The 71,423-nt window shown below is 44.9% G+C and overlaps 1 protein-coding gene across 2 annotated transcripts; it reads right to left on the bottom strand.

Moving 5' to 3' along the window:
* Positions 1-40,057: 40,057 nt before the first annotated feature.
* Positions 40,058-64,893, bottom strand: Nlrp12 (NLR family pyrin domain containing 12). Of its 2 annotated transcripts, XM_021649523.2 has the most exons (10): positions 64,537-64,893; positions 61,592-61,672; positions 56,979-58,659; positions 52,498-52,668; positions 50,648-50,818; positions 49,682-49,852; positions 48,069-48,239; positions 44,862-45,032; positions 41,906-42,076; positions 40,058-40,632 (listed from the first exon to the last, which is right to left on the bottom strand). In XM_021649523.2, exons 1-10 carry the CDS (start codon positions 64,823-64,825, stop codon positions 40,545-40,547), a joined length of 3,165 nt encoding a protein of 1,054 aa, XP_021505198.1. In that variant the 5' UTR covers positions 64,826-64,893; the 3' UTR covers positions 40,058-40,544. The 2 variants fall into 2 exon arrangements, with proteins under 2 accessions (XP_021505198.1, XP_021505199.1); XM_021649524.2 differs by lacking the exon at positions 41,906-42,076.
* Between the last annotated feature and the right edge of the window lie 6,530 nt (positions 64,894-71,423).

Genomic DNA, 71,423 nt, shown 5'->3' with positions numbered 1-71,423 from the left:
CAAGATATCCAAGGCAACACTGAGAAACACTGTCTAGAAAAAACAAAAACAAAACAAAAGATTCTGGGCTCTTTAGAAAAGGTGACTTTTAAAAATGCTTGCATTTACAGGTTCTGGAGTCATGGGGGACAAGAGCTCAGCCAGGGACACTCAGCCTTGGAGGCACTTTCTGTTGTCAGGACCCAGAAGTGCTGTCCTAGCTGAGTGCCCCTGACTGGAGGAAGCCTTCCGGGAACATGGAGACGTGCGCCCTCTGCTGTCAATTTAAGGACACGGCAGGTAACACAGCCTCTGAGGCAGGAGGCAGTTGTCGGAAACTGGCCCGTCAGGAGACAGAACCCCGAGGAAGGACAAGTACAAGGACCAAGGGCTCTCCTAATCTTCAAATAGCCATGGCGTAGAACCCGGTTTCCAAGGCCAGTTCGCAGCTTTCTCTTGGCAAAGCCTGGGGGCTGCAGGGCCCTAACGGCAGTGAGAGAGGCATGGACCCTCATGATAAGCCGTGTAAAAAATAATTCTCTTTGGGTCACGTGAAAAGCGGGTTTCTGTATTTGTGTGGCTTGATGTCTCCCTGAACTGCCCTCCCAGGAGGTCCTTTCCCCTTCTAATCAGTTATGTGCAGGCGGAACTGGGGTTCGGGGTCCTAGGCAACCCGTACGGGTCAGTGGTACCTGTATGTGGACTGGGGCCTGGGGGCTCCAGGTTGAGCCACTGCTGAAGGCACTTACTTGGCTGCCTGGGGCTGTGCAGCGCAGGGTGCCTGGCTCAGGCTGTGATTTCAAGCTGATGTTTTTGGCTCTAAAAACCATTCCTGAAGCTTGGACAAAACCTCACCCTTCAAGACCTTGAACGTTCCTCACTACTGTACTACCAAGTACTTCAATCAAGAGCTGGGGCTAGTAAGAGCACCCTATCCGGGTGTGCCCTCAAGTGGGAAATGCCCTCTGTGCCTGCAAAGGGAGAAAGTGCTTCCCTCTTGAGTGTTACCCCTTGAAAGCAGCAGCGTGGAACCGAGTATGAGCAATCACTGTGGCTGCTCCAGACTTGTGTGTTCCTGCAATTACAAGTCTTCTGCAATTTCCACCTGTTAGAGCTGGGGACTGCAGGGGGAAGGGAGAAGAGATTGTGTGGTAGCTTTCCTGTGGCTTCTGCTTTATTGTTGTGAATTTTCTGATTATTTACCTAGACTCCTAATGAGAAATGAGGGGCATACTCCTGGGATGACAATTTTGAGTGACAATTTTGGAGTCTTTTACAGGAACTTCTCGGGATTAATCAGGTGTCACGGTGGGTATCAACACCCACCTAGCCATGATGCTGACATTGTCAAACAAAAAAACCTCCTTAGGTTTTCTATCCTGGCCTCAGATACAGTCCTTTTTCCAAGGAGAAGCTAGAATTGCAGGGCTGTACTAACAATCTGAGTGTTTCTGTGGCCTTTTATAAATTATTTTTGTTAATGGGTATGAAATTTTTATGGCTGTATGTACATGTGCAGCAAATGAAAGCCTGATAGTCAAGTGAGTCATAACGGCATTGGAACCCCTGAAAATGGAGTTCTTGGTTGTGGTGATCCTCCATTTGTGTATGTTGGATACTTTATCAAGGCCTCAGACTAGCCTCAGGTTTGCTAGGAAGCCAAGTTTGTCCTTGAAATCCTGTTGTTTCTTCCTGCAACTTTCCCCATCTTCTGACTCCTGCTCTATAATCCTTATAGAAACCCATGTCTGTTCAAAATCACCTGTCCAGAGCCATTCTGTTAAAGGAGTTCAATACACAAGTGGAAGATAAGCTGGTTTTTTTACAAGGCCCATACTGTAATGCACCATAGAATTGCTTACAGCCTCTGACATGATGTCAAGAGCCATTGATTTGAAGAAGTTCAGTAGGCATCTGGGCTTTCTGGAAGAGATCCAAATTTTGCAAGATCTGTCCTGATGCCCTCCATTTCTGCACTGCTGCATCTTTTAAAAAAAAAAAAATATGTCATTGTGTGAACCATCACTTTCTGATTGAACAAACTACCTATGGGATGTTTATGAAGATGCACTGCTGTGCAGATGAATTCATTCCCAACTATGGAATTCTTCATCTGAGTCAAACAATCTTAGAAGCTAAACAGTTGATAGAAAGTTTAAGGTTGCAATAAATTTGTGGACCTCCAGATGCATCATTAGGAGACAAGCTTGAGAAAGATTTGTGGCTTCAGATAGCTTTCACTCCAGATGGCACCATAAATCCTGTTATTCACCATAAATATAGGCAAGTTGGTTTAAACTTCCAATGAACCCAAAATATGATGGGGCTACCAAGAAATGTCTAAATTATGTACAAACATCAGTGCCAATGTTTTGTTGTAGTTCCTTATACCTTGTTAGCTTATAGCATATAGTATATTGTCATTCTGAATTTACTTTGTACCTTGGAATGAAAGACAGATAAAATTAGTCCTGAACTAAGATATAGCTGGAAAATGTGTAAATGAGGTCAATCCTAATTGAATAGGCACATATCTTGTTGTAACCTATTGGACCCTATTACCTTTGTCAGCCTTTGTCATTCTGAACTCACTGTGACCTTATGTGAAATGTTTAATTTTAATGAAAAAACATGTAACCTGTTGTAGTTTAGAACTCATCTGTTTTTGTGATTGTCTTTTTGACTCTGAGGTAATTCTTTTTCTTAGAGCTTTATCTCAAAAGTATAAAAGTTGTGAACTGGTTGAAGTTTTAATTTCTTCAATGTGTGTGCATGAGTGGTCACTGCTTTCATTTTGTTTTCATTTTTCTTAATTGATTCACAAATAAGTTAGTAGACTCAATCTTCTACAATCCCCTAAAGTTTGGGCTAGGAGCTGCCTTTATACAGCCATGGCTGCAAGAAAAAAGTGGTCAGTTTAAAGTTTTCCCCAGTCCTAGAGAAGGAATCCTGGGTTCCTTCCCCTCTTCTTTCATCCATCATCAGTTGTCTGAGCCATCAGCTCTTTGACCCAAAAGCTTCCTATCCCATCCCAGATTCTCCCCTGGATCCTGCCAAAGCTGAATGTGCTGAATGTTGGCACTCACCATTAGGAGTGTGGAGAGGGACACCATGAGGTAGGGGGAAGGAGGCACAGCCAGAGCTTCCTGAAGCTCTTGTTCACTTTACCATTGTTGAGTCTGAGGAAAGTGAGGAGGGGAGGCTGTAGGGGAATTTAATTCAGAATATGGCTTCTCTGGCAAGATATCACATCCAAAGATCTAGGCCTTTATTCGAGGAGACAGGTAAACAGATTTGAGTTCCAAGGCCAGACTGGTATAGAGCTAGTTTTAGCTAAAGAAAACCTGAGGTCCAGACATGTCCATGCCTTTAATCCCAAACAATGAAGGTAAAGAAAGGTGCTCCCTTCTAACACTAAGTGACCTCTAGTTAGTTTACTGGCAGAGTGACAAAGCAAAAAGATTTGACAGAATAGGGTATGCCCAACTCTCAGAGGGAAGATGCTGGAGCCAACTGGCAGAGTCAAACAATTCCTGAGTGGGAATGAGGATTGAAAGAAAATTTTAAAAACACTACACGAGATCAGGGGGGAAATCCAAGATGGTGGCTGAGAGGACACTGTCTGAGCAGGACAGCGGTGACTGCATAGTGAACAACAGACTTAACTCTGGGCCCTAAAACACCAAATTGTGTTTCCCGAGTGAGAGGAAACCCCATGATGAAGGAGGCAATTGGGACTGACCTCAGGTCACCCAGCTCCAGAAAAGTTTCTGAGTGACCCGTCCTGCAGGTCAGTTGAATGAGACCTCAAGAGAGAGGGATAGAATAATGTGGGAAAAGAGACAGGAAGAATGGAGACAAGACAGATTTCTGATCCAGTCTCATTTAATGAAGACAAAGCATACACTTATATAGCAAAGAATCACAAAAGAATCTCCTCACAATATGAGTATTTGCGTCATATGGCAAGGTGTCCCAGGAGTTACTCAAGGCTACACAAAAATTGCTATCAGGCTCCCAGGCTTGCTATCTAGTTCTCAGGAACAGAACACCCCTCTCCCAAGGACCACCAAGGACAGTCCCAGAACTTTAGATTAGACTCTGCCAAGGCCAGGAAGCAGAATCCCATGTACCAGATTCCTAAAGTTTCCCACAGCTACAGTCTGTCATCTGAATTATGGAAAAGTCCTAGCTGGCAGAGAAAGTCTAAACTTGGTTAGTAAAGAAAATGGCAATGACCTCTAAAATGGTTGAGCTAGAGTCAAGCCAGAATAGTCATGTCAGAAGCAGCTTCCCACATCTGAACTCCCACAGATTCTTCCTGCTGCATGTATTAGCACTGTGCTCACCTCCCACTGATTACTGCTTGGGTACTGGGACACAGAGCTCCAGCCTCAGACCTACAGAAGCCTGGAATCCACAGGTTCAGCCCCAGACAACTGCATCAAACCTGTCTCCCTAGCTAAAGTGACCAAACTGGGGAGGGAAGAAAGGGAGGTCTCTGGTTCTTCCAGAGGGCTGTGCCCAGCAAACAGTGTAAGAGCAGCAGCAGCCCACTAAATTCAGAGTAAGAAACCCTGCAGCAGGACAGCTGTCTCCAGGACTTCTGATGAGAGAAGAGCCTCCCTGACTACCAATGACCACAGTTACCACACAGATCCATTTGCCTGAGGTGAGCTGTGGCAATTCCTGAGAAGCACCGGCCATTTGGTGACCATACCCAAAAAGCTGAGGAGGCCTCCTTCAGGAATAACCATCCTGCCAAGGGGGTTCTCCCCACCCCAGGATTCCAGGAAGCACCAGAAACTAACAGCCAACACCTGAGACACCCAGATAGGTAGAGGCCAGCATAAAAACAACCAACAAAAGGCAAAGTAATATGGCATCCCCAAAACCCAGTAATCCAGGGGCAAGCAGCCCTAGACACAGTATCATAAGTGAAATTCAAGAAGATGACCTTACAACTATGCTTATGAAGAGGTTAGTGGAGGAAACAAATAAAATGTGTGAAGAATTAGAGGAAAATAAAGTCAAACAGATTATGGCCATCCATGAAGAAATACAGGAAGATGCAGTCAAACAGTTTGTAGCCTTTAGAGAGGAAATAATTAAGTCACTGAAAGAAATAAAAGAAACAGAGGAATGTCCAAACAAACAGGAAAAAGAATTGAAGGAAAATACAGTCAGACAGGTAAAGGAAATCAAAACAGTTCATGATCTGAAGATAGAACTGGAAAAATTAAAGAAAACACAAATGGAGGAAATCATGGGGAGAGAAAGAACTTAGGGAAGAAACAGGAACTACAGAGGTAAGCATAACCAATAGATTATAAGAGATGGAAGAAAGAATCTCAGGTGTGGAAGATACAATGGAAGAAATCAATGTATCTGTCAAAGAAAATGTTAAATCTAAAAAATTCCTAACATAAACTGTCTAAGAAATCCAAGACAACATGAAAAGCAAAACATAAGAATAATTGGAATATAGGAAAAAGAAGATTCACATCTCCAAGGCCCAGAAAATATTTTCAACAAAATCATAGAAGAAAATTTCCCCAACTTAAAGGAAAGGCCTTTAAGCATACAAAGGCCTACAGAACACCTAATAAATTAGACCAGAAGAGAAAATCCTCCCACAACATAATCAAAGCAGAAAGTATACAGAACAAAGAATACTAAAAGCTGCAAGGGAAAAAGGCCAAGTTGAGGTAGCCATTCCATTGGACCTGAAATGGTCACGTGCATGCAAGTCATGCTGGCTCTCTATTCTTGTTTTCAGCAGACATCTCCTGTTTTGCCTAGTTAAGCCTCCTGTTTTGCTTGGTTAACTTTCCTGTTTTGCTTGGATATGTTTACTTGGAAAGTACCTATATAAGTGGTTTACTCTGTAATAAAGATGGCGCCTTGATCAGAGCACTGTCTTGGTGTCACTTCTTCCTGTTCTCTGTCTCTTTTAATTCCCAGACCCTTGTGCAGGTGGTTACTATTGGTGGTCTCAGGTGACTACAGGTGGTGCCAAAACTCCGGGATTGAACCTGACAACAAGGGACCTGCTGAGGAACGCTGTGACTTCGGACATCCATTGGACCAAAAGGAAAGCACATCGGTGATCACCCATCAGCGAGAGTGCAAGGTAAGGGCCAGACAGCGCAATATGAGACAGAGCAATAGCAGGGGAGTGTTTATTGAAACGCTCAAACAATTACTCAAAACACGAGGAGTTGGGTTTGAAAGTCGAACTCTTTAGGACTTTTTAAATCAAGTAGATATTAACTGTCCGTGATTTCCTGGCCTAAAGGGCCTACCATTACCCACCTTCAGGGAATTGGGCATTAGTTCTCAAATGCTTACTTAGAAAGATGAGGAGGAAAATTCAGGAACTGTTAAACCTTTCATCATTAAAGAATTGCCTGTTAATTTATGGGGGAGAGAAACTTGTGTATAAGGGACACACAAGGATTTTGAAAATGCTGCACATCCTGAACTAGTCACTGCATAGATGACACTGATAAACATTTTGTATTCAGATGCCAAAGTTAACTAATTACAAAGTTGATTTACTTTTTATTAAGTTCTATAGAGCTGCTGTTTTAATGTATTTGGATTTTTTGGTCCATCCAAAGAGTAAATGTAGAACAATCTACTGAACTGCAGTTTCTGAAATACATTGTTTCTTCTGAAATAAAACTGAGCAATAGCTTGTTAGCAATGACCATCTTGCAGCTATGCAACTTTGAAAAGTCCAGATTTGCAGGTCTCAGTGCTGGGGTCGAAGTGACTCTGTTCTACTTCATTGTGCTATACATTTTCAGGCTTTCTCATGGTTGGGTAAAATGTTTAGCAAGTTGTAAACTTAGTACCTTATGAAAAGGGTGAAATAAACACTTCTGCAGTGGGATTTGAAGTAATTTGAGGGATATTTTATATACTTTTAAAAATCGGAATTTAATTGGGATGCCAGATTTCTAGCAACTTGTATATAATTTATTAATGTGTTGTTACTGTAATTGAAAATGTTGTGGATACTTTTAAATTCAGCCTTTGTAGAAAGAACTGTAATAAGCAAAATTATGTGAAGAGATTGTTGTCCCACAGACTAGACATACAAGCAAATGGTTAAGAAAATCTCAGTTGCACTTTGCCTTCAGCACATAATATGGAGCATTGTACCTGTTCAAGAGCAGAACCACTCTCAGGCTTTATGGAAGTCACCTTAGCTTTTGCAGCCTGAGACATGTGTTCCAGAGACCAGGGACCAAAGTTTATGTGCCTTCTTCAGTCTTCCTATTTGAGATTAAGGTACGGCAGCTGGACCAGGACAGAAGAGAGCACATATGGAGGGGCAAGCTCGCTGTTGGAGCAAGCAGGAGCAATGGCGCCCTGAGCCCAAGGGGCAAGCCAGCTTGCCTTCACAATGTCCTCAGCCATCGAGAGAAAGAGCTTGGACCCATCTGAGGACTGTGCTTCCTGTGACAAGCGTATCCATGTCTAAGAGATAATGATGCAGATAAAAGACAAAGTGTATTGCCTGGAGTGCTTCAAGTGTGCTGCCTGCCAGAAGCGTTTCTGTGTGGGTGACAGATACCTTCTCATCAACTCTGATGAGTGGACTAAGATCAATGGAATGATCTAGGGCAGAGTCCCAAGCACCTTCAGGGAGGTGTTCAGTGAAGACACTGTCTCAATGGGGCCTTCATTTTTAGGCACTTTGGGAACTTGAGGGTGGATGAAGCATTTCTTAGGAAATTCTTGACTCTCCCTGGGTACTAAGACATCCACTTGACATAATGCAAAGGCCGAGACTTCAGTGGCAACAGGAAATAGTCCTCAGAGAGATAAATGGTCACAGACTATCTATAGTAGCTGATAAGATTACTGGAGGAAATATTTGGGAACCAGCATGCACTGTGATAGGCAGTGTTGGGTCAATTGCTGTTTCTCATCAAAGCCTGCTCCCAAAAGAACTTTGAAGAAAGCTACTAATCTTAGTTGGTCCAGCATTTTAGACTGTTCCAAAGAGGACTTTTATTAAGTCTGAAATTTCTCAACATTCAAAGACTGGACCACAAATGTTATTGCTTGCTTAATTAAGCATTTTTCCAATTTTATTTGGGCCCCATTACAGGATATCTATGTGTCCAAAATGTCAGCTAGAAGAAATCCATGAGAACAGCATCCAATTTTCCTTAAAGGGGGTTGGGTAGGTTTTTGGTTGTTCTCTGTGGCTATGAATGTTCATAATTGTTAATGATCTTATTCAGAGTAAAACAAGGAATATACAAATAGAAATAAGACAAAAGGTAGATTATTGAATCTACTCAACTTAAGGTTTTATTTGTTGTTATCAAATAAGGTTAGTTTTAACTATGGTATAGGATTCTACATATTGATGCAAAAATAAGTATTGTTGATACATTGGTATAAGCTTTAGGATATTGATACAAATTCAAGGTTACTTCCAAAACAGGTTAGGTTATTAGGTAATGCAAGTTAATTGCTAGTTATTCAACTCATAGTTATGTCAGAAACTAGTCCACTTTATCACAGAAGTATACATCCTAGGTTTAACAGATAGATATAATTTTGTAGACAGATCGATTACATAAATATAGGTAGTCTTCAAAAACTTCAGAGACCTACAGAATATGGCATTTAAAAGTGTCTTTATTATTTTAAAGATTCTTTGACAATGAGACAAGTCATCTCCTGTCAGCACCCCACCTACCTCAAAGAAGATGATGAGTATCGAAGAATCTCCATATGGAGATAGCTTCAAATGTGGCAAAGGAGCCACTCGGGTAAAGAAAATACCCTCACTTCAAGACAGACAAATTCTGCCTAAAATGGGCAAGCTTAAATGCAGGACAAGTCAACTGCCAAACTCTGCCAAGACAGGGTAAGCAAGTCCTAAATAGTTCCTGCTTCACATATATGTCTGTCAAATATTCTGAGCCAGAAGGCTGAAGATGATGCTCCAACGTTATAAAGGGTTATGGGTGACTATTCAAGAAGCAAACTGTCTCTGTAAATTTTTATTTTTTGGAAGCTGCTAACATACACTTCCTATTTACTATAATAACTAATTTTATTCCTTCTCAAGTCTCTGATGGGGTTGAAGACCAAATAGTCATAGTGCCACAATTAAACTTAAGTTGTTTAGAAGTTAAGAAATCCTTTCATATAGGTAATACCAATAAGGATAAAAGTTAATTTAGGTATAGAACTCTAAACTTGTCAAGATAGATAGAATAATCAGATACTTTCTCCTAAGTTGCTAAATACACATAGACTGGACATTGCACATGTAGATTTTACCTAACAGTTTTTATAATTTCATAATTATTATTAAAAGAAAAGAAGCCTTATGAGTCTTTGGTCATAAATGAAAAAGGAGGAACTGAGGTAGCCATTCCATTGGACCTGAGATGGTCACATGCGTGCAAGTCATGCTCGTTCGCTATTCTTGTTTTCAGCAGACACCTCCTGTTTTGCTTGGTTAACTTTCCTGTTTTGCTTGGGTATGTTTACTTGGAAAGTACCTATATAAGTGGTTTACTCTGTAATAAAAATGGCACCTTGATCAGAGCACTGTCTTGGTGTTGTAAGACCTGGGGTCTCACAGCTCAGGAGTTCAATCGCGCCCTTCCCAGAAACTCGCCCAGACCAAGACTCGTTGCAAAAGCAAGAGGTTTATTAACCATTGTACAATGGGGTCACCCCTGCCGGTCAGCAAAGAGTGGCGCCGGGAGACAAAGGCCTTTAGGTTTTTAAAAGAAAAATTGCGGGAAATTTGAAGTTGCAGTTTTGGCAATTTGGGATTGGATGAGGAAGCTATAAAGTAAGATAATTGGTTAGTCTTAGGTGCTCAAGCTTGGCCAGTCCTGCCAAGTGTGGATGCAGCTGCAATTTAAGGTGGGGGTGGTTAGCTCATCCTTGAAGATTAGGGGCTACAGACTTTTGGCTGGAGGTCAAAAGCTACTCAGAAGAAGTCTAGGTTCTTCATTGCTAAGAAACGCTATCTCAAGGACAAGGCTCTGGTCCTTCTTTTGTTGAGTGAAGGTCATTGCTTGCTTGCCCTTTTTTTATATCTGTCCTCACAGATAGGGTCACATTCCTTCACTCTCTGGAAAGGTACTAAGAGGCTTTAGCTTAACCTGGACCTAAAACTCAAAACTATAGGCTTTAGAAGACATATAGATTACAAAGTTAGTCTAACCCTTTCAGTGTCACTTCTTCCTGTTCTCTGTCTCTTTTAATTCCCAGACCCTTATGCAGGTGGTTACTATTGGTGGTCATGGGCAACTGCAACAAAAGACACTAGAAGGAAAAATACAACCCAGGAAAGCTAACTACAGTCAAGAAAACACAGGAAATAAATAACCTCACTATAGCAAAACTGAAAGTAGACAAGCACACAAACACACTACCACAGCCAACATTAAAATCAAAGGATCTAACAGCCACTGGTTATTAATCTCTCTCAATATCAATGGACTCAACTCTCCAATAAATAAAAAAACAAACAGACTAAGCGAATGGATGTGTAAACAAGACCCAACAATCTTTTGCATACAAGAAACATACCTAAGTCACAAAGATAGATATTACCTGAGAGAAAAGAGCTGGAAGACAGTTTTCCAAGCAAATGGATCCAAGAAGCAAGCAGGAGTAGCCATTCTAATATCTAATAAAACAGATTGTCAACCAAAATTAATCAAAAGAGATGGGGAAGGACACTTCATACTCATTAAGGGAAAATTCCACCAGGAGAATATCACAATCCTTAACATCTATGCCCCAAATACGAGGGCACCCACATTTGTAAAAGAAACATTACTAAAACTTAAACAACACATAGATACCCACACATTAATAGTAGGAGACTTCAACATCCCACTCTCAACAAAGGACAGGTCAACAAAATAGAAATTAAACAATGACTCTACACAGAGGTCATGGATCAAATGGACCTAACATCTACAGAAACTTCCACCCAAACACAAAAGAATTTACCTTCTCGGCATCTCATGGAACCTTCTCCAAAACAGACCATAGTTAGTCACAAAGCAAGCCTCAACAGATATAAGAAGATTGAAATAATCCCTTGTATCCTTTCTGACCACCATAGACTAAAGCTTGACCCCAACAACAACAGAAATAACAAAAAGCCTACACACACATGGAAACTGAACAACTCACTACTCAATGACAACTTTGTCAGGGGAGGAATAAAGAAATTAAAGATTTTCTAGAATTCAGTGAAAATGAAGGCACAACATACCCAAACTTATGGGACACAATGAAAGCAGTGCTAAGAGGAAAGTTCATAACGCTAAGTGCCTTCAAGAAGAAATTCGAAACATCTCATGCAAGCAACTTAATGGCTCACTTAAAAGCCCTAGAAAAAAATAGAAGCAGACACACCCAAGAGGAGTAGACAGCTGGAAATAATCAAACTCAGGGCTAAAATCAATAAATTAGAAACAATAAATTTATTAAATTAAAAAACCAATAAAACAATAAATTCAAAGAATCAATGAAACCAAGAGCTGGTTCTTTGAGGAAATCAACAAGATAGACAAACCCTTAGCCAAACTAACTAAAAAGGCAGAGAGACACTAATCAAATAAACAAAATCAGAAATGAAAAGTGGGACATAACAACAGACACTGAAGACATCCAAACAATCATTAGGTCTTACTTCAAAAGCCACAAAACTTGAAAATCTAAACTAAATGAACAATTTTCTAGATCAATTCTTTTTTTTTTAAGATTTATTTATTATATTATGTATATAATGTTCTGCCTGCCTGTACACCTGAAAGCCAGAAGAGCGCACTAGATCTCATTATAGATGGTTGTAAGCCACCATCTGGTTGCTTGGAATTGAACTCAGGACCTCTGGAAGAGCAAACAGTGCTCTTAGTCTCTGAGCCACCTCTCCAGCCCCTTCTGGATCAATTCTATTTACCAAAGCTGAATCAAGACCAGGTAAATAAATCAAATAGTCCTATATCCCCTATGGAAATAGAAGCTGTCATCAAAAGTCTCCCATCCAAAAAAGCTCAGGGTCAGATGATTTCAGTGCAGAATCCTACCAGACCTTCAAAGAAGAGCTAACACCAATCCTGTTCAAACTATTCCACAAAATAGAAACAGAAGGAACATTACCACACTCATTCTATGAAGCCACAGTCACCTTGGTACCTAAACCTCATAAAGACCCAACAAAGAAAGAGAATTTCAGGCCAATCTGCCTTATGATCATTGATGCAAAAATACTCAACAAAATACTTGCAAACCGAATCCAAAAGTACATAAAAGATATCATCCACCATGACCAAGTAGGCTTTATCCCAGGCATGCAGGGCTGTTTCAATACACGGAAATCCATCAATGTGATCCACCATATAAACAAACTGAGAGGAAAAAAAAACATGATAATCTCTCTAGATGCTGAAAAAGCATTTGACAAAATCCAACACCCGTTCATGTTTACTATCCTGGAGAGATCAGGACATAGTTAAGGTAATATACAGCAAGCCTATAGCCAACATCAAACTAAACAGAGAGAAACTTAAATCGATCCCACTGAAATCAGGGACAATGCAAAGCTGCCCACTCTCTCTATATCTCTTCAAAATAGTTCTTGAAGTCCTTGTTAGAACAATAAGACAGTTGAAGGAGATCAAGGGGATTTAGTTTGGAAAAGAAGTAGTCAAAGTATCACTATTTGCAAATGATATGATAATATACATGGGTGACCCCAAAAATTCTACCAGGGAACTCATTCAGCTGATAAACACCTTCAGCAAAGTGGCAGGTTACAAAATTAACAAAACAAAACAAAACAAAAAACAGTAGCCCTCCTATATACAAAAGACAAATGGGCTGATAAAGAAAGTAGGGAAACAACACCCTTCACAATAGCCACAAAGGACATAAAGCACCGTGGTGTAACTCTAACCAAGCAAGTCAAAGACTTCTATGAAAAAAACTTCCAGTCTCTGAAGAAACAAATAAAAGAAGATATCAAAAGATGGAAAGATCGCCCATGCTCATGGCTTGGCAGGATTAGTAAAAATGGCCATCTTACCAAAAGCAATCTACAGATTCAGTTCAATTCCCATCAAATTACCAGGCCACAGAGGAAGACTATGAAAGACAGTCCTGATGAGATCTGATAGGCTAGGGTCACATGGAAGGGGAGGAGGACCTCCACTATCAGTGGACTGGGGAAGGGGCATGGAAGGAGATAAGGATGGTAGGGAGGCTGGGATTGGGAGGGGACGAGAGTGGGACTACAGCTGGGATACAAAGTGAATAAATTGTAATAAATAAAAAAATATTTTAAAAAAAACACTCCACAGGAGATCAGTTCTAGAGGGCCTCCAGTAAACTGTCACGCACTGTTTATTCCACAATTCATTTTTATAGTCAGAGCAAAGCACCTCAATACAATGAAGGTGTTCATCGAGAAGTCAAACCACTTATCTGTGTGGTCCTCACAGAAACAAAAGGAAATTGACTTGGCAAAACATCCTGCCTATCCCTGTCTCCAGGTGAAGGCCAGGGTGAAAACATGTTTTTTGCTGAGAGCTCTCCACAGGAAGGTACTTAAGGAAGCAACACAGAATGAGGGAGGAGTCAGTTTTCCCATGAGAAGTTACAGACAGGTTGAATGAGAGAGCAAGCTAGACACAGGTGAAGACAGAACAAGCCAGAGAAGGAGCCAGAAGATCAAAAAAGATTGCAGGATTTAGGTTGAGGTTGGCAGACCAAGTCAAACGCTGAGAGAGAAGCCAGATTGAAGCTGGCAGAGGAGTTTCGGCCAAACAGCTGAGTTGAACCAGCCAGCTATGAGCTCAGAAAGAAAAAGAAAGGGTGAGCTCATTCAGCTCACCTTAGAAACTTCCAGGACTAGGCCTAGGTTAGCAGGAGGCAGTAAGCCTCCAAGACAACAATGGAAACAGAAGATTAAAAGTTCCTTTTACAGAAGACTTTATTCCTGACATTTCTCTGCACTCACAAGAGGGTCCTACATTGTTGGTCAGAAGTGGGGAGCAGGAGTACCCAGTGTAGATCTTTTGAGGTTATTGGGGGTTATCAGGATATTACATTTTTAGCTGTTTTTAACTGATGTTTTCCTGAGGGGATGTTTGCCGTGTGCAGGCCTGAATCCCATGGAACTGCAGTTACAGTAAGCACCCAATGAGGGCTCCTGGAACAGAAATCTTCAGCCCTGAGCAACAGCAGCAGTGTCCAAGTTTCCCCAATAATTAGCATCTTGGGTGATAGAATATTCACATCATTTTGATAGTATGTGCTTGGCTGTAGTAGGAAATGCTGCTGACATGAAATTCATGGAGGACTGAGGAACAGAGCTCAACTGAGTGCTTGCCTGGCAGGGGTGAAACTGTGTGTGTGTGTGTGTGTGTGTGTGTGTGTGTGTGTGTGTCAAGCCTACATAATAAGATCAGATATAAAATAAAATCTGTTGATGTTACTGGTGGGCATTAACCTGTTTGCCTTACTGTATAGGCCACAATTGTGTACACTTAGGGCATAGTGGTGACTGAGGCAAAGGAGCAGCCAGGCAGAGATGGACACCATCTCCCTGGGAAGGCAAAGTTGTTGGCCTGGTTGAATCCTAGGTATCTGGACCTTAGCATTGGCAGAGATCCTCATTTGGGATCTACATAATTAGCCCTACCTCTAGGTCAGAGGATCTCCATTTTTTTTTTCTTTTTTTTTATTATTATTATTTTTTTTTATCAGTTACATTTTATTAACTCTGTATCCCAGCCATGTCCCGATCCCTCATTCCCTCCCAGTCCCTCCCTCCCTCCCTCATCTCCACCGTGCCCCTTTCCAAGTCCACTGATAGGGGGGACCTCCTCCCCATTCATCTGATCCTGTTTTATCAGGTATCTTCAGGACTGGCTGCAAAGCCCTCCTCTGTGGCCTAACAGGACTGCTCCTCCCTTTGGGAGTGGGGAGACCAAAGAGCCAGTCATTGAGTTCCTGTTAGAAATAGTCCTTGTTCCCCTCACTTTGGGAAACCAATTGGTTACTGAGCTACCACAGCCTACATCTGAGTGGAGGTTCTAGGTTCTATCCATACATGGTCCTTGGTTGAATGTCAGTTTCAGAAAAGACCCTGTGCCCAGATATATTTGGTCCTTGTGGAGCTCCTATCCTTTCCCCATCAGACTAACTCCCCTTCTTTCTTATGATTCCCTGTACTCTGCCAAAGGTTTGGTCATGAGTCTTTGCTTTGAAAACACTGCTAGTTAGAGTCTTTCAGATGCGCTCAGTAGACTCCTGTCATACGTTCAGTGCACATCCCATCTGTCTTTCTAAACGAGGATTGAGGATCTCCAATTTCAAGACCAATGCAGGTTATACAACTAGTTGGAGGCCAGCTTAAACATAAACAATGCATTTAAACAAAACAAATGTATATATAATACATAATATATACGGACTGTACCCAAATGGCTGAGGCCTTTCAAAAGAGCCCTCAGCAGGGCTGGAGAGATGGCTTAGAGATTAAGAGTGCTGGCTGTGCTTCTGGAGTGTCCAGAGGTCCTGAGTTCAATTCCCAGGAACCACATGGTGGCTCACAACCATCGTTCCCTCTTTTGGCATGCAGATGTACATGCAGGCAGAACACTGTGTAGATGATAAATAAATTAAAAACATATAAAAGGAGCCCTCAAACAGGGGAGGATGAAGCAGGCAGATGTCTGAGGTCAAGGCCTGTGTCCTCTCTAAAGCCATTTTTAGGCTACCCAGCCTAAAAAGCTCCATGCAGAGACTGACTCCAAAAGTTAAAATGGGTTTAATATGAGAAGAGATACAGCTTGATGGTAGAAATTGGGCAGGTAAGGGTGTGAGGGATTTAGGGGGTAGCTCAGCAAGATGGTCTATGTTTAGCTCATCCTGTTTGGGTTCTGAGATCACACCCAGCACCCAGGCTAACAGAGAGGCATTAGGTCTCAGGGTGGAGGAAGGGATAGTGTGAAGCCTCAAATGGGACCTTTGCTCACCAAGACTCACCACACGAGTGGATCTCTGCCTTCCAGTGACAAGGTTTCTGATGCCGGATTTTGAGAAGGAAAATTGTGCCAGCCTATGGCATCCATGCCAGTAGAAAAAGCAGTTGATTGTGAGGTATACCACTTGAGGCTGGAGGGTTGTGAGATGAAGGTCTTTGGCTTAACTCACACAGTGAGACTCCATGTCCAAATAAACCTGAACACAAAAGCTAGTGCCAGACTTTCGCCTGGCGTTCAAGGAGCTCTGAGTTGGAGATTCTGTCTCAGAAGTGGTTGTAAAGATCTGTGCTCTTTAGAGAAGATCGTCAAAAGAAAACAAAAAACAAAAAACTGCTTGGCCCTCCAGGTTCTGGAGTCATGGGGGACAAGAGCTCAGCCAGGGACACTCAGCCTTGGAGGCATTTTCTGTTGTCAGGACCCAGTAGTGCTGTCCTAGCTGAGTGCCCCTGACTGGAGGAAGCCTTCCGGGAACATGGAGACGTGCGCCCCCTGCTGTTGATTCAGGACACGGCAAGTAACCGCCTCTTACGCAGAAGGCAGCTCTGGGGAATTAAATTGGGATGGGGTCTAAACCCTACGGATAAAGCCGTGAGTCCTAAGTATTGAGCTCGGTGTTGGGAGCTTCACTCAAAAAGCCCTGGGATGTGTTATAGCCAGCTTGAACTTTTTTCTAACTACAGCCCCTGTGTGGAGACCTATTTTAGTTCTTAGCATAACTTTAGCTCCTCTGTTAACAGCTGCTTTGGTCTTTGGCATAAGTCTCCTTTTGATCATAAGGTTAAATTAAGTTCAAGTTCTCAGGCTCTGCCTGCCTGAAACCTTGGGTAGCCTCTTACTTACAATTCAGTACTTGTTGAATGTTCTGCTTGATATATGTTGTACTCAAAACCACATTACCATACTGAACTGAAAGTCCCCAAGCCAATATCCTAGCCAATCAGCTTGAAATGCTTTGTCTAGCTACCTAGATACAATGTACTTAGAAATGCTTTGTTTAGCTGGTCAAAATGATGTAAACCACCCCCCCACACACACACACCCATCCACCACCACCCACACACACCCATCCACCACCACCACACACACACACACACACACACACACACACACACCTCGCTCCCTCCACCTGGTACCTGATTGTTACCTGGTTATGAGTTTTCTTACAAAAGCCTGCCTTAGAAACAGACCCACATAATAGTCTGGCTTCCAACCCCAGGTTGTGTGTTCAGCATTCAGTAAACTTCCATCAGTCTGAGTCTGGTGTTCAGGGTCAGTGTGCAAGTATTCCTGAACCCACAGCAGGATGGAACCAGGCTTCCTAAGCCAGGCTGCAGTGTTGTCTTATGAAAACCTGCACAGATCCTACAAGCCCTGTATTTTGACCTGCAAGAGGTTTGGGTTTTTGTTGTTGTTGTTTTGGTTTGGTTTTGGGTTTTTTGTTGTTTTCATACTTTTTTGGTTTTTTTGAGACAGGGTTTCTCTGTGTATAGTCCTGGCTGTTCTAAATCTCAGTCTTTAGACCAGGCTAACAGACCAACAGAGATCTGCCTGCCTCTGTCTCACCACCATCTGGCTGAGAGGTTTTTTGTTTTGTTTTGTTTTAAAGATTTATTTACTTTATGTATAGGAGTGCTCTGTTTTCATGCACACCAGAAGAGGGCACCAGATCTCATTACAAATGGTTGTGAGCCACCGTGTGGTTGCTGGGAATTGAACTCAGGACCTCTGGAAGAGCAGCCAATGCTGCACTGAGAGAGGTTTTTTGTTTGTTTGTTTAATGTTCTTTCGTTCTTTTTTATGTATAAGTGCTCTGTGCATGTACACCAACCTGTCAGAAGAGGCCATCAGATCCCCTTCTAGATGGTCATGAACTGCCATGTGCTTTCTGGGAATGGAATCAGGAGGAGCAGCTCTTAGCTGAAGAGCCATCTCACCAGCCTTGAGTGTTTTACTCTTGGCATGCTATTTCAACAATTGGTCTCTCAGTCAGGAGGAAAGCTTGGCTCTGTATCATGTTCCTGTTATTTACTGTCTCCCTGGGAATGTTCTCCCACACAAGGTCTTTTCTCCTTAGGTCCAGTTCTGCCCAGTGTGGAATTGGGCTTTGGGGCTCTTAAACCTATGTTGTGTTGCTTCCTGGGAGGAGTGTGCCTGGATGGAAGTATTGGGGCTGTGGAGCAGCTCCTTTCCACACCACTGATGAAGGCCCTTGGCTGCCTGGGGCTTGGCTGAGGAAGGAGCCTGGCTCAGGCTGTGATTTCAAGCTGGGAGGAGGTGTTTGTTGGTATGGAAAGTATCTCTGGGGCCTGGACTTCACATTCTAAGACAAAACTTCACTCTTCAAGATCTCTGAACTTTCTTCACTACTGTACAAGGCTCTTCAATCAGGCAACTGGGCCTAGCCAGAGGACCCTGTCAGGGTGTGCTTGCAAAGGGAGAAAGTGCTTCCCTCTTGAGTGTCATCCCTTGAAAGCAGCAATGTGGAACCCAGTACAAGCAATCACTATGTTGCAGTTCTGGACTTGGTGTGTCCCTACAATTACAAGTCTTCTGCGATTTCCACCTGTCAGAGCTGAGGGGGCTGGAATGTTCTGGACAGTTTTCCTCTGTGGCTTGTGTATGGTTTTCCTATTATTTTATTAGGTGATAGATTTACAGATTTATACACAATAATAATGGGACATGAGGGGCATGCATTCAGGTGTCAGGAGACAGCTTTGGAGTGACGTCTAGGGATTAATCTCAGCTCATCAGTTCAGTGTCAAGACTGAGCCCAGCCATGTTGCTGGTATTGTGAAACAAAAAAGAAGGATCTTCCTGAATTCCCCAGCCCTGTCTCAGACACTGCCCTCCTCCCTCTAATGAAGGGCTAGAATTGCAGTGGAGGAGGGGGGTATCACCAATCCCAAAAGGACAGTGTTTCTGTACCCCATTTAAATTTTATTTGTTTTTAATATGTATGAGACTCTACGCCTGCATGAGCAGGCGCAGCAAATGCGCGTCTGGTTCTCACAATCATGTCAGGGCATCAGAAACTCTGGAAAGGAAGTTCTGGCTTGTGATGTGCACTAGGACTGCTAGGACTCCCAGCTCCTCTGTAAAAAGTCTCCAGGGCTGGAGAAATGGCTCAGCGGTTCAGAGTTCAATTCCCAGCAACCACATGGTGGCTCACAACCATCCATATCCTCTATTGCCCTCCTCACAAGCAAATGGAGCACTCATGTACATAAAGTAAATAAGTAAAATCTTAAAATAATAATAATTGTTAAAAAAAAAAAAGAAAAGTCTCCAGCCCCTGTGTTTCCAATCACTTGGGTTTTCTTTCTGATGGATATGTTGTTGTTACTGTTGATATAAAAAAAAGAGAGAAGCCTTTTTTTTTAATCAACAGTTTTCAGCATGTTCCACTTATAAGAGGGTCCTGTGTTGCTGGAGAACAGTAATTCTCATATGAACAAAAGGAATGAAGTTATTTGGGGTTTTATGAGTTTTATTGTTTTTTAAGACAGGATTTCTCTGTATAGTCCTGGTTTTGTAGACCAGGCTAGTCTTGAACTCACAGGAATCCACCTGCCTCTGCCTCCCTGAGTGCTGGGATTACAGGAGTGTTCCACTGTGCCCAGATGGCTTTGTAAATTTTTAGTTGTTATTTTTATCTGTGTTTACTTTTTTTTTTTTCCAGATGTGTGCCATGTGCATGGTTGGTTCTTTGGATCCTGTGGAAAAGTAGTTACACAGAAGCTGTGTGTTCTAGCCTTAGCAATGCACGTGTGTGTGTGTGTGTGTGCATGTGGAGTAGCAAGTTCCAGGCCTGTCAGACTACATAATGAGACCTGGTATTTGCATAGAAGTTGTTAGTCATTCTTCTTTATTTCACTTTGTGGAACATGTGGTAGACAGTGGTCCCTGCAACAAAGCAGCAGCTGGAGGGGGGTGTGGGAATGGCTTGCTCTACCTGGTGGCACTTTTTTTTTTTTTTAATCTCAGCACCTAGGTGACAGGCACATGTCTGGGGTAGTGGTCAGCCAGGGCTACACAGTAAGACTGTGTCTTGGAGAGATGGCTCTGTCATTAGAGCACCTACTTTACACTCCAAAAGGTCACATTTGGGAACCCCAAAATACAGTTAAATACCATATGAGGCAAAATTAAAGCAATTGAGAAAAGACCCATCCAAACTAATAAGAGGGATTGAGATCAAGCCCAATGCTGAGCATGGTAGCAGGAGGCACAGGGATTTCTGAATTTCAGGCCACCCTGGTCTAGAGAATGAGTCCCGGACAGCCAAGGCTACACAGAGAAACTCCGTCTCTACAAAACAAACAAACAAATACATTTTTGAAAAATATAGAAAGAAAAAAGAAATCTAGCCCCATAACTTTGTAAAAAGTGTGATGGTATATGATTTTATTCCATGGGTGGTATTTGAGTTCCAGGCCAGCCAGGCCTACATAGTGAGATCCAGTCACAAACACATACAAAGCATTCCTGACTGGAAACAGTGAAGGGACCTCCTGGGGTAGAGACAGGTGTGAAATTCTGAGAGGGTGGGGGACCTGGGGTGGAGAAGCGGGAGGCCTCTCTGTCTGAGTAAGTTTAGACTGGACTGAGCTGGGGCAATGGAGCCAAGCGCCTCACACTTCCCCTCCCCTCTTATTTCCGAGAACCTGGGCAATCTGACTGCAGAGGCAGCTGCCTGGGGCCCAGCCCAGCCCTCCTTCCATATCAGCTCTGAAATCTGCCGTGCTGAGATCTGGCAGGAAGCAGGAGACTCAGTGGAAGGCCTGTCAATTTAATCCCTTTGTGTGAGGGTCCAAATCCCTAGATCCTTCCCCGAAGAACAAAGTTAACCAGACTCCTGACCAGCAAGGCTGATGGGGGCAGGGCTGAGTGCTGGCTGAGAGAATGAAATAGAGCATCCTGCTGCGGTTTGAGTCTGGTCTTCATGGTGATTCCTGGTGGAACCCCAGCCCTTGGGAGGCAGAGGAGGATCCAGGGAGAAAAGTTAGCAAATAAACCTGAGGTCAGTCTGGACACATAATGAGACAGACTCTGTATCTAAAAAACTAATAATTGGGACTGGGTATGCTGGCACACCTCTTTAAGGCAGTATTTGGGAGGTAGGGGTAGGAAGATCTCTGAGTTCAAGGCCTCCTGCTCTATATAGCAATTTCAGAACAGCTAGGACTACACAGAGAAGCTCTGTCTCAAAACCATGAAAACTAGTTGGTGACTCCTGTCTGTTATCCTAGGACACAACAGGCTGAGGCAGGAGGCAGGAGGGTTACTCTAAGTGCCAGGCCAGCCTGTGCTACAGAGTGAGGCCTTTTCTGAAATGAAGAAAATATATACAGTGGGCATACTGACATATGCCTGGAATCCCAGTATTCAGGCAGTAAAACAAGAGGATCGGGAATTTGAGGTCAGACTTCACTAGACAGCTAGTTTGAAGCCAGGCAGAGTCATGTGAGATCCTGTCTCACAAAAGCAAAACAAAACAACAAAAAATTTCCAGGGTTGGTGCCCAGGAGCCAGAGGCAGGTAAGTCAATACAGTAAAATCCTGCCTTAGAAGAAAAATAAAAGAAGTTTTTGTTAAAAAGCTGTGCGTCAGCGGGTGGTTCTCTCGAGTTTGAGGCCAACCTGGCCTACGGAGCAAGTTCCAGGACAGCCAGGGCTAGCTACACAGAGACGCCCTATCTTGGAAAAGAAAAAAATAAAGTTGAAAGAAAAAAAAATTCTCTGGAGAAGGATACCCTCTCAAGCATTCAGATCACAGAATCTGGCAGTCAATATCAAACAGTCCTCTGAAGAACAAACCTTCCCGATTAACTTGTTCTTGCTTAGTCTATGGTTACAAAGGATATATGTATGTATGTATGTACGTATATATGTATTTATTTCCAAGGCAGGGTTCTCCATGTAGTCCTTGGCTGTCCTAGAACTCACTCTGTAGACCAAGCTAGCCTCAAACTCAGAAGTCCCCTTTTCTGCCAATCAAGTGCTGTGGAACTAAAGGCATGTGCCACCACACCCTGCTAAGATGTAAGTTTTGAAGTCTTGGTGGCGCACATCTGTAATCCCAGCACTTGGGAGGCAGAGGCAGGCAGGTATCTGAGTTCCAGGCCAGCCTGGTCTACAGAGTTAGTTCCAGGACAGCCAGAACTACACACAGAGAAACCCTGTCTCAAAAAAGATTTGTTCACAAAGACATTTACTCTGTTTCTGTATCAAAAGGATAAATAAAGATTTGCATACCTCTTGCCTCTGGAGGGCTGGGATTAAGGGCATGCACCACCATGCCTGGCCTCATCATTCTGTTAAAAAAAAAATTAACTGGGTGGTGATGGCACACACCTTTAATCACAGCACTCCCAGAAACAGCACAGCAAGATTTGTGAATTCAAAGCCACCCTGGTCTACAGAGGGAGTCCAGGACAGCCAAGGCTACACAGAAAAACCCTGACTTCAATTAAAAAGACAGAGAGAAAGAAAGAGAGAGAGAGAGAGAGAAAGGAAGGAAGGAAGGAAGGAAGGAAGGAAGGAAGGAAGGAAGAAAGAAAGAAAGAAAGAAAGAAAGAAAGAAAGAAAGAAAGAAAGAAAGAAAGAAAGAAAGAAAATGCCTGTGCATACCTAAAATTTGACTCAAATCTAAACTCTCTACCAAATCTTACAAGCTGGTTCACTAACATGATTAACAAGGACGTGCAATTTTCACGCAGACACTAGGGGGCGAACAGAACAAGGCCAAGAAATGGACCCCAAACCTGTTCCTGACCTCCCGGTCAGAAGACAGTGCTTAGTGGACTGAGCAGGTTCTGGTATAACGTGGCTAGGGAAAGATTTTTAGGTTCAAACCCAGGTTGCCCTGACATGCCTCTTTGTGTCTATCTACATACAGGATTCTCACATAAAGTAATAGTATAAGAGGCTAGAAACATGCCTCAGCAATGAACCGTCTTGCAGAGGACCTGGTTTCAAGTCAGCACCACATAGCTACTCACACCAGCCTGTAACGCCAGTTCCAGAGACTCCCTGTACCTTCTGGCCTCTGAGGGGCACCCACATTTACCTGTGCATACACACCTGCATGTACAGGTAATTAAAACATAAAAATAAAAAAACCAAAGATGGAGATGGGGCCTGGTCCACCAATCCAGTCCCAGTCCAGGACAGCCTGTTACACAGAGAAATCTTGTCTTGAAAAACAAAACAACCAACAAAAAACATGGAGACATGGCCCAGCGTTAAGAACACTTGCTGGCCAGGCAGTAGTGGCACTTGGGAGGCAGTAGCAGGAGGCTAAAGTTCCAGGACAGCTAAGGCTACATGGAAAAATCCTGTCTTAAAAACAAAACAGAACAAAAACAAAAAACACTTGCTATTCTTTCCAAGGATCAGGGTTCAGTTCCCAGAACCCTCATGGCAGGCCCCAAACATCTGTAATTCCAGTTTCAAGGGATCCAATATGCTTTCTGGACTCTGGGTTACCAGACAAGTGCACATGCAGCCACTCAAAAAACACAAAGGAAATCTTTGAAAATTAATAGGTAATAAATAGCCAATCTTAGTGGAGCACAGGCAGAAGAAACTGAATTTGAGGCCAGCCTGGTGGTCTACATAGTGAGTTCCAGAACAGCCAGAGCTATGAGCTACATTAGGAAGGCTTTGTCTCAACAAAGAAAAGGATATTAATGTGTTTAAAAAAAAAAAAAAAGAAAAGAAAAGAAATAAGCTGTGTTCACTAAATCTGGTATGGGACTTAGCAGAATGGGTGTTCCATCTGGAATATGGAAGTCAAATTAATTCAATTTCCTGGTAGTCCCCATGGCTGCTCGCCATCCACTCAACCAGCACCCAAGCTAGTGCTACATGACTCAGGAGGTTGTTACTGGAGCTGTTAAGGCCAGACGCTGGGCCCTGCAGCCCCAAACAAGTCTGAAATAAGGGAACTAAATAGGCAGGGTAGCCATATTAGATGAGGTGTGATAGCCACCCTTTCTACCCCATCATTGACTTGGCTCCTGCAAGGTGACCTGGCAAGTAAACAGAACTGTGTGGAATCTCTTCCAAGGAGACAAATTACCTCCTCTGGCTGACGCCAGGCTTCAGCCTTTCCCCTTCGCCCAGCATGAGATTCCTGGTAAATTCCATTTCCTTGGGGGCCATTGTCTCAATAATCTGATAGCCGAAGGGAGGGGCACAGGTGTTTCTTTAGAATATCTTCCTTGGGATCAAGACTGTTACAAAGCTCTGCCCTTGGTGGGGCAACCTCCCAGAGTGACCTAGAAGGCAGCCACTGCCCTGGTGCTCGGAGCAATGGTGCTTATCTAATGAGCTGGTAATTTCAAGGAGGAATGCACTTCTCCAAAAGGAGTTGGGACATTGTGGCTCCCACCTGTATTCCCAGCACTCTGGAAACAGAAGCAATAGGCTTTGCAGTTCAAGGCCAGAATGGGCTACATAACAACTTCCAGACCAGACAGGACTACATCCAAAGACCATGTCTTTAAAAAAAAAAAAGAAAAGAATAAAAGCTTATCCACAAAGAAGGTCTGCTAGTGTGGGGACAGAATAAGAGACTCCTTTCTTAACATGCTGCAGGCCATGGCTTCTTTAAGGTTTCTTTAAATTGGTGAAACACAGCTTGGCTTCAGGCTTAAATCTGCAAACTGGGAGGTGCTTGTGGCAGCCATAAATAAATTATCTTATCTTTTCCCTTCCCAGATCTGTCTATTGTAAGTGAAGTTTTCAGGCCTGGCAATTTATTTGGGAGTGGAAAAGAATTCTCTGAAAGCCATCTGTCCCGGAAGATTTTTAATGACAAAGAGCAGTTAAGAATAGCTCATTCCTTTAAACTGCTAGAATCTCTAGGGCGTGGAGGTGGGACAGAACCTCATATCCTGCGTAACTAAGATTTTTTTTTCTTTCTCTTTTCTCTCTGCCCCCTAAGACACAGTTTCTCTGTGGTGCATTGGCTGCCCTGGACTAATTTTATACACCAGGCTGGCCTGGAACTCACAGAGATCCTCCTGCCTCTGCCTCCTAGAGTTCTGGACTTACATGCCTAGCTTTTTCTTTAAAAAAAAAAAAAGTGTGTGCATGTTGGTTACCCATATGTGTTCATGAAATGTAGAGCTTACAGGTCAACCAACTTGCTAATGTTGTTCCTCTTCCTACTGGGTTGGCCACGGCAGGCTCTGAACGATTCTCCTGCCTCCTCTCCTAAATGGTGAGATTACAAGTGTGAGCAACCTTCCTACCTTCCTGGCCGAGGACAATGTCAATGGTGAACTTGATTTCTGGTTTCCATTTTGGGCTATTCAGCAATCACTAGGTTGGAACTAGCCAGGACTGGAGACCAGGCCCTGTCCCACCTTTAACAAGACAAGCCATGGGAGTCCATAGGAGAGGGTCTTTGAAAACCTACAAGGCCCCTGGAGGTGAAACTGAGTCTCAGAAATGCATAAATACTCCATAAAGGCACAGACCTGCAATACCAATATTCTGGAGGTGGAGGCCAGCAGACCAAGGTCAAGGTCACCTTCAGCTGCTGTAGCTAACTTTGGGCTCTAGGAAATCCTCTCAAAAAAAAAAAAAAAAAAAAAAAAACAATCTGGAAGTGGCAGAGCATGCCCTTGGTCCCAGAGCTAGGCTGATGATCCCTGTGAGTCTAGCCTGGTCTACATAGTTCCAGGCCCACATAGTAAGACTGTCTCAAAAACACAGGGGCCTGGGTGTGGTGGCACATGCCATTAATCCCAGCACTCTAGAGGCAGAGGCAGGCAAAATTCTGTGAGTTCAAGTCAAGTACGGTCTACAAATCTAGTCCAGAACAACTAGGGCTACAGAGAGAAATCCTGTCTCAAAAAACAAAAACAGCAACAACAACAAAAAGTAAGTAAGTAAGAAAACACACAAAATAAACCCAGAAAGACTGGGAACCTAACTGAGTGGTATTAACATGTCAAGGCCCTGGGCTTTGTCCCCAGTACTCAAAAGGAAGGAAGACAGAGACATAGAGACCTGGAGTAGGGAAGGGTTCCCACCTGTAATCACATAATCACAGTACTTGGGAAGCTGAGGCAGGAGCATGGCTGTAAGTGTGAAACCAGCGTAGGACTGAGAGGCACAAGCTATCCTGAGATAGAATGAGACCTTCTGAAAAGAAATAAGAATTCTTAGAAAGCAAGTCTACTTCCACTGGCCAAATTTAAGGCATTTTCCCTGTTCTAGTTGTTGTGGGTATTTAAAGTTTGTTTTTTGTTTTGTTTTTAAGTGTCTGTGTGAGTGTGGAGGCCATTAATTTTCCTGGAACTGGAGTTCACAGGCAGCTGTGAGCTACACAGAGCTGAGTTTTTTAAAATAAACTCCGATTCTCTGTAATAGTAGCACGAGCTCTCAGTCTGTGTCATCTCTCCACCAACCTCTTTGTTGTCTGTCTTTCTTTGCAATGAGATAAACTCTTAATGGGGTAGCCTTGGCTGGTCTGGAAGGTATTCTGTAGACCAGGCTGGCCTTAGACACAGAGATCTACTTGCTCTCACCTGCTGAGTGCTGAGATTAAATGTGTGTGCCACCATGCCTGGGCCAGTTCTGTTCTGAAACAGTCTTATTATGGATCGTCCTAGCCGGCTTGAAACTCACTGTATAGACTAAGGTGGCCTCCTTGAACTGTGGTAATCCTGTCTCAGCTTCCTAAATGCTGGGAACAGGCATGAGTCACCTGTAACTGTCCAAGCAGGAGAGAAGATTTTTTTTTTTTTTATAGACCTGTGCCCTTAAGACCCAAGGAATCATCAGAAATTTCATGCTGGGAAAAAGAAAAGGCTGAAGCCTGGTGCCAGCCAGAGAAAGGAACTTGTCTCCCAGGAAAAGATTACACACAGCTCTGTCAGCCTATTAGACCACGTTGCTGGAGATACTAGAACCCAGTCAGTGTATCATGATCACCCTTTGATCGCTTAGCTATTTACATCTCTGGTCTTCCTTTTCAACCCAAGCCTTATGTCAGGACTCGAGAAGTTGGACTGGACCTTGTTCTTTGTTCCTCTTCCTAAGGTGCAATCTTGAATGTACCTCCTTTCTCCAGTTTCACTAATACAGGCCTGTTTAATTGGCCTATTGATGGACAAGCTTAGCTTGTTGAGCTATCAGGGCCCAGGCCTAACCACTGTGGTAACTCAGCCTCTCTCTCTCTCTCTCTCTATATATATACCCCCTAAGTCCATTTTACAATTAAGGAAATTACTATTAAAGAAAATTGCTGCTGCCAGTCATGATGGCACAAGCCTGTAATCCTAGCACTCAAGGAGGCAGAGGCAGGTGGATTGCTCTAAGTTTGAGCCCAGCCTGGTCTACAAAGTGAGTGCAGGACAGCCAAGACTACAGGAGAAACCCTGTCCTGAAAAAATTTTAAAAAGGCTAGTAGGTGGTGGTGAATGCCTTTAATCACAGCACTCAGGAGGCAGAGGCCAGCCTTGTCTGCAAAATGAGTCCAGGACAACCAAAGCTATACACAGAGAAACTGTCTCGAAAAGCCAAAAAGAAAGAAAGAAAGAGAGAGAGAGAGAGAGAGACGGAGAGACGGAGAGAGGAAGGGAGGAAGGAAGGAAGGAAGGAAGGAAGGAAGGAAGGAAGGAAGGAAGGAAGGAAGGAAGGAAACTACTACCATGTTTACACTTACCTTTCTCCAACCTAAACTGGGGGTGAGGGTTTGCAGACATTTGCAGTGCTGTCACTTTGGATTTTGTTTTTATTTTGTGAAACAAGCTCTTACAATGTAGCTTTGGCCTTCCCTGAGCTCACTCAGTAGACCAGGCTGCTGCCTTCTGCCTCCCAAACACTGGAATTAAAAGTGGACACCAACACTACTAGTTTGTTTATTTATTGTTTGTTTGTTTGGTTGGTTTTTTGTTTTCGAGACAGAGTTTCTCCATGTTTCTGTGGGTATCCTGGTACTCACTTTGTAGTTCAGGCTGGCCTTGAACTCAGAGATCAACCTGCCTCTGCCTCCCAAGTGTGGCACCAATGCCCAGATTTCTTTGTTTTTTGTTTGTTTGTTTTTAATTATTTTTAGACAGGCTAACCTCCAACAACTCTCATCAGAGGATGACCTTTAATTCCTGATCTTCCGCCCTGGTAGTTCCACGTGCTGGGATTACAGGTGTGGGTAACACCACCACACCTGCCTTTTTTGAGGATCTTTCTAAATAATGTATTCGGAGCAAATAAGCCCCAGGCCTCTGCTCTAAGACTCTGGCAGCCTTCCAATCTTTGACCCAACCCAATTTAGTCTTAACAAAGAATCTGCTGAGTTACCTCCCATCCTAGGTATCTTGATCTCCTGGAGTCACTCTGTCTCCGGCCTTTCAAGTGTTGTAGAAAAGTCTGCCTGGCCATTTTGAGAATCCTGCTGGGTCAGTTTAAGCAAGAATCAGACCTCCTTGGTGTCTGTTCCTAGTAATTTTCCACACACTATCCCCCCACCCTCCCCAGTTCTTGCTTGGTTCTTTTGCCTAAAGTCTTTACCTTGCAGCTTCCGTCAGTTAAATTCAATCCCCTACTAGGATAAGTTTCCTGGGTTTTTTTGTTTTGTTTTGTTTCCCCTCATTTCTTTGGGTAGCCCTGACTGTCCTGGAACTAGCTCTGTGGACCAGGCTGGCAAAGATCCACCTGCCTCTGCCTCCCAAGTGCTGGAATTAATAGCCCCTATGTGTGTACTGAAGCCTATTTTGGCCTTCATTATAAGTTCTTTTCCAATTTCCACCTTTTCCCTTTTCTTAGTTTCTTGTAAATTGGGTTTTGTTGTTGTGTATGATTTGTCTTTTGTTGTCTTTGTTTTTTAAAGCAGAATCTCACTTCATATCATGAGCTAGCCTTGAAATGATTATGTAGGCCAGGCTGGCCTCTCATCTGTGGCCATCCTGCAGGCCTCTACCTCCCAAAGAAACTGTTCATAAGCAGGTACCACCTCAAATACCTCTTGTTTTGTTTTGACATAGGGTCTTAACATAGTCTGGCTCACAACAGAGTTACAGCAAAGGATGTCCTTGAATTCCAGATTCTTCAGTTTCCACCTTCTAACCAAATACTTCCAATATTCTTCCTGCCCTCCCTCCCGCCTTTCATTCCTCCAGCTTAGAAGGAATTCTGGGCCAAACATGTGCTCCATCAACTGTGCTACACCTCCAGCCTTTCCTTATGAAGCTTTAAGGACTGTCAGGATCGTTTCTCAATAACGAGCCACAGTGTCATAACAGAATATTATATTTAGCACAAGGCTTGAAAACATGAGCCCTGTAAGAAGATTGCAGTGTGGGCTGGGACTTTATCTGGCATGTGAGAGCCTCCCTAGGTTCAATCCCAAAGAAACACACACACACAAACACACGCACTCACACACTGCCCAGGCTGGCTTTCACAGGACATGTTTTCAATAAAAGATTGGCTAGTGGATAGTTATGTGGGTCACAAGGTATCCATCACAGGGGCTCAGTTCTGGGATTCGAATAGAAAAGCCGCCTTAGACAACAGAGGAATGAGTGTTTTCACCGCTCCCAGCAACTGCACAGAAATTAGAATTTCAAGCTTCAAAAAGTACTTAAAATAAAATAAAACTTACAAGGAAAAAAAAGTTGTTATTTTTGCTTTTTCAGGATGGGAATTAAAGCCAGGGCTTCAATCATGCTGGGTAAGCACACTACCGTCAAGCTATACCACCTTAGCTTATGTTGTTGTTGTTTTGTTTTTGTTTGTTTGTTTGTTTTCAAGGTCCAGGGTTTTCTGGACTCACTTTGAAGACCAGGATGGTCTCCAACTCACAGAGACGTGCCTGCCTGTTTTCCTGAGTGCTGGGATTATAGGCCTGTGCCACAGGCCCAGCTCCAGTTTAGTTTTATTATTTTCTTTATTAATTTAATTTTCGCTTTTGAGACAGGGTCTCACTCTAGCGTAGGCTGGACTAGAACTTACTCTGAAGTTCAGGCTGGCTTCCAGCTTAAAGCAAGCCTCCTACCTCAGTTTCCCTGAGCGCTGGGACTATGGATGTAGGATGCTACGTGAGGCTACATTTTTGTTTTGTTTTATTTTAACCGCTCATCAGCCAATTAATTATTACTGGTAGCAAATTTCTGCTGTAGTTAAAACTACATATAAAGTTCTGAAAATTAGAGGTGAAGATGTACCATCAGCACTTAGATGCTTGCTTAACACGTGCAAGGCCCCGGCTCCCGTTTGCAGGGCTGGGGAAGGGAGGTCAGGTGTACTTACAATCACCACCTGACAGAGGTAGCCAACAGCAGGGTCTACATTTTTGCACACCTTTTTGTTTGTTTGTTTGTTTGCTTTGTTTTTCAAGACAGGGTTTCTCTGTGTAGCCTTGGTTGTCCTGGAATTCACTCTGTAGACCAGGCTGGCCTAGAAATTCATCTGCCTCTCTCTCCAAGGGATGAGACTGAAGTCGTGCACGACCACTGCACAGTTTCAGGGTCTACATTTAAAGGAAATTAAGATGGGTGCAGTAGCGCATACTTGTAATCCCAGCATTTGGGAGGCTGAGACAGAAATCTTTGCCATGAATTCAAGACCAGCATGGGTCTACATAGTGAATTTCACACCAACCGTGGCTGCATAATGAGCCTCGGAGGACTAGATGGAAGGTGAGTGTGCACCTGGTTTAGATGCATGTAGTTTAGCTTGGGAATAACCTTATTTTCTGATGCTGAGCCAAGCACACTGGGCCAGGTATGCCAGCACCAAAAAATACTGCCGCCCCCCCCCCCTTTTCCATATAGCACCTTCTACGGAAAATATGGATAAAATGGTAGATCATCATTTAATGACTTAAAGATGATGCTCCAGCCATATGTGGAGGAACATTTGATTGACAGGCCTATGGGATTACAGCAATTACTTTTGTGCATAAAAGGATTTCAAGCACTGCTGGGAGAAGAAAGTATTCTTACTGTTCTGGCCAGTCTCAGCAAACAAAGACAAGGGCTGGCTGGGGGAGGGGGCAGGGAGGCCTGACTGCTCATTACCTACCCTGACAGCCAGGATGATGACCATCCTTCAGTTGGCCAGAGATGTAAAACGGTTCTCCTTTCTTGGGTTGTTACCTCACAAGCTGTCAGATCTCATCTCTTAGTTCTGTGAAAGTTCCAATGCCTTCTTTCATAATTCCATTAAGGAAAAAATAAACGGGGGTAATGTCGGGAGGAGGGGGAGAGCAAGTGAGATGGCTCAGTAGGTCACCAGCCCAGGAACCTAGTGGTCTGGGTTCCTTCCCCAGGACCACAAAAGAGGAGAAATTTCATTAAACAAGGTGTCCTTTGATCTCCACCAGAGTGCCCTGGCATGTGCACACTCCCAAACCTAATAAATAAAATGAAGAGCCCAGCGCTCAAGAGGTAGATATCTGGGAGCTGGAGTATTCACAGTGGGTCCCAGAGCCTGGCACAGTGGTGAGCGCCTGTGATCCAGCACTCAGGAAGGCAGATTGCTAAGTTCGAGGCCAGCTTGGTCTACAAAGGAAGTCTGGGACAGCCGAAGCTACACAGAGGAAACCCTGTCTAGAAAACAAGCAAACAAACAAACAAAAAGACATAATGAGTCCCAGGCTATTCAGAGCAACTCTGTCTAAAAAAGATTTAAACAAGACACACAGGCATGGTGTACCTTTTATCTCAGCACTTTATAGGAAGAGGGGCAAGCAGATCTCTGAGTTTGAATCCAGGCTGGCCTAAACAGACAGACCTTGATTTTTCTGGTCCTCTAGGCTATACCTCCTAAGCACTGAGATGGTAAACACCACCACACTCTGTGTGTGGGTTCACTGCGTGCTAGCAATCCAAGCCACATCCTTAGCCTCAAAGAGATGTTAGTTGGATTCAATCTTCTCAGCGAAATGCTGCCCTTGCTACTAACTCAATTCCTCAAAAGGCCCTTAATCACAAACGTCTGTTTCCTGGTAGATAGGCAGCTGACAATGATGGATGATGTTGCGAGAGGAGCCAGCACTCCACCTTTGCCCACTTCTGAGTTCCCTGCTAGGCCTCAGGGACAAAGGTAAACCTAAAGGAGACCTTATGAAGGACTTCAGAGATGTTTTTACACTTTAATCCTCGCAACTTACAAAACCTTCTTTGTGGAGGCCTGAGGTATCTTGTTTGTTTTTGTTTTTTGAGACAAGTGTTTCTATGTGCAGCCCAGGCTGTCCTGGAGTCGCTCTATAGATATCTGTGCCTCTGCCGCACCATCACTACCACAGGGCTCCTGTGCACTATCTTAATGTGTAAAGATTCTGACTGCCAAATCTGAAGACCGGGGTCCAATCCCTGGGCCCCACGTAGCAGAATAGAACCCACTGCCACAAGTTAACCTCTGACACATATATGCTCCTGTTACACCTTACTGATACGCCCCCCCCCAACATACATTTAAAATGCTGTTGCAGGCCAGCTTGGTGGTGCAAGCCTTTATTCAGAGAGGCAGAGGTAGGTGGTTCTCTGTGACTTGGAGGCCGGTCTTGTCTACGTAGTGGGTTCCAGGCCAGCCAGTGCTACACAGCAAGATCCTGTCACAAAAAAATAAACAAATAAATTCAAAGGTAATCTGTGGTGGGTGGTGGTATACGCCTTTAATCCTAATACTCCAGAGGCAGATCTCTGAGTTCAAGGTCAGACTGGGCTACACAGTGAGTTCCAGGACAGCCAGGGCTACACAGAGAAACTAAAATAAATAAATAATTAAATTAATTAATTAATTAACTAAATTCTCAGGATAAAGTCAAGTTGGTGGAATGCTTTGCTTGGTCAGATTTAGCACATAGAAAAGGCACAATGGCCAAGACCAGACTAGGAAAGTGGAGACAGGAGAATAATACAGGTTTATCCTCAGCTACATAGAGAACCCAAGGCTAGCCTACTCTAGCCTAGCCTACAAAGACCCAGTCTCAAAATAAGTTAAGAAAAAATAAGGGATACAATGTGTAGACTATGACACCCACATCCTAGGTCTTGTTTGAGACAGTCTGTCTTGCAGCCCTGCCTGTCTGTCTCCCCAACGGGGGATTAAAGGCATGTGCCATTATACCCCAACAAGTCTATATTTTCATTTGCTTCCCCAAGCCTAGCAAAAGGCTGACGGTTTAAGTGTTCAATAAGTAATACATCTAAAGTGTATTTAAATAAGGCTGGAATTAATGACTCAAGTGGCCAAGGTGGTATGTGCTATTATTATCCAAGCCCATGGGAGATGGAGACAGACTTAGGAGCTCTAAGTCATCTTTGGCTATTTAATTAATTCATGGCCAGCTTGGGTACCTGAACCCTGTCCCCTGAAACTCTAAAACGTGCTGGGCATGTGAAGCATGCCTTTAATCTCAGCACTCTGGGAGGCAGGCAGATGCAGGCAGATGGCAGTGAATTGGAAAATCAAAAACCAAACCAAACCAAACCAGATATGGTGACACTCAGGTAAACAGAGGCAGGCAGATCGCTGTGAGTTCGAGGTCAGCCTGGTCTAAAAAGTGAGTCCAGAACAGCCAGGGCTACACAGAGAAGCCCTCTTGAAAAAGAAGAAAGAAAGAAAGAAAGAAAGGAAGGAAGGAAGGAAGGAAGGAAGGAAGGAAGGAACCCTAAAACTCAAGGCTGTAACATGACTCAGTAGCTTTATCCATGAAAGTCTGAAGACCTGCTTTCAATTCACAGAAATATTTAAAGGTAGGAGAAAACCAACTGCATCAAGTTGTTTTCTGACCCCTATATTCACTTTGGCAAATTAGGCACACACACACTTATTTGAAAGTGAAAAGGAGGGAGAAAGGACTTTGAAACTCAAAAAAAAAAAAAAAGAAAGAAAATTGGGAGGTAGTGATATTAATTCCTTTATTTTATTATCTAGTCGTGGCTCGTCTTGGAACTCACTATTTTTAGACCAGGTTGGCCTTGAACAATGATCCCCCCCCCCAGCCTCCACCTCACAAATTTCATAATTAAATGGCCTTACCCAGCTCCTTGTTGTTTAAACACAAACAAATAAATAAAATCTATTTCCTTTGCTAGAAGGGGGGGAAAAAAAACAGCGGTGAAGGTCATTCTGCCCCAGGGAAACTGCGCTGGGAGGAAGCAGGGTGGGTTGAGTAAGGATGCGGCCTGGGTGGGGGAGGGGTGTCAGAGCCTCCCTGTCCTGGGGGGCCAATGAGCCCTCAGACTCTATAAAAACCTAGCGCCTACCCTTGTGCCGCGGCTTCTAGTCCACACCTGGGCCTGTGAGAGCAGCTCGCCACCGGTTCCTGGGCCGCCTCCTCAGAAGGAAAGGTATATGTGTTTGTGTTCCCGTCTTTATTTCTGTCAGGTACCTTCGGCCTCCGATTGAAGGTGAATATGTGGCCAGCTCAGCAAGTTTCTGCCTCGGAAAGCCACTGAAGCCTGCTTGGTCTACATTTTTTCTTTGTTTTCTGCTTTTTATATTTGAAACCGGTTTCTCTGTAGCCTTGAGGCCGTCCTGAAATCCTTTCGCAGACTAGGTCTGATTGCGTCGTAGCGACCCGCCTGCCTCTGCCTCCATGAGCGTGGGATTGGAGGCGCGCACATCACCGCGCCCGGCTTTCGTCGTTTTTTTCAAACTGAGGGTTAATTAACTAAAGTACTCACCTTCTGACCTCATTTCAGCTGGACTTAATGCAAGTTTAGTCCCAGCGCAGGAGGTAGACACAAGCAGGAGGGTGGATTCTGTATAGTTTAGAGGTAGAAATTTTGGACTACCGTCACAGGAGGGAAATAGGGTTTATGAAGTCCACAGAACAAGGCTGGGAAGTCGTTTGGAGGAGGGTCCAAATGCTTATCTCCAAATGCCGTGCCTTTCGTAGAATGATGCAGGTACTGAAATTTCAACAAGGCCTTAATTTGGACCTGGATAATAACCCCATCCTGATCTTAAGGTGAAGGTTTTCTGCCGACTGGAGTACTGGATCATGGTTTGTGACGGCTTCTGGACCATCTCAACCTGAGGTACTCAAACTGTGGGGGCACTTTGTTCGTTCAAAGAAAGTGCCGCCAGGTTTTGAGCGCTGCCGGTTGAGAAAGCGGCTATCCGGCTTGGGCCACTCTTCCTCCGGTCCCTGTACCACGTGTTTGGGTTGCTAGCCGAGTCCTGGGGAACACGGGGTGGGCACACCTTCGCACACTGGCCCGGGACTATGGCTACTCATGACTACCCAACACAGTGGTCATCGGAGTGGAAGCCCTCTCTGAGCCCTAACTAGAAAGTGCTTCCACTTGGTGCCAGTGTGTGGGGCATCGGATCTTCGTCTGACCAACGCCTGCCAAAGTGAGCAATTGCGGGCATGTGGAGCTTTCTGCTGGGCTTTGGAGTGGTAGTGTGGGAGGTCAACGACCTTGGTTTTAGATTTTTTCTCCTTTTCTAGCCTTGTTGTCACCATGGGGGAGCCTCCCCGTGTCTCCATCCTAGGGGAGATTTCCCATGGGCAGGTCTCATCCCGGCCCGTGTGATCTGGAACTAAGGCATTTTCTCCATTAAAACAGAAGGGAAGGCTCACCCCAGCCATAAGGGGATGGCGGACACCCAATAGTGTTACTGTGTTTGCTAAATAAAACCCTTGTACCTCCAACCTGTGATACTCAAACTGGGGTCCCTTTTGCTTTGTCTTAAGAAAAGTGCCGCCAGGTTTTGAGTGTTACCAGTTGAGAAAATTCAGTTCACAGCTGCAAAACTAGGCTCTTGTAAGAGTGGGATTGTTTTGGGGAAGTGGGTGCCACCCAGGTGGGCATCAGTTCATGGGCCGGGACACCTGGATCTGGCACAGGAAGTGGCTGAGCTCAGGTTGGGGTTGGAACACACAGGGGTGATCAAAGTGTTGGCCCTCTCTGGGGCTCAGCAGGAGGGAGCCTCCACTTTGTCTGTCTCTGTATGTGCACAGCATCTGGACTGCAACCTGGAGTTCCTTACCTGCCTGTGGGCCAGAGGTGCATTCCTTTCCACTGGAAGGGTGGGTTACAGGAGGCCCTGCCACTAAGTCTTAGCTGCTTTCAGTTTGAAATGTCCTGGTGCTGGTGGTTATGCTCTCATTTTATAAGAGGCTTTGCGGGTGGGGGTTCGGGGTTGAAAGTGAGGCATCACCAACAGCTCAGCCCCAGCTCAGTTCTATTCCCAGGACCGAGGTTGGAGAGGATGTGAAGGATGCCCTCTTCTGGGTTCCAGGAGCCAAGCAAAGAGCTCCAGGCAATCAGGTAAGACCAGCAACACTGATACAGTTTATACCTTAAATCTCATTCATACAAGGCAGCCTGTATATAGCCATGCATTTTTATCTGCTGTTCTCTCCATCTAGCCTTGGCTGGCATGGAACTCAGATTTGCCTGCCTTTGCCTTCCTTACAGTTGGAATTATGGGGTCTTTCTATATAGCCTCAGTTTGTAGAGTAGGCTAGCCTCAGCCTTGCATGCCTCTACCACCACCCAGCCCCCAAATTTTTGGTTTTTTGTGTTTGGGGACTTTCTCTGTATTCTTGGATAGGCTGGCCTCAGGAAGCTGGATCTGCTTGGCTTTTTGCCTTCACAGTCATGGAATTAAAGGCATGTGCTACCATGCCTGGCCAGTTTAATTGCTGGGTGTTCCAGGCTCTAATACTCTTTCTCCATCTGGGATTAACCATGAACACTCATGCCTGGACATAATCTATTCTCTTTCAGGTCAACAAGGAACAACTCCAAGAGTTTTGCCTGGCCTGAATTGGGCTTGCCTCCAACCTCTGGATGCATAGCTAAGTTATGAATAATTTTCTAGCTAAGTTAATTTAGCACAGCTGCCTCAACCTGTGGTACTCAAACTGTGGGGACACTTTGTTTCTTTAAAGAAGTGCCGCCAAGTCTTGAGTGTTACCGATTGGGAAGGTGCGGTTGGAAAAGTGTGGCTGCCCACTTGGAGGCACTCAAATGTAGGAGCACTCTTCTGATCACTGAAAGTGGAAAGTGTTGCATCATTTGGGTGTTGTCTGTGGGTACATAGGGCCTTGACAGCATGGAGCATCTTGTGAGGTGGAACTTCCGAGCCTTTTGTGAGTCAGGCTTTCTAGGTAGCTTGGCTATCTTGGGACTATCCAGGTGCTACTAGCATGAGGGCAGGCAATAACAAAAGCCTCTCAAATAGGAAGTGAGGCTGGGTTGGTGGAGCTGATGCTGTGATGCTGCAGAACTGAACTTCACATCAAGCTCACTTTCCCCATTAAGTAGTCTTAGTCCCGCTTAGTGCTTTGTTACAGGCGTTTGGATCTTGGGAAAGTTCCATATAGCCATGCTCAAAATGGAGGCCCTCTCCAAGCTTCTAAGTGGGAAAGTGCTTCCATTTTGTGTGTTGCTGTGTGGTGAAGGCATCCTGGAACTCCAGTCAACCTGAGAACTGCTCCTTTTGGTGAGACTCAAATGTGGGAGCACACTTCTGGATTACAAGTGGAAAGTGCTACTCCATTTGGGTGTCTCCTGGGAGACTGATTCACAGATCCAGCCAGCCTATACCTGAGCACTGTGCATACATTTAGTTAACCTAAATGCAATGCAGGTTCATGCTATCATGGGAACAGCAGGCTTGGCTTGGTTTTAGATCAAACTGAGCACACCCCAGCAGTTTCATAGGCCATTGATCTCTAGGTGATCCTAATAGGCTCAGGTTTGCTATGTTATATGTCTTCCCCCTGGTCCTCTTTGTCTCAGACAGTAAGTAGGATAAGGTAGCCAAAATAGCCCTATTCTAGCTGCATGTGACTGTAGGACCCAGGCAGAACAGACTAAATACAGATCTAGATTCAACTGGGTTCATCCTGCCGATTTTAAGTGCCTGCGGGATCCAGACGAAAGGCTTCTTCATCCCCTGCACCTGGAGTTGAGCTGCCACATGGGTATTGTGAAATCAACCAAGGTTTCATGGAAGAGGAACCAGTGCTCCTAATCACTGAGCCATCTCCCCAGCTCCTAGAGTCAAATGTCTATAATAAAGTCTTATTCTATTGGGATTATGCTGCCTTCGTTTGTTTTGGGGTTGACTTGGGGATTCCTGTGGAATCAAGCCTCCATTAAGTGCATTTGTGGTTTGTCCAGACACATGTCAGTTACAGTTGCTGCCATATGGGTTCTGGGAACTGCACCCAGGTACTGTGGTGGAGGGCTCAGTTTAAGGTCCTTACTGCCCTGAGTTTTAATTGCAGAAGTAACAGCTGAGAAGCTGTAAATAACTGCATGGTAATGGCCATAACCCTAGTGGGAGCCAGGAAAACTGCTAGGTGCCCCAGGTAACTCCATTCCTGTTCTTAAAGGTGAAGGCCTACTGTGCCTCACTTTTTAGATACCATTTTTAGTTGTAAAGGTGGGATCCAGAGCAGTGGATGCAAGAGAGTTGGTGTTCAGGGTCTCTGGATACCAACCAGGTTGTTTTGCAGTGTATGCTGGATAATAACTGGTTTTTGCAGGATGGCATTCTGTTACCTAGTGGACTTTTGGGGGAGCAAGTGGGTGTAAATCCAAGGTACTTAGAAATTGTCTTTAACAGTTTGGCTTGCCTCTGCCTCCAAAGCTGTGGGATAGGTGTTTACAAATACACCTAGCTGGAAATAGTAACAGTCCTGGCTTCCCAGAAGTTTGTATGCAGAGCAGACTCTTCCCTCAACTGGGATTAAGGCATATGCCACCAGGCCAAGGGTTTGTAAACTTTGTCAGGCTGCCCCATCCTGCCCCCTGGATTTACATTTGAGCCACCTGGAGTAAAGCCTGTGCTTCGGCATGAGTGAAGGCCACATGTTGGTTACCCTGGTGCATCCTCTTGGCTTGGGGGAAGGCTTCTTTGCAGGTTTCACCACATAAAGCATTTTTTAGTGAGTTGTCCTGTCTGGATGCATACTTGCTAGGAAGCTGTCCTATGGGTTATGTGATTCAAACCAGTTTTGAGGCTATTATCTCTGGGTGGTCTTTGATTCTCCTGAGCTAAAGCATAAATCACTATGCACAGCCATGGTAAATTGTTTTGTTTGTGGCTGTTCTTTCAAGAGCTCACATCCAGAGATCTATGTGATACATAATCTTTAATTCAGAAGACAGGCAAGCAGATCCCAGTTCAAGGCCAGAGCAAGTTTCAGGTAAAGAAAAGCTTAGTCCCAGGAGTGGTCATACATCTTTAAACAAGTTAGTTTCTTGAGGGAAGCACTCATGTTTTGAAAGTGGAACTGAGTGACAAATGGTGAAAGACTTGACAGAATAGGAAACTCAAGACAGGGGAACTATTAAAGATAAGAGTCAATTTATACACAGGTTACAGAGAGAACCCTCCAGGATAGCACTCACCAGCTGGCTGTGGTGGCACCTTAATCCCAGCCCTTGGGAGGCAGAGGCAGGCAGATTAAGTACAAAGCAAGTCCAGGACAGCCTAGGCTGCAGAGAAACTCCTGCCCCCTGAATGCTGCAATTAGAACCTTGTGCCACGGCGGCCCTCCATAACTTAATAGTTTTTCACCTGGATGTTGGCTGTTGGCTAGCCTCGACCTCTACCAGGTATGCAATCTATGTGGTTCCTAAGGCCAGAATGCCTGCTAGCAGCCAATCTTCCTGCAGCTCCATCTCCAGCTCAGTCTCAGCTTCTGTGTCTCCTGGGAACCCTTTGTGCTTCTGTGGGCAGCTCCTGTTCAGTCCACTGTACAAATGTGTGAGTACTATTTTCAGTCAAGAAGCAAAAGTTTTCTAGAGTGTCAGCTGGATATACTCAGGCAATGAGAATGGCCTCTATATGGTTGCAAGCGTTACTAATTTGCCTCTGGAAAACTAGCTTGTGCATAAATGTGGCTCTCCCATTTATTTTAATTGGACTGTAGTTCTGGATGTTGGCCAGTAGGTGGCAGTTTTGCCCCACTGAACTATCCAAATGTCCCAAGATGTTTGTTTTGAAATCTGGAATGCCCCTCCCACTACTCATGCCCCCGTATCCCCGTGTTCTCTATTACTGCTCTTCAAACCTCTTGCTAACCAGCCAATTTCTATGTTAACTGTCTGCACGGGTCTGCATCAAATCCCAAGATCTTCATCGAAGATTGAGTGTTTAGGTCTCAACATTTTTGTCAGCCTGTATTTTGTGGGCCTCCTGACTCAAGACTAGCAGTCCTAGCTGGTTTCTGAGGATGACCTTGAATGTGTGATCATTATCCACTCATCTGTTTTTATTTGAAACTTAATTTTATTTCACATGCGTTGGTGTTTTGTTTGCATGTATGTCTGGGCGAGGGTGTCAGAACCTCTGGAACTGGGATTACAGACAGCAGTGAGCTGCCATGTGATTGCTGTGAATTGAACCCTGGTCCTTTGGAAGAGCTCTTAACTGCTGAGTTATCTCTCCAGTTCCGACCTCACCACTTTTTAAGGCTCATCTTAAAAGTTCTCAAGTATTCTCATAGCCGTCCGAGGGAATAAAGGTCCTGTTCGGGTCCATTCTGATTACAAACTAGTGCTCAGCACCCAATATCCAGGTACGGTTTTGTGACTCGAAGTGCTGCCAGTCTCCCGTGGGTTGTTCTGTTCAGGTCCATTCCAAACAGCCTAGGGACAGAGCATGGGACTGTCACTATGATAATTTAACAAGACATCCTGATATGATGAATTTTAACATGGTAAAGAAAACTTCCTGCTCCTTTTCAAGTATGTATCTTACTCGTTGGGGCTTGAGTACTTTCTGTTCTTGCACAGGGCCAGGATTCAGTTCCAGGTAGAATTTTAAGTATTCTGCCTGCGTGTGTGCCTGCAGGCCAAAATAGATTACCAGATCTCATTACAGATGGTTATGAGCCACCATTGGTTGCTGGGAATTGAACTCAAGACCTTTGGAAGAACAGCCAGTGCTCTTAACCTGTGAGCCATCTCCAGCTCTTTTTTTTTTTTTTTTTTTTTTTTTTTGAGACTGGGTTTCTCTGAGTAGCCTTGGCTGGCTGTGCTGGACTCGATTTGTAGATCAGGCTGGCCTTGAACTCAGAGATACGCCTGCCTCTGCCTCTGTGCTGGGATTACAGGCATGTACCCCCTTACTCTCAATTTTTTGTTTGCCTGGTTGGAAACAGGCTCTCTCAGCAGCCAGCTCCTTACTCCCAATTTTAAGTATGCAACCTGCATTCTCATTTACAGGTGCAGCTACTCTGGTGTGAAAACATGTTGTTGGTAAGTAACAGACTTAGAACTTCAGATTCCAGTTGAGACTGGCCTCATCTGAAAGAGTAGCAAGTAAGGTATTCTGCACCTGCTTACAATTACAGCATTCAGGAGGCTGAGACAGAAGGACGGAGAGTTTGGGGACTACCCAGTAAATCATAATTCCCAGCTAGCATGTGCATAAGTACTGGTCTCACGTGTATTACATCCGAGTCCAGGAGTGAAACAGCTCTGCCTTTTATTTTTATTTACATATGTGTATGTCTGTATGTGTGAGGTAGGGGTATGAGGAAGGTAAGAGATGGGAATTGAGTCCCTAAGAGCTACAATTACAGGTGGTTTTGAACCACCTTACATGGGTGCTTGAAACTAAACTCATGTCTTCTATAACGAGTGCTTTTAGCTGCTGAGCCATCTCTCCAGCGCTAGTTTGTTTTGACTTTTGAGACAAGGTTTCTCAGTAGCTCTGGCTGTTCTGGACTCACTGGCTGGCCTTGAATTTACAGAAATCTGCCTGCCTTTTCCCAGTGCTGTTACTAAAGACGCACACCACTGAGCCTCGCTTATCCAGCTTTTTGTGCATCTCAGTTATTTAGCATCCCTACCCCCGAAATCTGAGACCAGCATTCCTGCCTCCCCTCTCTCCGAGAAATGGAGGTGCATCCCTCACCACAGGACTCGAAGTTTGCAGCCTGGATGTCTCAGCCTCCTGCACAGCAGTCCAACACCACTGTCTCCCAGAGCGTTATTGGTTAAGTAGAGCTCACTCAGGGTCTGGTTGACTCCCAGGATAGAAGACAGGTCCTCACATGCTTTGGAGGTGAGGCCACAGCTGTCCAGCCTGCAAAGGACACCTGGCGGGTGAATGGGGCATGCTTTTCAGGGAATAGGGCTGATGTTCTAAGGGACCAGGTGTAAAGGACTCCGTCCTGCGCCCATCCAGCGGTTGCCTGACATAGCCCTTAGGGATGTAGCCCTGAGCAAACAGACTGCCTGCCCTGCTCATGCAGGGATCCAGCTAGCTCCAGGGTGACACTGTGTGGAGGGTTAGAGGTGGCCAACACTGAAGAGCATTTGTAGCTCTTGGGCCTTTAGTCCCAGCACTTGGTCAGAGACAGTTGGGTCTGTTAAGTTCAAGGCTGCTTTGGGGTTGTTTCCAGATCCCGCCTTTCCCTCCTGTCACCATGCTTTCCTCACCAAGTCACTATCTTTTCTTTCTTTCTGTACCATAAGCCAAAGTAAACCCTTTTTCTATAAATTGCTTTTGGCTACAGTGTTGTTACAACAGAAAAACAGTGCAAGTCATAATGTGAGTTATTATAGACTGGATCCCATTGTGGTTTGGAGCCAAGGATCAATTGTTTCCTTTTGTGATTAATTGTTCCTCACTTTGAGTCTGGGAGTGGAGTTTGGCCTCAGAAGTAGGGATGGCTCTAGCCCTCAGCGGCCCCTCTGCCCAAGGAGTCTTCACACTTAGAGCTTGTTGAAGGTGTGGGTTTGGAAGCACTCAGGAAAGCAGAGGCAGGTGGATTGACAGTTTGGTCTACAGAGTGAGTACACAGTGAAATGCTGTTGAAAACAATGTGGATTTGGGGACAGAGCAGAGCTGTCATGAAGTTGGTTTAGCCTGAGATCAGGGCCTGAACTGGAGAGATGGCTCAGTGGTTGAGGTTGCTCTTCTAGAGGACCCAGGTTTGGTTTCCAGCACCAAGAAGTTAGCAACAACCCATAACGGGTGCTCCAGGAGATCTGAGGTCATCTTCTGGCTTCTGTGGACTCCCAGGCCCAGATGCACACATACATAAATAAAAATAAAACCTTTCTCAAAAAATGTAAATCAAGTGCCCAGATCATGTTATGCCTAAAGGCAGCTCATTTTAGTTATACAAGGTAATAAATGCCTTTTTTTTTTTTTTTTTGGAGGCTTCAAAGTGCATCATCTGTTCTTGTTGGGGGTAAATGATGCTATTCTGTCTCCAGTTATGTTTCTTTAATGTGCTTCCTGATATAGCCAGCATGTGTCTGTGTATGTGTGAGACAGGGTTCCTGTGTAGCTCTGGTTAGTCTTAGAATTCACACATATCTGCCTCCTGGTTACATTTGGTTTCTGAGGTAGCATCTTTTATAGCCCAGGTTGGCCTCATACTAGTTATGAAGCGGAGATCAATGTCATTATCACTGTCATCATTATGTATCATCATTATGTAACTTCCTCAAGTCAGTTCTTTGCACGCTATGGGTCCTGTGCATCAGTCCTGAGGCTTGCTGCTCCTATGCTGTTAATCTGCTCAGCCATCTGAGAAGCCCTGACTTCTAACCTGGCTGCTATTATATTCAATATCCCAGGTGACTTATGGACTGGGGGAAGGGCTGAACAGCTCATTGGCTTAAGCCTCACATCACAAGAAAAATAAAGCTGTCTTACCTGGGGTTTGTGTGTGTGTGTTAAAATAATTTTTTTAAGGTTTATATTTTAATATATAAATGTTTGGCCTACATGGATGTTTGTACTATGTGCTTGCAGTGCTCATAGAGGTCAGAAGGGGGCATCAGGTCCCCTGGAACTGGAGTTGCAGGTGTTTGGGAGCTATAATGTAGGTGCTGGAAGTTGAACCTGGGTCTTAACCATGATCTTTACCACTGAGCCATCTCTCCAGCTCCTTGTTTCTTTGTTTTTATCTTGGTTTTTCAAGACAAGGTTTTTCTAGATAGCCTTGGTTGTCCTGAAACTGATTATGTAGACCAGGCTGGTCTTGAACTCCCATGGCCTGTAGTGGTCAGGCTGGCTGTTCAGCTACAACAATGCAAAAAATAAGCTGGGTGTGGAGGCACACATGAAGGGGTCTCTACCACGTGGGACAGAAAGGATCAAAATGAGAACCTCCAGGCAACCAAAGATTGGGCCATCTTTGGCCATCTCATTGGCCCTTACACCCTTTTTTGTTGTTTTGGTTGTTATCTTGTTTTTGTTTTTCCAGACAGGGTATTCTCTGTAGCCTTAGCTATCCTGTACTTCCTGGATCATGCTGACCTCGAACTCACAGAAATACCTCTGTCTCTGCCTCCCTGAGTAGTGGGATCACAGGTGTGTGCCACCATGCCTGCTACACCTTGTTTGTTTTTTGGTTTTTGGTTTTTTTTGTTCTGTTTTAAGCCAGAATTTTACGTGGTCCTGGCTGGCTTTAAGCTCAAACTTCTGGTCCTCCTGCCTCCATTTCCTAAGTGCTAGGATTGCAGGTAGGAGCCATCAGGCCCAATTAGTGCAGTGCCAGCCGGGGATGAGACACAGGCCTTCCTGCATGCTAGGCAGGGAACTTTTGAGCTGAGTCTCATGCCTAAACCACAGGCTGTCTTTTCATCTGCGTGGATTTTTCCAAAGGTAAAGGGAAGCAAGGAAAAGCTGTTGTCTCCATTTTTTTTAAGGTTTTATTTATTATGTATACAGTGTCCTACCTGCAAGCCAGAAGAGGGCACCAGATCTTATAGAGCCACCATGTGGTTGCCAGGAATTGACCTTTGGAAGAACAGCCAGTGCTCTTAACCTCTGAGCCATCTCTCCAGCCCCTGTCTCCTCCAATAACATCTCCATCCCTACCCCTGCCCCCTCTTCCCCAGGGAACACTCACCACAGCTTCTGGAGTCTGCAGGCCTGGTGCCTCATTCCTTCCCCCAGGAGCCACAGGCCCCTGTCTCCCAAGTCATTGAAGCTTAAGTCCAGCTCTCGGAGGCAAGTGTTGATCTGCAGGACGGTGGCAATCCCTGCACAGGCCTCTGAGCCCAGCCGGCAGATGCCCAACCTAGAGGGAAGGATGGCCAAGCTGAGCTTGTCCTATGCCTTTTGGTATGTCACTGGGGCTGGCCTTAGGCACCAAATATGTGTGCTAGGTGCAGGAGTATGGTTTGTCTACATTTGAGGGGGGAAAAAAAAGTCAGAGGACAGAAAGTAAGGGCCCAGGTAGGATGAAACTCAAGAAAAATAAGCAAGGAGAAGCAGGGCCTTTAATCCCCCAGAGGTGGGCCGATCTCTGAGTTCAAGGCCAGTCTGGCTACAGAGTGAGTTCCAGAAGAGCCAGGGCTGGACCCTGTCTTGGGAGAGAGGGGCTAGAGATGTGGCTCAGCAGTAATAAGCACCACATGGCAGCTCACAACTGGCTGTAACTCCAGTTCTGGGGGATCTCAAGCCCTCTGGGCATCAGGCATGCATGTGGTTGTAAGCATACTTGTGGGCAATAAGTTGTATATGCAGTTTTTAAATATTAAAAGGAAGTTGGGGGTGTTCCTTTGTTAGAGTACCTGCTGAACCTACGCATAGCGTGGACCACTATTGCATAAATGGGGTGTGATTGCCTGCCTGTGGTCATTATACATGGGAGATCAGAGTGCAAGTCTGAGCAAGTTGGAGGTTAGCCTGAGCTACCTGAAACCCTGTCAGGAAAAAAAAAAAAAAAAAGTGGGATAGAGTTCCATGTTGCTGCAGAGATGGCTCAGGGTAAAGAGCACTTGTTCCTTTTTATTTTTTCAAACTTTTTTTTTTAATTTTTATTTTATGTGCATTAGTGTGAAGGTGTCAGATCCCTTGGAACTGGCGTTACAGTTGTGAGCTGCCATGTGGATGCTGGGAGTTGAACCTGGGTCTTTTGGGAAGAGCAGAGGGTGCTCTTAACCACTGAGCCATCTCTCCAGCCCCACTCGTTCCTTTTTATAAAGGACACCAGTTTGGTTCTCAGCTCTTGTGGTGGGCAGGCAGCACCCAATGGAGGATGTGAGACCCTTTTCCATAAATAAAATCAATGTGTCTGTGAAAAACATGGGGCTGGAGAGATGGCTCAGAGGTCAAGAGCTGTGGCTGCTCTTCCAAAGGTCCTGAGTTCAATTTTCCCAGCAACCATGGTGGCTTACCTCTGAGATCTGGTGCCCTCTTCAGGCATGCAGGTGTCCATGCAGTCAGAACATTGTATGCATAATATATATATATATATATTTTTTAAAGCCCTTGCTTTTTTAAAAAAATTAAAGATCATTTTCTTTTCTTTTCGTTTATTTTGTTTATTTTCTGTGTAGCCTTGACTATCATGCACTCACTCAGGGTTAGCGTTTTTGAAGATGTATTTTTATGTTATTTCATGTGTTTTACCTGCATGCATGTTTGCGTGAAGGTGTCAGGTCCCCTGGAAATAGAGTCAGAGATGGGTGGGAGCTGCCATGTGGGAGATGGAAATTGAACCCCGAGTCCTCTGGAAGAGCAGCCAATGGTGTACTCACTGAGCCTAATCTCCAGCCCCTATTTTTACTCTTTTTCGTTTGTGTGTGCACATGCCCACGTGTGTGCACATTCCCACGTGTGTGCACATGCTGCTTGCCACAATGCCCACAAGGAGGTCAAAAGACAGTCTGTGGGAGTTGGGTCGTGTCTTACCATGTCTCCCTCAGGAGCTGAACTCAGATCATTAGGCCTGCCAGCAAAGCACCTTTTCCCACTGAGTCATGTAGTCCTGTGTAGACTAGGGTGATTTATTTATTTATTTGATTGATTGATTAATCAATTTACAGACAGGGTCTCACTATGTAGCCCTGGCTATCCAGGAACTCACTATATAGACCAGGCTGGCCTGGAACTCAAAAACATCCATCTGCCTCTGCCTCCTAAGTGTTAGGCTTAAAGGGGTGCACCACCACTCCTGGCTAAGAATATACCCTTTTTTAATTTAATTTAATTTTTTTTTTCTTTTCCAGATGGGATTTCTCCGTGTAGTCTTGGCTGTCCTGGCACTCACTGTGTAGTCCAGGCTAGCCTTGAACTTACAGAGGTCTGTCTGCCTCTGCCTCTCAGAGCGCTGTGACTATAGGTGTGCATCACCACACCTGGCAGAACATAACATTTTGGGCTGGAGAGTTGGCTCAGAGGTTAAGAGCACTGGCTGTTCTTCCAAAAGTCCGGGGTTCAATTTCCAGCAACCACATGGTGGCTCACAACTATCTATAATGAGATCTGGTGCCCTCTTCTGGAGTGCAGGTGTATGTGCAGGAAGAAGACTATATAAATAATAAATCTTTAAAAATGTTTATTTTTCCTTTAGTGTGTATGAACATCCATGTGTATGCCTGGTGCCCACAGAGGTTAGAAGAGGATGTCAGGTCCCTGGAACCGGAGTCAGTTATGGATGGTGGGTTGTGAGCCAAAATGTGGGTGCTGAGAAATGAACCCTGGTCCTATATAAGGGCAACAAGTGCTCTTCTCTCTAGCCACTGCAGGCCTTTTCTTGATGGTTAATTGATTCAGGAGCCCACTGAAGGCAGTGTATTCGTAGGGTTTGAAGTTTGAAGCCACCCTGGTCTACAGAGCGAGTTCCAGAGCTATATCGGGAAACCTGCTCTCAAAAACCAGGAAAAACAAAAACAAGATCCAGTTAGCAAACCAAGCCAGTAAGCAGCATTCTTCCATGTTTCTGTTTTTGTTTTTTGTTTGTTGTGCTTCAAGCTCCTGCCTTGGCTTCCCTCAGTGATGAACTAATCATCACCTGTACAAACCAAAGGTAGAAGCCAAAATAAGCCCTTGCCTTCCAAAGTCATTTCTGGTTGTGATGTTTATCACAGAAAGCGAATCAGAACAGAGGGTAGGCTTTGGTCAGTGGTGTTTGTTCTGAGACCTGAAGGATTCGTCTCACTTTTTTCCCTGGAAAAAAGTGGGCAGAGGGCAGTTTCAGGGAATGTCAGTTTTTGTGTAAAGGCCCTGTGGCAAGAAATCTTGAAAGATTCTGTAGCTAGAGCTGGTGAGGAAATGGGAGGTACCGTGGCCTCCACAGCAGAGAAGAGTCCAAGGAAATGCCACTCACCGGAGCGTCTGGAGTTTGCAGTCCGGATGCCTGAGGCCCTGACACAGCAGCAGCACCCCAGAATCCCCAAGGTCATTCAGACCCAGGTCCAGCTCTGTCAGGCTCTGGTTCATGCTGAGGGTCGAGGCCAGATCTTCACAGGAAGCTTGACCAAGGTGGCAGATCTTCAGCCTGCACAGAATCCAGCGCAGTAAGCATGATGGGAGAGTTTCCCGGGGTGCTGAATTTACCCTCTGCCCCATCTTTAGAGTCCCTTGCTCTCAGCAAGCTGTGTGGCACATACCTGTGACACCCACTAGCATTTGGTAAATTGAGGCAGAAGGATGCTCCACTAGAGAATAGCCTTGGTATATAGTGAGGCTCTCTCTAAAAAAAACCAGAAGCTAGGGGTGCAGCTAAGTAGTAAGTCACTTGCCTGGTACATGCAAGGTCCTGAGTTCAGTTCCCAATACCACATACACACAAAAAGGAAAACATAAGACCAATAAAAAGTTGTACCAGATGGCAAATATATTATTGGGTTATACTTTTTAAAAAATTACACTAAAGTTACACTTGAGATTATTTTGTGATGTCAAATGTGGTAGCGAACACATCTTTAATCCCAGCACTTAGAAGTTAGAGGCAGGTGGAGCCTCCATGAGTTTAAGGCCAGCCTGGTCTATGTGTCGAATTTCAGGTTCATCAGAGATACACAGTGAGACCCTGTCTCAAAAATAATTTTATGGGAGTAGGAGAGACAGTTCAGTGGTTAAGAGCACTGGCTGCTCTTCCAAGAGTTCAATTTCCACTAACCACATGGTGGCTCACAACCATCTATAATGGGATCTGCTTTTGTCTTCTGGTGTGCAGGCATACATGCAGACAGAACACTGTATACATCATAATAAATCTGTAAATATTTTAAGGATATACGTATGTACTCGCCGCACGCCGCAGCAACAAGTGCTCTTGACCACTGAGCCATCTCTCCAGCCCCCTCCCCCCCCACAACTAACAAGAATCATTTCTCTCCTTTCACAGTGTGGCCTCCAGGCACTAAACTTAGGTCGACAGGCTTGGTGACAGACACCTTTACCTTTAACCACCAGGTCCTACACATACTTTGAGTAAGACTTATTTTATTGCTAAAACAAACTAGACTGGCATGTGTCTCATGCCTTTGACACCAGCACTTCGCTTTCGGGGTATGTTTGTGAAGATCAGGTTTCTCCTTCCTCAGCCGTAGTTCAGGGAATTGAATTTAGGTCATCAGGCATGATGGCCATGTTTCTGGAATTTTTTTTATGGGGCTCGAGAGATGGTTCATCAGTTAAGAGCACAGCCTGCTCTTCCAGAGGATGCAGGTTCAAATATTCCCTGGAACTGCCTTTTACAGAAGCTGTGACTGCTATGTGGGTGCTGGGGTCTGAACCAAGGTCCTTCTGTAAAAGCAACAAGTGCTCTTAACTTCCAAGCCATCTGTCCAGTTTCCTTTTATTTCATGCTTGAGTAAGATGCCAAGAACCTGAAAACATCCCTGCCTCAGCCTCCAGAGTGCTGGGATGAAATGTGCCGCCAGCTGATTGCACCAACACAGACCTGCCCTCGGAATCGGCCCCTGAAGAACTCACCACAAAGTCCGCAGCCTGCAAACTGGGTGCCTCAGCCCTTGACATAACAGCTGCAGTCCCCGATCCTCCAGAGGATTTCCTGTCAGGTCCAGCTCTGCCAAATGTGAATTGTTGCTGAGAACAGATGCCATCTCTCCGCCAGCTGCAGCCTCCAGCCGACACTTCCTCAGCCTGGGAGACAGGAAGAGGTTATCATGTCCTGTTTAGTCACCAGTATGAACCTCTGTAGTTTTTTCTCTTTCCTATGTAGTTGGTTGGGTTGGGTTGGCTGGATGGTTTTGTTTATTGAGACAGTGTCTCTCTATGTAGACCAGGCTGAACTGGAACTCAGAGATGCACCTGCCTCTGCCTTCCAAGTTCAGGAATTAAAAGTGGGAGCCATCACACCTGGCTTTAAACAATTTTTAAAGATTCTGTTGGGGCTGGGTGTGATCATATACCCCTTTAATCACAGCACTGGGGAGGTAGAGGCACACAGACCTCTGTGAGTTTGAGGCCAGCCTGCTTTACACAAGTTCCAGTCAGCAAGGGCTACACAGTGAGACCCTGTCTCAAAAGGCCAAAACTGAAGACAGACAAAATCATAAAAAAAAAAAAATCTATCTACCTTTTTTTTTTTAATGAATCTTTTAAGCGTACTAAGAAAAGGCGGGATGGGTTTGATCTGTGCATGTGGCACACACACTGAAATGCCACACTGAAGGCTAGGTGTGGTGATACAGTACTACCATGTATACAGGTAAGAGAATGAGGAGTTCAAGGCCAGCCTGGACTACATGAGACTCTGTCTTAATAAACTGAGAGAGAAAGAGCAGGGGTAGGGTGGGGGATGGGACTCTGAATTCTAGTAATATATACAATTAATATATACTAATAGCATTTAAAGAGGAGGGGAAAGAGCAAAAGGAGGAGGAGGAACAGTTGCAGAAGGGGAAGAGCACTCATGTCTACGGCAAACCCACTCACTGGATCATCTGCAGCCTACATCTGGGGTGTCGCAGCCCCTCACAGAGCAGCTTCAGGCCTAGCACCCCAATGCTGTTGCCACTGAGGTCCAGCCTGATTAAATTCCTGTTGGCAATGAGAGCCACTGCAAGATCCTGGCAGGCTGATCTGGAGATTTGACACCTCTTCAGCCTTAGATGAGAAGGAAAACAGAAAAAAGTTACTTACTGGGTAGCCGTTCTGGAATTCTCTGCCTCACATTTTTCTCTCTTTTTAAGGTTACATGCGCCTCTCTCTAACCCCTTTTATTTTTGTTGTTGGCCTTTCTCTCGCTCTCTCTCACTTTCTTTTCTGAGACAAGAAAAGAAAAGTGTAGCCATGGCTGTCCTGGAGTTCTCTCTAGACCAGGCTAGCCTCAAACTCAGTAATTCTCTGCCGCCTCTGCCTCTGGAGTGATGGAATTAAAGTCATGCATCACAAGGCCCTGCTGAAATACTCTTTGTCCACCCCCTCCTCCTCTGTTTAGCTCTGCATCCCCAATGCTGGGATTAAAGGTATGCATTGCCACCACCTGGCTTGTTGCTGGGTTTTTCTGTGTAGCCCTGGCTGTTCTGGAACTCATTTGTAGACCAAGTTAGCTTCAAATTTAGAGACCTGCCTGCCTCTGCCTCTTGAGTGCTGGGATTAAAGGTGTGTGTCACCACTGTCCGGCTTTTCTCCCCTTTTTTATTTGAGATAAATTTTGTAAAAAGTCCTCAGCTCAGTGGCAGAGCACCTGAGTTGCACATTTGTAGTTTCTATCCTCAGGACAAAGAAAAATAAAGGAGCTGATCGCTGTTAAGGCTTGGGTCGTTGTGGTATAATATGGGGCTTTTGGAATCATAAAAATGTAATAGGGGCTACATGATGGCTCAGTAGGAAAAGAGAAGTCCTGGGGTTTTATTCCCAGCACCATAGAAAAAAGTGGTAGATGTTATGCCTCGCTCACAGGAGGCAGGGACAAGCAGATTCCGTGGGGAAGCTCCAGGTTCAGTCTGAGAGCTTGCTTCACAATGTAAGGCTGCAGGGCTTGAAAGAAGGCTCAGTGCTTACGAGCACATATTGCTCTTGCAGACGACCCAAGTTCAATTCCCAGTACAGACAGCTCACAAGTGCCTGGAGCTCTAGTTCCAGGTGACCTGTCTGTCATCCTCATATGCCAACATACACATAAATTAATAATAATAATAATAATAATAATAATACTGTTTTTTTAAGTCCGGCGCAGTGGTGCCTGCCTGTGATCTTAGCACTCGGGAGGCAGAGGCAGGTGCATCTCTGCGAGTTCGAGGCCAGCCTGGTCTACAAAGGGAGTCCAGGACAACCAGGACTGTCTTAAACACAAAAAGTTTTTTTTTTAAGGCTATAAACCCAGCATAACATTACATCTTTAATCCCAGCACTCAGGAGGAGGTAGGACTCACAGGCAGGTAGATCTCTTGAGTTGGAGGCCAGCCTGGCTCCTATAAAAAGTTCCAGAGCAGCCAGGGCTATATAGTGAAACTGTTTTGGTTTTGCTGTTACTAAAAGTTTGGTCTCTAAAGAAGAAGCCAGGTGTGGTGGCATACGCCTGTAATCTCGGCAAAGGCAGGTGGATCCTTGTGAGTGCCAGGCCAGCCTGGTCCACAAAGCGTGTCTAGGACAGCCAAGGCTACACAGAGAAACCCTGTCTGGAAATACCAAAACAAAGCGTTGACCTTAAAGTGGAAGAGGCTCACTGTGCCCTGCCACGGGAGGCGTGGCAGACCAGCGCACCGGTGGTTGCCCTTGGACGAACCTCACAGAAGAGGGTGGTGGGACCATGAGACGCTCAGGTTGCAGCCGGGACTCACCTCAGGTTCTGAAGCTTGCAGTTGGCATGTCTGAGGCCTTGACAGAGCAGCCGCATGCCCCGGCTGCCCAAAGCATTTCGGTGCAGGGCCAGCTCAATCAAGTTTGGGTTGGTGCAGACGGCTGCTGAGAGGTGTGCACTGTAGATGTCAGGAAGCAAGTCCCTCTTCTGTCTGTGTAAGGGCCAGCGTGGAGCTTAGTGGTCCGTATAACAACGCAGAAAGCATCTTAGCCTCTTTATATATTTATGTATTGTTTTTTTACCCCTTGCTATTTTCAAGTTTATCTCAAACTCCAACACTCTTAGATCATTCTTGTGTATGTATGTGTGTGTGCACACACATGCGTGCATGTTTAGGGGCGTCCTTATGTAGTCCAGGGTGGTCCTCAACTTGTGTGTACCAGAGGATGACCTTGAACTCCTGATCCTCTGTTCTTCACCTCCCAATTGCTGGGATTACAGTGATGTGAGATATCATGCTTGACTTCAGAGAGATAGCTCTTGTCTTTCTTTCTTTCCTTCCTTTTTTCATTTTGTGTGTGTGTGTGTGTGGTGGTGGTGTTTTGTTTTGAGAGAGGGTCTTGCTATGTAGCTCTGGGTGTCCTGAAACTAACTGTGTAGACCAGGTTGGCCTGGAACTCACAGAAGGAAAGAGAGCCACCTGCCTCTGCCTCCTGAGTGCTGGGAATAAAGGCACGTGCCATTATGACACCTGGTGTTAGGGTCCTGAAATCCAAAACAACCCAAGCAGGCACAAGAGTCCAGCAAAGCAAGATCTTTATTGTACTTAGGCAGCAAAATCTGACCAGTCAGGGATGACAGCACAGCCCAGGGAGCTGACTGCCTTCTAGCATTCATCTTGGTAAGTATTTAGGCAAATGACAAATTTTATTGTACTCAGGCTGCAACTGCACCCCTGAGTCAGAATGCTACAGTTTTTGTTTTTTTAAAGACATTTTTTATTTTTAAAGATTTATTTATTAGGCTGGGTGCAGTGGCACACACCTGTATTGCAGCACTCTGGGAGGCAGAGGCAGGCAGATCTCTGTGAGTAGGAGGCCAGCCAAAGCGAGTGAAGGACAGCCAAAGCTACAAAGAGAAGACCTGTCTCAAAGAAAAATTACTTATTTTATGTATATGAATGCTCTATTTGCATGTATGCCTGCATGACAGAAGAATCCATTACAGATGGTTGTGAGTCACCATGTGTTTGCTGGGAATTGAACTCAGGACCTCTGGAAGAGCAGCAAGTGCCTTTCACCCCTGAGCCATCTCTTTAGCCCTGCTACAGAGATTTTAAGCTCCAAACCACAAACATCTGTGCCAACTTATCCCACCAATAAGGATTTGGGAATATGGGACTTCCTTAGGAACACATCTTTGTGGTACACTGTTCTCACTGGTTGAGTTATTAAACTGTGGTGGGGCAATCTGCCTAGCATTCATGCCTCAACCTGCCAACCGGGGAGTTACACAGTTACCCTGGGAGGTCTTGGGAACTTAAACGTTATATGACTCCTATTCTAAGTGGAAGTTTTATTCAAAATGGCTTCAGGGTGGTTTCTTCTTACACTCTCTTGTTTTGGTTTACAAGGCAGGGCTTTTCAGTGTAACCCTGGCTGTCTTGGAGCTCTCTCTGTAGACCAAGCTGGCCTCAAACTCAGGGATTCTCTTGCTGCCTCTGCCTCTGGAGTGATGGAATTAAAGTTGTGCATCACAGTGCCCGCTGAAATGTTCTTCCTTCTCCTCCTCCTTTTTCCCAGAGACAAGGTTTCTCTCTCTGGCCATGGCTGTCCTGGAACTCACGCTTTAGATCAGGCTGGCCTCAGACTCAGAGATCTACCTGTCTCTGCCTCCCAGGCGCTAGGATTAAAGGTGTGCACTACCACAGCCCATCCTGAAAAGGTTTTTTTTTTAAAGATTTATTTATTCATTTATTATATATGCAATGTCCTGTCTGCATGTACACCTGCATGCTAGAAGAGGGCACCAGATCTCATTACAGATGGTTGTGAGCCACCATGTGGTTGCTGGGAATTGAACTCAGGACCTCTGGAAGAGCTGCCAGTGATGTTAACCCCTGAGCGATCTCTCTAGCCCCTGAAAAGGTCTTTAATAACAGATTCTCCCTATCCTGCTCAATTTAGTATCAGTGAATATTGTTTAAGTGAAGGTCCAAGCTCTTGTACTGTCAGCCTATTTCTTCGTTATGGGGACCGTCCTGCATGTTTTGAAGACCACCTTGTATGCTGCTTGGACCCACTGAGTATTTAGGAACTATCTGAATGTTTGCAGGAACCACCCCGCCCATGCGGCGATTCGCAGCATTTCTCCTTATTGCCACTAGATGTCAGTAGCATCACCCAGTTTGCGAGCGTAACAAGAACACTTCCAGATTTACTGGATGTCTGTCTGGAGAGTCAGAGTGAAGGGCAACAAAATCCTTGGCCCGTGGTCCTGGTGATTCACATTTGTAATCCTAACATCTGGGAGGCTGAGGCAGAAGGACTGACAGAGTGAGACCCTGTCAAAACAAGATGGACAGTGTGGTGCATGCCTGTAATCCCAGCACTTGGGAGGTGGAGCCTGGAGGTCAGAGGTTAATTATTATCCCCTGCTACATAGTGAGCTGGAGGCAAACTTGGGCTACAGGAAACCACGCCTCAGAAAACAAAACCAGGCCAGGCATGGTGGCACACACCAGTAATTCCAGCACTCAGGGAGACAGAGGAAGGTGGATCTCTGTGAGTTCTAGGCCAGCAAGGTCAGCCAGGCCAGCCAATACTAGACAGAAAAAGCCTGTCTCAAAACAACAGCACCACACACACACACACACACACACACACACCAAAAAACAAAAAACCAGGGCCAGTGAGATAGATGATTAGCAGGTAAAAAAGCAAAAAATGAACTTCTGAAGGTTTTTTTTTTTCTTTCTTGTTTTGGGTTTGTTTGTTTTTTTGAGACAGGTTTTCTCTGTGTAGACTTGGCTGTCCTGAAACTTGCTCTGTAGACCAGGCTGGCCTTTAACTCACAGAGTTCCTCCTGCCTCGGCCACCACACACACTAAGTGGCAAAAGTTGTTTTCTAACCGTCACACACACACCTGCCCTCGAGCACCTGAACACCACATACACGCATACACACACAGAGTCACACAGATAGAGACAGACACACACACACATACACAGAGTCACACAGAAAGAAACAGAGACAGACACACACACAGAGACAGACATGCAGAGAGGTGTAAACATAGAGACAAGGCAACAGACACACAGAGACAAAAACAACACACAGAGAGAAAGAGGAACACAGCGATACAGATGGAAAGAGACAGACACACAGAAAGGGGAACACACAGGTACTAAGAAGGAATAAAATAAAATGAAAGGGTTAGCAGGATGGTTCAGTGGGTAAAGGTTCTTGCCAACAAGCTTCATGACCCAAGTTCAAACCCTGAGACCCACAGGGTAGAGGGAGGGAACGGAGCCCCATAAATTGTCCTCTGACCTGAACACACATCCATGACACTGCACCACACACACACACACAAAATAAATAAATGTAATGAAATTTCAAAATAAAACAAAAAATGAAAAATTCCCAAACCACTGAGAGATGGCTCAGTGGTTAAGAACTCTTCTAGAGGACCTAAGTTCAAGTCTCAGCACCCACATCAGCTCACAACTGCCTCTAACTCTGGTTCCTGGGGATCCAATGCCCTCTTCTGTCCTCTGTGGGCACTTGTATTCATTTGCACAACCCAAACTCAGACACACACACAAAATTAAAAATAAAATAAAGGCTGGAGAGATGGCTCAGTCATTAAGAAGGCTTGCTGCTCTTCCAAAGGTGCTCTTCCCAGAACCATGTTCAGAGGCTCATAAAGGCTCATAATGGTTCCAGCCCTAAGGGATCTGTTGCCCTCTTCTAGGGTTTGCTGGGTATCTGCATTCACACACACACCCCACACACATTAAAAAAAATCCCCAAGGCAAAGCTGGGCATTGGTGGTACACACTTTTAATCCCAGCAACTGGGAGAGAGAGGCAGGTGGATCTCTGTGAGTTCTAGGCCAGCCTGGTCTATAGAGCAAGTTCCAGGACAGCCAGGGCTACACAGAGAAACTATCTCAAAAAACCATAAATTAATGGAAGGGGGAGGGAGAGTGGGAATGGGAGGAGAGAAGGGATAAGGCTACAACCATGATGTAAAGTGAATAATAAATAAATAAATTTAAAAAAATTGAAAAAAGAAAGTATTCTACATATGCTAAAAACAAGAGAGAAAAAAAGAAAAACCATAAATAAACCAGGTGTGGTGGCACAAACAAACAAAAAACCAGAGAGAGAAAGAAAGAACATAAACCATAAGTAACCGACCAGGTAAACAAATAAACACATAATCCCCAAGCAAAACAAAAGCTCTTGCCTCTCCCCAAATCACCTTTGTTGAAAAGCACAGGTCAAAGGTACTTACGAGTGTTCAGACACAGTCTGGGCTCCTGAAGGTTCTGGGGTGTCATCCCTTGTGCCTGCACCGTAAGCGCTCCCATGCAAATGAAGCGCCTCTGTGCTCCTGCAGAACCTCACGCAAAACGAGCAAACCACGTGCTCCATCTTTGTTGAGATGTTGCTGACTACAACCACCTGAAAGTGGCTCAGGGCCTGCTGGATGAAGTCCTCCTCCTGGATCTCATACAGGCAACTGAGGAGCTCCAGGGAGCCACGCTGCAGGGTGGAGCCTTCACTGCGAGCCTTGTCTTGGATCCACAGCAACACTTCCTCCTTGACCTGAGGGGAGACGGTCCAGCCTAGATTCCTCTCCAGGTAGCATCTCATCTCCTCATTGAGGAGACCAAACAGGAAGCGGACAGTGAGGGCCAAGAAGTTCCTTTCTGAGAAGCCGTATTCAGCCAGTGCTCTTCTCACCGTCTCTCTGCCATGCAGCACACAGTACATGGCTGCAAAGAATTCCTGGAAACTCAGGTGGATGAAGCTGTAGAATTTCTCACACTTGATGTCCTTCTGGAAGATGTTCATATTGAGGAAGGTCGAGACATCTGCTCCATCTAGGCCGTGTTTCCCAAGGTCTTGCTCCTCAAATAGAACCTTCTGATTCCAGAGGCCCTCTGCAGCCAGAGAGACAAGGCCTCTCTGGTAGGCTGGAACTTTGAAGGTTGGGGTCCCCGGCTTGGGCTGCATCAAGCTCAGAAGGTAGAACATATAAACTGCTGTGGTGGTCCTAGATGTTTGCCTTAAAAGCTCCCCACTGTCCAGCTGCTGTTTGAGGCAGGTGCAGACCACCCAAGACACCATAGGGACAAAACACATGGTGAAGAGGGGCTCGTTGTCCGTCATGAAACTGTACACTTGGCTCGCCTGTCCGGTGTCATGGAAGTATCTGTAGAAATATTCCCTCCTCTCTGCCTCGGAGAAGCCCAGGATCTCTACGTGCCTGGGGTGTTCCAGCAGGCCGTGAAGTTTCTCCAGAGCACAGGGTCGAGTGGTGATGAGCAAAGAGAGCTGAGGCAGAAGTGACTTCCGGATCAGGCTGCCGAGGATGATTTCTGTGGGTCCTTTCTCCTCCCAGCAGGGGCACCAGGGACCCTGAGCATCATGGAAAGAAGGATGAAGCTCATGGAAGCCATCAATGATGAACAGGAGACGATCAGGATCCCGGATGAGGTCCTCGAGGGGTGCTTCAGGTTCCGGCCAGCAGCTGGAGATGAGGTCGTGTGCGCTGCACTGCACGTGGCTTCTGTTCAACTCCCTGCAGCTGATATAGAAGACATAATCGAACCGGCCTTGGAAGAGCCTCCCATCAGCCCAGTCCAACATCGCTTTGTGGGCCAGCATGGACTTCCCCATCCCCGCTGCTCCTTGTAACACCACCGCGCGTGGTGCCTCAGGGCGTTCTTCGTCTGGCTCGAAGAGGGTCTCTATCTGGATAGGGCTAGCCCGGTGGCCCCGCGTTCTGGCATGTCCCCACCCTGTATCCAGAAGTTTCTGCTGTGCCCAGATGGGATTTGAGTGTTCCTTTACTAGGACAGGCCGAGTGTATCGATGGCCCAGGTTGACACTTTCGCCTAGTCGGGCGTTGCGGTCTTCCATTAGCCGGAATTTCCTTCGGACATAGTCTTTGTAGGTTGCCCGGGGATCTAGTTGAGAGAAAGGGAAGGTCTGTGGCATATCCACTAAGCAACTTTTTGAAAATATTTTATTTCTTTTTAATTTAGTTTATTATTACGTTTTAATGTGTGTGGGTGCTTTACCAAAATGCTTGTCTGTGTACCTTACCTATGCTGGTGCCTGCAGAGGCCAGAAGCCATTGGATCCCCTGGGGCTGAAGTTACAGACTTGCCGTGTGGGTGCCGGTAATGGAACTGAGAGCCTCTGGAACTGCAACTGTTGCTCTTAACTGCTGAATCCTTCTCTCCAGCCCCTGTTTTTACTTTTGGAATATATATATGTGGGGGCGGGGGGAGGAAATGTGCACAGAAATTCGAGCTCCTAGAGAGGCCAGAAAAGGGTGTTGAGTCCCCGACTGGAGTTGCAGGCCGGTGGGAGCTGCCTAGCGGGCGGCGTGCTGGGACCAGCCTCCAGTCCCTGACAGAGCAGTAAGCACTCTTCTTGGTTTTGTTTGGTTGGTTGGTTTTTTGTTTTGTTTTGCTTGGAGACAGGGTTTCTCTGTGTAGCCTTGGTTGTCCTGGACTCACTTTGTAGACCAGGCTGTCCTTGAACTCACAGAGATCTGCCTGCCTCTGCCTCCCTGAGTGCTGGGATCACAGGCCTGTGGCTCAGTAAACATTCCTAATCACTGAGCCATCTTTCTGACCCCAGCCTTTTTTTTTTTTTTTCCTTAAGACAGGATGTCATGTAGCCTAGGCAGGCTTCAAACTTGCTATATACTCAAAGACAGGTTTACAGGCATGCACTACCACATCCAATTTATATGGTGCTGGGAATCGAACTCAGGACTTCATGGAGGCTAGGCAAGTTCTCAAACAACTGGGCTACATGCCCCACCCCCATCCACTTTTTGTTGTTTGTTTGAGATGGAGTTTCATGTTGATCAGACTGGCTTCATACTACCCATGTAGCCAGGGACAACCCTGGCTGACAGCAGTACTGAACCTGTTGCTTCTGCCTCTACCTGCTAGGAATTACAGGAACAAGCCACTTCTCTTTCTGTTCTTCTTTTCTTCCTTCCTTCTTTCTTTTTCTCCATGACCTTGCTCTGTGTCTCAGGCTGGTTTCTAACTTTTCTTGATCCCCCTGCCTCAACATGGATGTCCCCCCAAAGCTGATAAAAGCCACCATTCCCCAATGTCATCAGCAAATTACAATGAGTTCAGTGACTGCCAAGGTCTAGTGGCTACTGTCCTGCCAGACAGGTCCTTAGAACAGTTTCTAGGTGCAGTCTGAGAACCCTTCTCTGGGGAAGCTGAGGTTTTCAAGTGGAGCTACATGAGTACATACTCTTTGCATCTGTTGTGCAGCGACTGATTCTTCTGACTTAAAACATGTCTTCCTCTAAAGAGGCTCATAAGACCCAAGTGATTGGTTTCTCTGTCTTGAAACCTGTCTTCCGTGAGAGAGGCTCATAAGACTCAAGGAGCTAAGACACTAGGCTAAAGAAGTTCATGAAATTTACAGGATTCATAAGGCCTCTCCCTAAGCTCATATAAGTAATGCACAATTGCTGGAGAGGACACTTGTCAGTGGAACGCCTATCCGTTGAGCCTGGTTCTTCAAGGGTGCAGCATTCAAGAGCCACAGGGTGGGTACGGGGCTTGAGAGATGATTTAGCAGTTGTAGGTATGTAATGTTCCTCCGGAAGATGTCAATTTGCAGCACAAACTAAGTGTAAACTTGCTACTGTTTCAGCCTCCTGAGATATTGAGATCATGGGCTTTAACCAACACACCCAGCTCCCTGCTTCTCTTCTTCTAGATTGTGATTCATTTGTGAAAAGTAGTTTGGTAGCTATCTCATACTCATAAAGTGGCAAGTCTTACGACTTAAGCTAAGAACTCGTTACCCCAGCACTTGGAAATTATATGTGGGAGGGTCAGGAGTTCAAGTCTAGCCTCAGCTACATAGTAAATTCTAGTCCAAACAACAAACCAAAAAATTGAATGACAAATGGCTGACATACAGGGGTTGAATGAATCAACAAAGTCGGGTAGGGTGACTCAGCCAGTAGAGGCGCTTGCCACTAAGCCTGACGGCTTGAGTTCAGCCCCTAGGACTCACACAATGGGGTGAGGGAACTGACTCCTTCAAGCCCTATGACTTTCACACATCCAACAAGGCACACTCCCCACCCCCATGCACACAAAATAAGTTTAAACTTTTTTTTTTGAAACAGGGTTTCTCTGTGTAGACTTGGCTGTCCTGGACTGACTTTGTAGACCAGGCTGACTTCAAACTCACAGAGATCTGCCTGCCTCTACCTTTCTGAGTGCTGGAATTATGGGTTTGCACCTACTATACCAGGCTTAAACATTTTTAAAAGGGGTTGGAGAAATGGCTCCATAGTTAAGAGCATTTGCTGCTCTTACAGAGGATCCACATTTGGTTCCCAGCACTTAGGGGGCAGCCCACAGCCACCTTTAACTCCAATCTCAAAAGACCCAAGGCCTTCTGGCACATGGATACGGTGACTACACAAACAAACACTCGCACATAGAAAATAAAAATAAATAAATATTCTAAAAATCATTCAAAGATGATGGTGTTTGTTTACCATATAAACTGCATCTATTTCACCTAAGACTACTTGCCATATGCCAACATTAAATACTGTTTTTGGTTGTGCATGGTAGCAAATGCCTTTATCTCAGCATATGGGAGGCAGAGGCAGGTGGATCTCTGTGAGTTCAGGTCAGCCTGGTCTACATAGTGAGTTCCAGTACAGCCAAGGCTATGTAGAGAGACCCTGTCTCAAATATAAGCACACACATACATAGACGTATGTATGTATGTATGTATGTATGCATGCATGTATGTATGTAACTGCCTTCAGCTGGGTTATGGCATATATGCAACTAGTAGTACATCCTAATAGGAACAGGGCTTATAGCTCACCTTTCCTTGAAGCACCAGGCGAGACATCCAAAAGGTAAGCTGATTGGCTCTCGAGGGAGCACAAACCATTATTCGGAGGGACTGCAAGAGATATTTTTGGAGGTCAGCTAGCATTCAGTAGTATTACATTTTATTCTTTCTTTCTTTTCTTTTCTTTTTTTTTTTTTTCTTGGAAGCATCAAATTCAGGGTCCTGCGCATGCTGGGCAAGCACTGTGCCCTGAACTACACCTCCAGTCCTGATAATAGTTGTTACATCAGATACCTTTGTAGCTCTTGCTGATCTGTGCTAGAGTGTCCAACACTCACCTCTCTGTGCTGTGTTGGAAATGGACAGTCTAACTGCAGGGAGAGCAACCCGTGAAAAAATAACAATATAATTTCACATGCTGGGTGATGACAGATAGGTCCACAATCAAGCAAAGGGATTTCTTGAGAAAATGAAATTGTGTCTGAGGTAAGATTTTTTTTTTTTTTTGGGAAAAAAGCTAGGAAGGAATTTTCTTTAATATGCATAGATACACACACACACACACAGTGAATTACAGTACAGCCAAGGCTATGTAGAGGGACCTCATCTGAAATATAAGTATAGATGTATTATATATACACAAATTTCTTTCAGTATTTAGGAGGTAGAAGCAGCAGGACCTGGATTTTGAGCCATCCTTGATTACACAGGGATTTCAAGGCTAGCCTGGAGCAGATAAGACAGTCTTGAACCCCCCCCACACACAAAGAAATAGATATAACAAAAATGTAAATAAGCAAATATTCTATACGTAAAAGATTGTTTTCCTCATATATGGTTATGTAATTTAAAGTTTTTCTTTTTTCTTGGTTTTTTTTTTTTTTTTTTTTTTTGAGACAGGATCCAATTACATAGCCTTGGCTGGGCTGGCACTAGCTAGGTAGACCAGGCTAGCCTTGAACTCACAGAGATCCACTTGCTTCTCTCTCTCTGAGAGCTGGATTAAAGGTGGGTGCCATCGCACCCAGCTTGGCTATATATATACATACATACATACACACACACACATACACACACATATGTGTGTGTGTATTTTTATATATGTATTTATATATACCCACACAATACATCCCTCTGAGCAACAACATCGACACACACACACACACACACACACACACGTATTGCATTTGCTGCTGTGCAGTTGAGGTACGCACACCACAGGGAATGTGGGGAAGTCAGAGGGCAGCCTTGGCAGTTCCTCTCGCCATGTGGGTTCTGGGGATGAAACTAAGGTCCTCAGGTTTGGTGGCTGAAGCCTTTACCCACTGAGCCATCTCACCAGCCATGTGTTTGGTTTTTGAGGCAGGGTTTTGCTGTGTCATCCAAACTGACCTTCAATTTGTAGTAGTCCACACCCCCACCCCCACCCCTCTCAGTTTCTCAAAGCGCTGGGGTTATAGGTGTGTGCTACCAAGCCCAGCTTAAGAAACTCTTGTATTTCTTCTTGTTGTTATTGTGTGTGTGTGTGTGTGTGTGTGTGTGAGAGAGAGAGAGAGAGAGAGAGAGAGAGAGAGCACTTAGAGGGCAACTTTGTGGAGATGTTCATCATTATGTTGGTTCCAGGGACTGAACTCATGTTGTCTGGGTTTGGCCCCTAATTTAAAAATGGTCTAATGAAATTAACAGTTTACAAAAGAATGAACACAAATGGCCAGTTATTTTTACAAGTGTTCAGCATCTCTAGCCATCAAGCAGAGGCTGGTTAAAACTGTTTTTTTTTTAAGTGATTTTTATTTGTTTTTGTTTGTTTGTCTGTTTTTGAGTTTTTGAGACAGTGTTACTCTGTGTAGCCTTAGCTGTCCTGGACTCCCTTTGTAGAGCAGGCTGGCCTCGAATTCACAGAGATTTGCCCGCCTCTGCCTCCTAGAGTACTGAGATTACAGGCATGTGCCGCTGCACTTGGCCACATAATTCTTTCATAAAAACCTTTAAAAAAAATAAACTGAATACCTAGTGCTGTTAAGTAACTAAATAAATAAGATAGCCTAAAGTGGTGACTAACACATACATTATCTCCACACTCAGAAAGCTCAGGCAATGAGATCCACACAGGTTTGAGCCCAACCTGGGCTACATAGTAAGACAGATATAGAGATGGATGGATGATTAGATAGATAGATAGATAGATAGATAGATAGATAGATAGATAGATAGATAGATAGAGCTTTGTAATAATAGTTTTTCACTTTACAAACATTATTCTTAGGTCAGGAGGTGATGGATGGCACATGCCTTATTAAAGCACTCAGCAGTCAGAGGCAGGTAGATCTCTTTGTTTAAAACCAGCCTGGTCTACAAAGGGAGTTCCAGGATGGCCAGGGCTACACAGAGAAACCCAGTCTTGAAAAACAAACAAAACAAAATTATCATTTATATGTGTGAGACAGCATGAGTTTAGGTGCAGGTCATAAGCAGGTGCTCACAGAGGCCAGAGGGTACTATCCCTGGAGGAGGAGCTGTCCTCTGGCACCACAGGCAGGCTGTGACACCCAAGTGCTGGCACTCACTCACATGTGCCATACATCCACTATCAGCAACACATGAGTATTTTTAAAGAACATCAAAGTAGAAGGGAGAGGAAGGGTCAGCAGATTGAGAGGAAGGTAGAGTAAGGAGGGTGACTGTGATCAACATACATTATGTACACTTAGGAAAATATCCTGATTAGGATCAGAGACAAGGCCAAGCCTGAGGCCTGCATTTCATCCCTGGGACCTACATGGTAGAAGGAGACAATAGATTTTTGCAAACTGTCACACACACACACACACACACACACACGCCCTTTAAAAGACAGGGTGCTTTTAGGCAAAAAGACAGCATGGACAGAGACCTGCTGGGCTGAATCCACTTCACTGATGTAAAATTAAGAAAATGGGTGTATTCCAGGCAGGGCTCTCCTTCCCTCTCCTTACCCCTCACCAGGTCTTCTCCCTGTCCTCGCTCCCACAAATCCTTCCTGTGGATCCTCTCAAAGGTACTGAGAGCCAGCAGCCAAGCCTCTCTTGTCCCCATATGGGTCACCATCAGCTGGGCCATTTCCAGAGGACTAGCCATCTCCATTCGTCCCCAGGGGATCTTGTCCTGGCCCAGCTCCATTGCGGTCCCCAGGTATAATTTGAATTTCTTCAGTTCCCCAGCATCAAGTTCTTCCAGGTAGGTGGTCAGTCGATAGAGGCCATCCCTGGCTGGAGCTGGCAACATGGGGATGCAGTGGCGGGCCAGACGCTCTAACCTTTCTCTGAAAGGACAGTGGCCACTGTGGCATGCTGTCAGGGCCTCATTGACCAGGGTTTAGGAATGGGATTGAGACAGAGCTGAGACCTTTCGAGAAATCAGGCTCCCCCACCCATTACTTCTCTGCTACCTGTGTCTCTCAACAATAGGGTTTGCTTTGAAGGGGAAGTTGGTATGGGGTAATCCCAGGAGCATTTGACTGTAAGCGTGACATGTTGAGCAAGCTTTGCTCTGTTTTCCCTTGACAAAACAACCATTCTCTTCTGTCTTTCCTCATGTCGTCCTGACTCAGGAAGGTGTGTGAAGACTGCTGTGCCTCTTCCAGGAATCGAGACCCTTGCATGGGGGCTGGGGATGTGGCTCGGTTGGTAGAATGCTCACTTAGCACCAGTGACGCCCTGGGTTCCTCCCCACCACTGCTGGGAAAGTGTACTCTCCTGTGAAGGCAGTGCTCCTGAGGTAGAAGGAGTATCAGAAGTTCAATGCCTGGCTAAATAGTGTTCAAGACCAATTTGGGCTATGTGAAGTTTTTCCAGGATGGCATGGCTGTGCACACCTTTAATCCCAGCATTTGAGAGGCAGAGACAGGAGGATCTCTGACTCTGAGGCCAGCCTGATCTACATAGTGCATTCAATCCAGCCAATGATATATAGTTACACTCTGTCCTTTTTGTTTGTTTGTTTGGTTTTTTTGTTTTGTTTTGTTTTTGTTTTTTTTTCAAGACAGGGTTTCTCTGTGTGGTCTTGTCTGTCCTGGACTCACTTTGTAGAGCAGGCTGGTGGTGAACTCACAGCAATCAGCCTGTCTCTGCCTTCCAGAGTGTTGGGACTAAAGGTGTGTGTCACTATGCCTGGCTCAAGACTCTGTCTTAAAAAAAAAAAAAAAAAAAAAGACAAAAGGGCTGGGGAGACAAAAGGGCTTAGCAGTTTTAAGAGCACTGACTGCTCTTCCAGAGGAAATGGGTTCAATTCCCAGCACCCATATTGTCATGGGTCACAACTGTCTGTAACTCCAAGATCTGACACTCTCACATAGATATACATGCAGGCAAAACACCAATGTACAATAAATAAAAAAAGTTAAAAAAAAAAAAACCTTATATGGGTGTGGAGGCACATGCCTGAAATCTTGTAGGAGGACTGGAAACTCAAAAATGAGATCCTGTCTCAAAAAAACCAAACCAAACAAAAAAACCTCAAACTCCTAGAGCTGAAAAGGTGGCTGAATAGGCAAAGGGCTTTCTGTGCAAGAGCGAGGACCTGAGTTGATATTCTCAGAACTTAATGATCCTGGACACACGGAGTAAGGGAAGGCCAGGGAGTCTTATGAGCACAGCAGCAAAGAAGAGACCTTATCTCAAGCAAGATGGAAAGATTGACATCTGGTGCTGTCCTCTGCACTCATCCTGCATTGGCTAATTTCATGTCAGCTCCACATAGGCTACAGTCATCTGAAAGGAGGGAACCCCGAGTGAGAACATGCCCCATAAGACTGGGCTACACAGGACTGGAGAGATGGCCCAGAGGTTGAGAACACTGTCTGCTCTTCGAGGGGTCCTGAGTCCAATTCCCAGCAACCACGTGGTGGTGGTTCATAACCATTAATAATGAAATCAGGTGCCCTCTTCTGGCCTGCAGGCACCCAGGCAGGCAGAATACTGTATAAATAATAAATAAATAAATCTTAAAAAAAAAAGGTTGGGCTGTATAAAAACCTGTAGAGCTTTTAACTTATTTATTCATTTGTTTTATTTTATTTTTACTTTCGTTTTTGGTTTTCCAAGACAGGGTTTCTCTGCAGACCAGGTTGTCCTCAAATTCACAGCGATCCACCTGCCTCTGCCTCCCTGAGTGCTGGGATTACAGGCGCGTGCCAGCGTGCCCAGGTGGAATTTAAAGTTTTTAAAGTTCATTTATGTGTATGGATGCATTTTTGCTCGCCCGCATGTCTAAGCACTACATTCATGCAGTGCCCAGCGGCCAGAAGAGGGTGTTCTTTGGGGCTTCAGCGAGCTATCATGTGAGTACATTGAAGTCAGGTCTGGTGGAAGGGACAACCAGTATTCTTAACCAAGCAGCCACCTCTCCAGCCCTGAAGTTATTTTTTTTTTCTTTTTTCTTTTTCTGAGTCAAAGTTTCTCTGTGTAACAGCCCTGAGTGTCCTGAAACTCAGTTTGTAGGCCAGGCTAACCTTGAACTCAGAGATGCTCCTCTCTCTGCCCCTCAAGTTCTGGGAATAAAGGCGTGTGCCACCATACCCAGCTTCCCTGTAGTTAGAAATTTTAAACAAAAAATAACACAGAGGTGACTATTTTCACAGAACTCTCCCCCCAGACTCTCCCTAGCCATTTGTTAGCTGGTTTTTCTTATGTAGTCTCATATAATAGACCCTGCCCTTAAGCTCACTATGTAACTCAGGATGACTTTGAACTTCTAATTCTCCTACTGGGTTTGAAAGGTGCGCAACACCTGGACAAGTTTATTCAGCACTGGGAACCGAACTCAAGGCTTTGAACATGTTATACAACTGACCCACATCCGCAGCCCATTCCCAGTCATTGCTATCCAGCTAGTTCATGCTTCAACAGAATCAAACTTCCAAGACCATACTCTATGCTTCACTGTATTTGAAGTTTGTGTATGTATGACAGTTTGTTCGTGTTTATTTCGGGTCTCACTTGCGGCTCATCCACATTCTTTCTCATGCTTCTAGCTTGTCCCTCCTGATTGCTGAGCCGTTTAGAGCTGGGACTGCTGTTGAAGCAGTCAAGCGCAGAGCATGGCCTAGTAGCCCGAGACCCTGTTTGGTTTTTGGGTATGCCCTCTGTCTCCTGTAATAATGGGCTTCCTTCACCTGAGTGCTGTGCACACTCACCCTTCTCCAAACAACACGCGTCCCAACCTCAGGCTCCCTGTCTCCCAACCTGCACTGGGCTGTGCAAACATTCCTTCCTGACCTCAAACAAGCAAATGTAGAGAGTTTCTATTCAGTTGCACCCCCAGTGTTGTCTAGTAGGAAGAAATGGAATGTTCATCTGGACTAAACTGGTTTTGGATATGTAAGCTATCGCAAACTGTGTCCTCAAGTGCACTCTTAGGAAAATTTTTCTGTTTACCATCTTATGCCTATTCATGGTTGGGCATGATAAGAGCAGATGCCTTATGGAAAGGGATGCATGCAATAGAAAACTTAAGAACATATACTGATTAAGAATATATACTGCTTAAGAGTATGTACTGCTTTTGCAGAAGACCTGAGTTTGGTTACATCTGGTGATTCACAATCATCTGATGCCCTCTTCCTCCTCTTTGGGTTTCTCAGGGCACTACACACATGTACACACACACACACACACACACAATCAAAATGTATAAATAAAATTAAGATTTAAATGATTACATAACTTAATTTATGAATCATAATAAAAAACATACTCCCTGTTAAACCATATGAAAGGAAAGCTCAGCTGCGCGCAGTGGGCCACACCTGTAATCCCCGTACTCTGTGAGGCAGAGGCAGGCAGGTCTCTGTGAGTTCAAGGCCAGCCTGGTCTACAAAGTTAGTCCAGGACAGCCAAGGCTACACAGAGAAACCCTAGAACCTTAGACAAAGACAAACAAATAAACAAAGAAAGGCAAGAAAAAGAAAAAAGGAAAGCCCAAGCAATAATTAGTGGCTTTGAGTACTGTCATTCACATGATCACTGTCAATTTTGACCATCTTGGTTCCTCTCTAATCTGTATTATTACTTCACTCTGAATTGTTAACTTGCTGCTTTGTGGGCCCTTCTCTTTCTTTCTTTCTTTCTTTCTTTCTCTCTTCCTTTCTTTCTTTCTTTCTTTCTTTCTTTCTTTCTTTCTTTCTTTCTTTCTTTTTTCCATTACTTCTTTGTTCAGTCTTGAGATAGGATCTTTTTTGTTTGTTTGTTTGTTTGTTTGTTTGAGACAGGGTTTATCTGTGTAGCCTTGGCTGCCTGGAACTCAGTCTGTAGACCAGGCTGGCCTCAAACTCAGGGATCTGCCTGCTCTGACTCCTGAATGCTGGGATTAAAGGCATGCACCACTACAGCCCGGTGTTATTTTCAATTCTTTGGAACCTGGAAACACCCAGCCCAGACCCTGAATATGTGGCAACACAACTTTGACCCAAGGAATTCTCAGTGAGACAAGGTTGCCAGCTTCCCAGAAGTCTTCGAGTTCAGAAAGACTTGGAAGCTGAGAGTGATGGCACAACTGAAAGCCTGGCAGTTGAAGGTAGATCCTGGAAAATTAAGACCCTATAGCCATCCTGGGCTACAATGGAGTTCCAGGCCAGCTTTGGACTACATGAAACCCTGTCTCAGCTACGCACCATAGAACCCTGTCAGGACTTCAGAGGACATGTAAAATAAATCTTAAACTCTGAGTGTCTCAACAGTGGAGGGGAAGCACCTTGCAGGTCAGAGCATGGTTAGACAGGGTGAGGTGCGGTGCTGCTAGGCTGTCTGGTGAGCTCCAGGATCGGTTGGAAACTACCAGAAGATCTGGTGATAAGTCATCAGAAGGCACATTAGGTCTGGGGTTTAGCTCAGTAGCAAAACAGTTTCCTAGCATGCAGAAACATGAGTTCAATCCCCAGTTACTACCTCACATCCCTAAAAGAAAGAAAATTCCAGAAAGTTGCTAAGTACACTTTGAAAGAAACTTAGCTTTCTTACCAAGGATGAAGGGAGTTAAGTTTTTTGTTTGTTTGTATGTGTGTGTTTTGCTTTTTTGTTTATTTTTGTTTGTTTGTTTTTGTTTGGCATTTTGTTTTTTGAGGCAAGGTCTCACTATGTAATTAGATATGTAGACCAGGTTGGCATTGAAAGCCCAGAGTTCACCCTGCCTTGGCTCCTGAGTGCTGGAATCAAAGGTGTGCATGACTGCCACCTATCTCAAAATGCTAAGTTGTTAATATAGAAATAGTGGCATTCCAATTAGCCCAGAGTTTTTTGGGTAGAGGCAGGATCAAGAACTCAAAGTCATTTTTACCTATATAATGAGTCCAACGATAGCCTGGGGCACGTCAGTTCCTGTCTCAAATAAAACAGAATAAAAACAGAAACAAACAAACAAACAAAAAAAAAAAAACCCAAACAGCTAGGTGGGAGCACAGGCCTGTAATCCTAGCACTCTGGGAGGCAGAGGCAGGCGGGTCTCTGTGAGTAAGAGGCCAGCCTGGTATACAAAGCAAGTCCAGGATAGCCAGGCTACACAGAGAAACTCTGTCTCAAAACAACAAGAAGGAAACAAACAATAATTCCAGAACCAAGAAGGCAGAGGAAAGAAGATATCCGAAACTAAAACAAACACCTTATGTTTACAACTCCAGGATCATCAGTTGACAGTCAAAGGGTCAGAAAATGGGACTGACTCCTAATGCGCACGTGGGAAAACTGAGGATTAGGGAAAGGCCCTGAGATTAAGAGTTTACATAGCAGATAAAAGTTAGCCAGGTGAGGTAGCACATGCCTAGAATCCTAGCACTTTGGAGTCTTCAGCAGGAAAATCTCATACTTAATCTTAACTCTAAAACTGACAATTGATAGCATGAGAACTTCAAATTTCAGCCTAGCCTGAACTACATTTTAAAACCTTGCTTCAAAAAACAAAATACAGTGCTGGAAAGATGGCTCAGCAGTTAAGAGCACTGGCTACTCTTTCAGAGAAACCAGGGTCAATTCCCAGTAACCACATGACAGCTCACAACTGTCTTTAAATACAATTCCAGGGGATCTAATACCTCACACAGACATGAATGCAAACAAGACACCAATTCCCATAAAGTAATTTTTTAAAAGAAGAGAGAGAAAGCAGGGCTGGAGAGATAGCTTGGCAGTTAAGAGCACTTAGTGCTTTTGCAGAGAACCTGGATTTGGTTCTCAGCATCCTCACCTGGCAGTTTACAACAGCCTATAAGTACATTTCCAAGAAATTCAACATTCTTTTCTGGTCTTTGTAAGAAGCTGGAGAAATAGCTCAGTGGTTAAGGGCTTTTCCTGCTCTTGTATAGGACTGGAGTTCAGTTCCCAGCACCCATTTTTTGGGGTTGCTCGTAACTGCTTATAACTCCAGCTCCAGGGGATATGACACCCTCTTCCAGCCTTTGAGTGCGCCTGAACTGTCGTGCACGTACAGGCAAATAGACACACACGCACATAATTAAAATATATATTTTTTAATTTGTTTAGTTTTTCGAGACAGGGTTTTTCTGTGTAGCCTTGGCTGTCCTGGACTCCCTTTGTAGACCAGGCTGCCTCTGCCTCCCAAGTGCTGGGATTAAAGGCGTGCACCACCGTTTGCCTGGCTTGAAGTAAACAAAAGGGCTGTAGGCCAGCTGGTGGAGTGCTTGCCTAGCATGCACAAAGTTCTGGGTTTCATCCCCAGCAGAGCGTAAACCGGGTGTGGAAGCACACACTTGGAGTCCCAGGACTCTGAGGTAGAAATTCTCCAGCTCCAGTATCTCAATATGCACAGCTACACAGTAAGGTCCAGGCTAGCCTGGGCTACTGAGACCAAGGGCTAAGAGTGCAGCTTAGTGGTA

Source organism: Meriones unguiculatus, chromosome 14, assembly GCF_030254825.1.
Source record: "Meriones unguiculatus strain TT.TT164.6M chromosome 14, Bangor_MerUng_6.1, whole genome shotgun sequence".
NCBI classification, from domain to species: Eukaryota; Metazoa; Chordata; class Mammalia; order Rodentia; family Muridae; genus Meriones; species Meriones unguiculatus.
This window is presented reverse-complemented; position numbering and strand designations above follow the sequence as displayed.

Coding starts and splice junctions, on each gene's coding strand:
- Nlrp12 (XM_021649523.2), bottom strand. CDS start 64,825: ATGTTGCCAGCTCCAGCCAGGGATGGCCTCTATCGACTGACCACCTAC. Junction 61,673..64,536: donor GGGAGAAGACCTGGTGAGGG/GTAAGGAGAGGG, acceptor TATCTCTTGCAG/TCCCTCCGAATAATGGTTTG. Junction 45,033..48,068: donor TGCAAACTCCAGACGCTCCG/GTGAGTGGCATT, acceptor CCTTCCCTCTAG/GTTGGGCATCTGCCGGCTGG.